The following is a 54,347-nucleotide window of genomic DNA, read 5'->3' on the forward strand; positions in this document are numbered from 1 at the left end:
TTTAATTATTTTTTATTTGATTACAGTATCAAATTGGGCTTAAAGTTTTACTTGAGTTTGAAATCGAGTTAAGCTCTCTTTAAATAAATTAAGTTCAAACAACTTTAATATAAGTTGAATTTGACTTGAAAATCGCCCTACTTAAATTAAGTGGGTTGTGTTTAGGCTATGAAATTCAACCTATATACCGACTTGGCTTGACTTGACATTATCCGTTACATTTAAAAGAATATGTTAATTATTTATCATTAATATAAAACCCAATGTATTTATAAATACTATCGAGAATAAAAAAAGTAATAATGAATTAATATAAGAAACTCAAATGTATTAATTATTTATTATTAATATTGTGAGTAAATTTAGTTATTAACAATGATTAATATAGAGTATTTAAACTGATTAATTATTTATTATTAATATAATGAGAAATAATGAATTAATATGAATAAAAAATTTAAAAAATAATATATAATTCAACAGGCTGGTCCCTTTGGGATCTGATATAGCACAGCTCAAGGTCTGTTAGATTGTGCCACAGGCCTTCAAACCCTGATGGATCAGCCCGACCCACTAGGTCTGCACTGTAGCAGAGTAGGCGTGGCCCGGCAACACTTCTAGGTGGAAGCATAGGGTGGCAATTTGCGGATTAGGATTAGAAAGTGGTACCTGTGGCTGGCCACGGGTAATTTTCAACCAAATGGTCCGAAAAGAGAAAATGAAATGCTTGCTTTGTCTAGTGTCATTTCAATATGCAGAAAGAAGCAACCAATATTCTCCATGGACGCTGATAAGTGTTTGAGGATCTCTTTCATTATGCACAAAACACACAATGTAAATATTACTTGCTCGGATTTATTATTCAAGATTAACATAAGCCTCTCCATCGGCCACAGTTACAGATTAACTGATGCCAATGCCACTTCCTTTCTGTACATGAGTAAAGAAATTCTAGCTGCAAAGTAATGTGTCGCGTGTTGCATTGCCGGTTGTTGCATTAACCCTAACGATGAAAGGCTGCCTTAATCAGAAAATGATTGCATATTAGAAGAAATTAGTGCAACAAATTAAACTCAACTTACCCATCTGCAATTTTGCAAAGGTATTCCCGCTGATCATCTCTCAATGGCACATCAGTAAAGTCTGTCATCAGACAAAGGTAATCAGCCAAAACAAACCACTGCAGGATTTGCGAAAGCTCATTTTTAAGTTGTCCAAGACTAAGAAAATATTAGTGGTTGTTTTCAGGAACAGATTGAAGCTCAATTGCAGTTTTAAAAATGGAAAAACAAACTTTGAAGCTGCTAACCCAACCTTATCAAAATAGTGTGCACACGTGTGAGTGTGCAAGTAGAAAGCAAGCGCATTTACAGTCTGTAAATGTCCTTTGCCAGAGAAATATAAAATGTAACAGTCCTTTTCATAATACCTAGTGACTTGAAAAAAAATAGTCTCTCAGTTGCTATTCACTAATTTATATGAATAAGTTATTTTACCTATGAATAGAAATACGCAGGTCAATATTCCAAACAAAACAATATCTCATTAACAACTCCTAGGCATCTTATGTTGATAAATCAGTAACTATAACTGAACTGAAAATAACCAAATGTTTTCCAGGTTTAACCTTTGCTAATTAGTTTCCCGTCATAGTGTTTTCTAAAACATTTCGCTCTTTTTGTCAGCAGCATACAGCCAAAGTAATGTAATTTAAGTAGATCGGCCAGGTTGCCTATGTAGAGTACAATGATATGACCCCTAATTGATCGACTCAAGATATGGAATGAACTGTAAATAGTTTAGCTATTAAAAAATATCACTACGAAATGGTTTCTACATACCAGCACCAGTTATTTTAGATCCCTTGAAAGATGTGTTCCCAGTAGCAAGTGCCCCTTCCAAGTTAGCATTGCTTAGATTTGCCTGCAGAAATTGGTAAGTGTGTGCACCACAACGTCACACAAAGCTTAAAGACTACATTTTAGGTTCACAAATGTTAAAAATTTCAAAGGGTTAAACAAATTAAATATGCAATCAAATTCTAATTATATGAAAAATGTAAAATAAGTGGCACTGCACTGTCTCTTATATTTAAGAGCATCAAGGAATAGGTAAATTAATAGTGCTTATAGCAAAGGTCCCCGAGCACAGCCTATCTGGACAGATGCCAATAAAATTCAACCAGGAGTACTTATATTAATATGATTCAAATCAAACCAATCTACCAGTCATTAGAAAATCTGTCTCCCATTAAGTTTTTTCATAAATGATGTAAAAAACATAAATGGACAAATTCACCTTTGTCACATTTGCCAAGGAAAAGTCTGCCCCTCTGAGATCAGCATCAGAAAGATCAGCCCCTGGTTAACGAAAAAGGAAAAGCAATAGATAATAGACAATACTAAATCGGCCTCCGAAAGAAGCCCCAACAGAAACTTCATTTAGATTTTTTTCGTTCTAAGCTTTGTAATGAGCATGTAATGACTCTTGGAAACAGCAAAAGTCATGAACTTAATTTGATGATGAAGAATAATGCAAAGATCAAATACAAAACAAAACGTTTATTAGTTTATCCTTGAGAAAGGAATCAAGTTTACCTGTTAAATCTGCATCAAAGAAGCTAGCACCTAGCAAATTCGCACCCCTAAAATTGGCTTGTCTCAATATAGACTGAGCAGATAAAACAAACCCATTTCTCAATTATCATATAAAGTTAAATACACACATACATAAGCAAAAATATGATTAATTAAGACCGTTTTGAAGTCTTGCTTGATCAAAGTCTTGCCACTGAAGTCCTTCCCACTAAGATCTTGGCCCCTTGTTACTTCAGCACCGTATGGACCTCCTCCCTTCCACAATTAATTAAATCACCATAGAAGAAAAAGCTTCAAGACTTGATAAAAATATAAACAGTTTCTTTCAGTTAATTCAACCTTTCTCTAATCCGATATTTACCTTCTCAACTTCCAAACCAAAAATTAATCAAAACATTCTAACAATTAAAAGGGGAACTTTTATTTTACCTTAAATGAAAGAGCTGGATCAACAAAGAACAATGAAGCAGACACAAGAGCAAAAAAGCTAGCTTTAGCCAGGGACTTACTTAAACAAAAAACCAGATTCTCATTACACTTGAATTCTCTTTTCAGTATCTGCTGTAACAAAACAGAAAACAAACAAAACGTAAAAACTATGCAAATTCATTGGCTTGAACATGGATACATAATATATGAACGATCAGTTCACATTGCATGTAAATAAAATTAGTAAATTGGAGAGGATGAAGGGTAACCTGGGGCGAAGGGAAGCTAGAGAAGGATAGAAAAGAGTTTGTAAAGAAGGGTTTATTAGAAGAAAGAGGAAGTTTTGGTGGGATTTTGGAAGAAAATGAGACGTTGAGAAGAGCCATTGTAGTTTGGATTTTCTGAGAAGTCGCAGCGACAGTATAGCAAATGGATAATGAGCGCAAAATCGGAGAGGATATGGATATGTTCGGGTGTGGTTATTCACACGGGTAGTTTCTTTTTTCTTTAATAAAGAATAACACCCAAGCAAGTCCCTTTTTTTTATCAGAGGATTTAGTAACATATTTTGTTTAATCAAATAAATTAAAAAATTGATATTAAAGTATATTTAAAAGAGACTTGAGTTAGCTCCATCTTGTACCTAAAGTCTTATTTTTAGGGTACACCGCAGTTTGCGAGTACGCGAAGAAGATGAAGGTTCAAGAGTTTGGTTTGGGTATGGGCCTAAGAGCTTTGAACGGTAAGCCCAACAGAAGGTTAAGATGGGCCTGGGTATTGAATTAACGGGCTTAATGACAGTCACTTTGTCTAAAGAGTGTTGGAAATTGAGCTTCCCCCAAAGTTGTTAGAAGGGACTTTATAAATTTCACAAAATAGTAGCGGACACCTGCTAATCTTATTAATGAATAATATTATGTGTATTAATAATAGTATATTATTATATAATTAAATATTAATTTTTATTAATTTAAAATATAAAAATTTTTATTATTGTTTTTGTGGTTCAATATAGCAATTACTTTGCACGGTTATTTAGTTTATATTCTTCTATGTTAATCTTTTTTATTTAATACCAATTGTTTTATCAAAAAAAACACGGTTTTGGAGATAATTTTTATGTTTTTTTTTTAAGTTGTTTGAAACAACAATTTAGACCAATTTCGAACAAATTTTCCAACAATATTCTTCATGAATATTTTGTTATTTGTCGAATTTGTGTTGACTGATATTTGGTGAATTCGTGTTAAGATTTTCATTTGACTAACTTTTGAGTTTGTAGTTTATTTGAGTTTTCTATTTAAATTTTGTTTCTATTTAGGTTTTACTTCTTCTAACATATTTTTCTCTTTTTTTTTTTTTTTTGGTGTATAAGGAATGCTAATGTGACACATGAATTAAGGGCATGACATTGTACACAATTAAATTGGAAACCAAGGAGACCGGGTTGATACAATGTCATGGTAAAGTCAAGTGCAAGCTTCATTAGATTACAAACATTAACAAAGACAATCTATAAGGGACAAGATACTATATATTATGAATGTAAATGTGTTTTGAATATAATGGATAACTCAAGTTAGAACTGATCGTATTCATCTTTCTAGTGGCACAAACAATATAAGAAGCTCTAAATCCTAGTAAAAACATTAGCTTATATTACTTATGTGCACCTCGAAGACTTGGGTTCGTGTAGTTCTGATTTGAGCCACTCACTATATCCAAATCACATTTATTTTCATAATGTATATATCATTCTTCGTCTAAGTGATTTTTGTTAATGTTTAAAATCTAAATATGCTTACACTAAATTTTACTATTACATTGTATGCAACCCGCTTTTATTGGTTGTTAGACTTAAATAATTAAATAATTGACATTACAACCCCCTTGGCTTTTTGTCATATTTTCTAATTTATACTTGTAGATTCTTCATATTTATTATGTAATACTAATTCTTGTAACTGTTTGATACGACTTTAATGTTATCTGAAATATCAGTAATTATTTTCTCGTATAACTCTTTTTAACAAGAAGTTGTTCAAAATGGTAAATAAGAACCAACTGAGAATGCATATTATTATGAAAATATAAGTAAACGAGACACATTTATCTTGACAATGTCATTAATAAATCCATATATTTGGTTATATAGACCCAAATCTTACGTCACTATTCATTCATTTTTCCCACTGATTTTCATTCACCACCTTGAACCCACGTGCTTGACAGTATGGCCGCCTAATATTGCATCCTTTGCACATATTCTTTCTACCATAAAGCACAAACATTATCATCTGATGTGGCGTCTACCACTCACATACATGCACCATGCATAAAGCACGCGCTTTATACCTCTTACTTATCTCTATCATTGCGTCCACCATCCATGTACTTGAAATCTTTATATCAATTGTCACATGTCTCATAAACGTTTACATTGTTTTGTAAAAACTTAAGTTTTCTCAAAGAAACGTAATAACAAAATTTGTCAAGGCAATAAACACCAAACACAAGAATTAGTCAAAGAAAAACAATAGTTTGCCTAACACATTATAAAAAGTTATTCGAAGTTAATAGTAAATGTCTTTTCGAACAACTCTTTGCACATAAATTGTTCGAAACTTATAGTAACTACCCTTTCACACAATTTTTTGCATAGAAGTTGTTCGAAAAAGATAGTAATTGCCCTTTCAAACATAAAAAATGTAGGTTTCATTTACAGTTACCAACCGTTTCGAATCTATTTCAACACATAGCTTATATTCGAAAACATGAAAAATGTTGAGGTTGATTTCAAAATATTTACATAAAATAAATCGATTTACAGTATTTAAAGATGCAAAGAGTTTTCTAGGTTTTATATTGGAGACGCCTAAAAAGTTTGTTGCTTGATGATGGAAAGTAAAGGTTTTTGTTTTTGGATTCAAGGTATTTTTTGCAAAAGAATATATGTGGATATTAGAAAAAGGACATTTGAGAGAGGAAAAATGTATCATTTTTCAATTTTTGTTTCTAAATAACAATAAAATTATATGTACCTATTTTGAATATATAAATATGTATATATTTAATACGTGTTATTATGTGATTGAATAATTTTAAATTAAAGATAAAATAATAATCACTCATGTGATGACACACATAAGTGTGCATCCATTATTGTTTAAAGTTTTAAGTGTTCTTGCAAAGGTTGATAAAGGCAAAATTTCCTTCTATAAGGAAAACACCAGAACTCATGGTAGGGAATTAGATGAATTCGATGATATATAATAATAATAATAATAATAATAATAAAATTATATATACATATTTAAATATATAAATAAATATATATTTATAAAAATTCTCATATAATTAAATAATATTAAATAAAAAATCAAATAATATATTTATTTATTTATGTATTTAAAATAAATATATAAAATATTACCTAAAAAATAATAAAATGTGTAAGCCCTTTGCATCAGCATAAATACTATACAGTGAAATCAACCGAATAATTAAGCAATAATTCTTAAAAATTAGTGAGGTCACAATCTCAGGAGATACGTATAACAGGACGATCCCAAGCCCGGTGGCTTTCTGGTAAAACGACTGAAAGCGTGCATTAAAAAAAGTCATAAAGATAGAAAGACACCAATCACCGAAAATGGTCACAGATGAGAATTACAAAGAAAGAAAAGAAATGAAAATTATTTAAAAAAAAAAAAAAAAAGGTATCAGAGTTAATAAGAGCAGCAGTGATAAAAGACTGGAGAGATTGACTGAGAAGAAACAAAAATGGTGGGAATACTGGTTGGGCTGATTTCTAATGGAGTTTGATTGAGTTTGAGTTTAAATTTTATTTGAATAAATTCAAACTCAACTTAAATAAACTCAATTTTAAATTTAAACTTGAGAATGAATTATTTTTTGATTTAAATTTGAATTTTAAAAATATTTGTCTAGTTAATTATGTAAATTTTAAAAATTTAATACAAATATAATATTATTTTAATTAATATATATTAAAATAAATTATTTTAATATTATTATTCTATTACAGTATAAGTCGATTTTAAAGTTTAAATAAAATTTGAAATTAATTCAAATTTAAATTTAATTCTTCTCAGTCAAGTTAAATTTGAAGTCAAAGTTAAGTTGGTTTAGCCCAATTCAAGCAAGTTTACGCGAATTCAAACATGATGCGGCCCGATTTGGCACGGTTTTTAGAGGTGACATCTTGCAGACCTTGGCATTCAATTCCTTGTCGGGACTTGAACACAGTGACGTGTTCCCACTACCCATCTCCCCCTTCTCCTCTCTCTCTCATGCGCACGTTACCCCACGCCATTCAAGATTCAGAAGTTTAGTCCACTTCTTACCAAATGCTTCGAGCTACTCTTTCTCTCTCTCTTTTTCTATTCCTTCTTTTCTTCTGTACTTTTTCATCTTGAGAACCTCTTTCCTTGCCAATTATACTCCACCATGTGGTACTTTATAGGTGGAACTGTCAGTTAATTTATTCGACAAAAATCACTGGGGGGTGTTTATTTTGTTGCTTGTTGTAGAGGAGTGAAGCTAGGTCTCATCGAACTTGGGGTTAGGGATTGAATTGAAACTTGTACAGGACAAAACTGGGAACAAGGGGGACAAGGAAAAGCCATTTTCTGCAAAACCGCTTACCTGTTTTGAGTGGTACACGAATCGTTATCGTACGCCAGTCGCCAGCAAGTGTGTTAAATTTGAGTTGTTGGCAGATTTAACGTACGCCTAGAACAGTATGAAACTGTGAAACAAGCGGAAAAAACCGGAGAACCCTCAAAGAGTAATCGTACTTGCAGCTGATTCTTTGTGTAAAGAGGTACAGGTACTTTAATTTCTTCCCCTCCTGACCAGCAGATTATTTAACTCTTTTTTGTTAATTTCTACCTCGTATTATATAAACACGTTGTTCTCTATGTTTCATGGGTGTGGGGTTAAAAGATTGTAAATGGGTAGATGAAGCTGGGTTGGCACTGAAAGGTTAGATCTTTGAAGCTTTTTGGGGTTTATGTGAAGTAGGGGGTTTGTGGGATCTGATTTTTGGAATTTTGGGACTAATGGGTAGGGATTTTCATGCAAAATAAGAGGAACCCATATCTTTAGTGTCTGGTTCATGCAACATGGCTAGATGGGTTCGGCTGATTTTTGGGTGAGAAAAAGGGGAAAGGGATAAGGTTTTGGATTATATACTCTTGGATTTGCGTTTCTTATATTAGAGACCTCTCAATCTACAGCAGGAAACAAACAAAGATCAAATCAAAGGGGAAAAAGAATCCGTGAGTTTTATCCGACTTCTCAGTGTTTGGTGCTTTTCATCATCCCACTGTTCAAGAAAGCGGCGAGGAAGATAAAGCTTACCAATAATAAAGGCTAGCAAACGAAGACTAATCTTGTTATCTTCTTATATTGATTCTCAAGGAACCAATTATGAATCGCTGGTGGGCTGGAAATATGGCAATGAGAGGTGTTGATCCAACAACTCCACCTCCGAGTCTTCACTTGAGGAATCCAGAAGAGGAACATAGCAGTCTTAGTCGTCTCGGTGCAAGAAGAGAGCAAGACTTCATAGACAATAACGCAAATAGCGCAACAAACACCAATAACATTAACGCAAATAACGCCAGCACCAATAGCCCTAACGCCGCCACCCAGAACCAACAACAACACCAGGATGACCAAGAAGACAGCCGCGACAACAACGAATCTGAAGATCAAAACTTGGGCCTCGAAACCACCGAACCGGGTTACGGTTCATCCTCTCGTCGACCCAGAGGAAGACCACCTGGTTCGAGGAATAAGCCAAAACCACCCATTGTCATTACCAAAGAAAGCCCTAACTCTCTCCGTAGCCACGTACTTGAAATCACAAGCGGCACTGACATCGTTGAGAGCATCGCGAATTTCGCTCAGCGCCGCCACCGTGGCGTCTCCGTCTTAAGTGGAAGCGGCATCGTGACCAATGTTACACTCAGACAACCAGCAGCACCAGGTGGGATTATCACGCTCCATGGAAGGTTCGAGATTTTATCATTATCCGGTGCGTTTTTGCCGGCTCCATCGCCACCTGGAGCCACGGGTTTAACCGTGTATTTAGCTGGTGGACAAGGTCAGGTGGTGGGGGGAACTGTAATGGGGGCTTTAATGGCGTCAGGGCCAGTGATTGTGATAGCAGCTACATTTACTAATGCTACATATGAGAGGTTACCTATTGAAGATGAAGGAGAACCTAGTGGTGGTGGTGGGTCAATTGGACAGTCTCAGGGCTTGCAACAGCAAGGAAATGAAAATAATAATGGTGGTGGTGGTCAGTCTCAGAGTTTGGGCGGTGAGCAAGGTGGTTCAACAACAATTCCTATGCCTATATATAATCTGCCTCCTAATTTGCTTCCTAATGGACAAATGCCTCATGATGTATTTTGGGCTCCACCGCCTCGTCCGCCTCCGTTCAACTAATCAGAGAGAAGTAGAGATGTTGATGGGGAAGAGAAAGAGAAGGTTTTTCTAACTGGTTTTGTGCAAAATGTACTAATAATTTAATGTATAAGCATAGCAAGGAAGATTAGCTAGGTTTCTTTATCTTTGTGAACCTTGATCAAGTGATCACTATAGTGAATTACGTTTTGCCATGTTTTGGATACTCTTTGATTGTCTTTGTTTCTTCTCTCTAATAAACTTTTCTTTGTGGAAGATTTTAGCCTTTTATGATGTAGGAATAGCAGCTACAAGAAAAATGGAATTGATGCTACTGAAGCTTATGACTCTGCTCGTTTATGGTAAGCTCACCGAATTAATTTTATGGAAGAACGTAGCCTTTTATGATGCTTCCGTAATTTGTGACTTAATAGTATTAATGTTATGATTGAAATTTAACTTTTTTGGGAATTGATAGATGAAAATTTTCTATATTAGCACAGATAGATAGGGATGGGGAGCGGGAGAAAAATAGGGAGTCGGTGGGATTGATTTATCCAAATTTCCTCCACAATGGTCGTTTCAGTAAATCCAAGTTGAATGGTAAAGTGAATACACTTGCATATTGTGCTACACAAGGATATTCCCAACTTGGTTTATCCCCCACCTAGTTGAATTAGTTGGATACTTTATGTATGTTGGGGCTCGAGCAATGATATTACGTGATGAAATATTTTTTTATCTTTAATTCAAAATTATATATCATCTTTATACCTAAATATATCCTCAAAAGTATGTGTATATAATTTTATTGGTTAGAACTCTATGACTTGTGGCTAAATTTGATGTGAAGCAATGGTCCTATCCTAATGTGTTTAATTTTTTTTGGCCATTTAGATATAAAGCTATATTGACAATGTCAAGCATCTTCTGCTTCGTTTTTTGTAAGACATTAATGAATGATTTTATTGATCTATGCAGCTTTTGCTTCGTGGTTTTCAAGTGCCTTGCTAGTTTGGGTCTCATTTTAGTGATACATTTTAAAGTTGTTCCTCTTGGGACAAAAACATGCCTAAACAACTCAAATTTGCTATGATATTAGTCAAAATTTTGTATCTTTCCCTCGGCCAAGTTATTTTTGTCAAGCGACAAGAAAATCAACCACACATGGACAGACAATATTTGAGAATTACTTATGTATACATTCAGCCTTTCCTGCCTATTGTTTATATGATTTCTGATTGTTTTTAATACTCCCTCTCTCTTTTATGAACCTAATTGTCAAATGAGTTAAGCATGAATGTTACAAGTAGGATTAGAAAAAAAAACCAACTTGTTGCAATGTGATTTTATCTATTCCTATAATTTCAATTTTTTCGGTTGTCATCTGTGTCAACTTAATCATAGATATGGACTTATTCTCTATAAATAATGCCTGAACTGGCTGCTTCTACTTTATTTTGAAGCAGAAAGATTGTTTTCTTGGTAAATAAACACTTCTCTGGCATATATCATTTCTCATCTGAGATAGTGAGGCAAATATATATATATTTTTTAATATCATTTTATGATTGGTTTTAGCTGAATACTGTGTTTACTAGGGACTAAGAGCTGTTAATTAGCATAGGGGACTGTAATTTTCATAACAGCTATTAAGTTGTGTTTACTTTTACTCAAGTTTTTCTGATATGATATTCTGAACATAATTTGTTTGGAAATTTTTCTTCAAATGGTCAAGTAAGGCTGCCTACGTTATAGAACTTCCGTGTCAAGTGGGTAGTAATAGTTGGGAAGTTTTCAATTGTCGTTGTGAAGTATTTTTGCTTCTTTTACTCCCACTTGATCAAAGTTGGTTGATGTAAAGACATTTTGTGCAGATTGAAGTTGATTTTTAGGAAAAACAAAAAATAGAATTGGTCTGGAGTAGTGATCATCTTTTAACCCTTTGTGCCTGCAAGACTATTGAATATTGGCCAGATGAATCAAATTAGAAGTCTAGTTCTTGTAGATTCACTAGCTAATTTGTATTTTTCTGGGGATCTTGAAAGTTGTGAGGTGAATATGAAGTTTGGTAAAGCCTCACAAATTAGAAATACTATTGACACAATAGAAGGGTACCCTTTGAGAATTCTGCTGTATTACTCAACAATATCCTGATAAAATTATGGTGAGGCTCGACATTTATATAGTTTTGCAAATGAAACAAAGCAATAAGAATGCAACTCAACCAAGCTTTGTCAAAAAATGGAAAAAGCTGCAACCACTACATTGACTAATGTAACCATCTGGTGGGTGGGCACTGGGCAGCCATTGTTTTGCCCTTTTTCCCAAGAAAGCTAATGGTAGTCTTGCTAAATCCTTGTGAGATGACGCTGAAATTTGACATTAAAGGGATAATAGAACAAAAATTTTGATGTTATTATACCTTAGAAGTTAAGGAAATTGTTAATGTTGGTTGGGTTTATGACTTTTGAGGCAGTACTTGAAAAGTCATTGATATCCGAAGAAAAGTAGAAGAATAAACAATGGTCCAACTCCAACTTGTTAAGTGTGTTATCGACATCCAAATGTTCATCCAACCATTTCAAACCCACGCTTGTAATTTCTTTTCCAAATGATTGTTGTATACGGAATTTAGTATTTGCTTTGACATGACATAAGATATGTACCAAAATAGGAAAGTGTCTTGTTTTATAGCAATGATATACATTAAGATGATTAATTAAATAACTGTTATGCATCAAATTAAGCATTCTGAAATCAATTCTTGAAGCACAGCTAGACACAAATGAACAACGGGCAACTACTATTTGATTGGCCAATCTAAAACTTATAATAGGTGTATAACGAGGATCAATGACCAAACGATATCAAATCTATAATTTATAAAAAAAATAGTTTTTTTAAAGTCATTTTAACCGGCAGGAGAGGAGAGGGAGAACTAAAGATGGGGAGAACTAAAAACAATATTGTGAACATATATTAGGTCAAATCATATAAAAACTTTGATGTCAAGTTATGTTGGTTTTACAAGGAAATTTCTCCACACAGCTTTGCCTGAAGAACCTAAAAATGACAATTTGGAGAATGAGAAGCCAGCCTCTGGTGAAAAAAAAAAAAAAAAAAGGAAGAAGCAAAGAGCATAAGATGGACCTACGAGCACATCGCCTCCTATTGTATTTCTTTCTTGATTGATTTGGACTTAATAATTACTTTCTGGGTGGAGCACTTTTCTCTGTTGTGATTCTAATGGACTACTGTTGCTTCTCCCTTGGGTTTGAATTCTAGTGTGTTAATCCTCACCTTTTTCTCAAGATGTATTTAGATGCCTCTTGAGATACAAGATATAATTTTTTGGAATCATTCATGTATTGTAGGAGTAGCACTAGTTCTTATGATTATTGGAGAACTATAACTAGAATACTTATCAACTAATTCGCTATTGTTAATATAAATTATTTTTCAAATATTATGTGCGAACAATCTTTTTTGTTTATAATCAAAGTTAAAACTAATTGGATAAATTTTGAGTAGGAGCTTGTCCTCACATATTTTAGTTTCCGCTCTTAAACCTTCATAGTTGGCTAGTTTTAGTTTCGATTCCCAACTTTTCAACAAAGTAATCAAATTCACTCACCCTAGCAAATAGTTCATCTAATAATCCTTAACACTTATTTTATTCTAAGAAAGAGAAGTAATCCAATGAGTTTTGGAGTGAAGAATATTATATAGTGCCGATTTAGTATAGCTTATTTCATTTAAATTATCAGATTAAATAATTAATTATGATATGTTTAGAATCGTGTATATAAAGAATATAATTGTGGATTACAAGCACACTTTTAGATTATTTAAACCGTAATCCAAAAATTAGTAAGATTAACTTTTTTTAAATTACCGGATTACTGAATTTAATGAATTTTTCTATATTTCTAATCTGAAAAGTTATAGTATTAAGCATACTAAATATTTTAACACAAATAAGCGTTTTAGATTATTTGTCGAACAATCATATTCGGATTTTGATTATTCATAATTTAATAATCATATATTATATTAAACATATAAAAAATAATTACTATATAATCAATATTTCTATAATTATAAATCTAAAATCATAATTCAATAATGATAGAATGTGCTTATGGGACACATGAATTAAGAGAATAAATTTTTCTAAGTTCATATACAAAGTTATGTATAGATGATAATGAAATATATAGCATTTTAATTGACTTTATTTATATTAATTTTTTTCATTCATGATGTGACACATAATTTTGCACACAAACTTTACAAGAGTAAATATTGTTCTTGTAAGAGTAATAAATTACATTTATTCCACCCATGGTGGTCTTTTCAATTGTTATATGGTATAAATAATATTTTTTATTTAAAATCAAATTTTATTTAAAAAAAATTAACAATGTAGGGTTAAAGTAATAATTTTATTATTAATTAATTTTGAAAAAAATTTAAGAATAAGTTATTTACGAATCAAATCTAAATTTTTAAAAAATGATAATTTAACGCTTAAAAATTTTAAAAACTCATAAATCAATCAGTGAAATCTTTTGGAAACATTAGCTACGACGCCACTCCTTTAAAAGTTATCATATTCACCCTCATATTATGAAAAGACTATTGTAGCCCCAATAGGTTATAACATAACATTTATAATTCTAATTTATTGAATTTTTTAAATTCTTTAGGGTGTTATTGTCATTTTCAAAAGTATCAACAAACATATTAAAATTTTCAATAAAAGCCCCAAATTTTTTTTGAATTTCAGCACTAATATTTTCAAAAATTTCAATTTGCTCTTCAAACATATAACTATATATCATTGACATATTTATTTGTAGGAAGAGAAGGAGAAGGGGGTGAAGGTGAGAGAAAAGATAAATAAGTGAGTTTTTATGTAATTTAGATATTTAAATGATTTATTTATTTTTTTTGTAAATTTAGGGTTATATGATAATTTAAAAAAATAAATGATAATTTTACTTTCGAATAATGTTTTTTCATTAATAAAGTTTGATTTTAGATGAAAAAATGTTACTTATATCAATGAGGGATAAAAAAATATTCTAAAGCAAAATCTTAAGTGAAAAAATATAATTTACTTTTTTTTTTTAACAATAAATTTCATCAAAGTCAAACCACCACCCCTTCAAAGTGGAATCAATGTCGTATTGAATTGGAACTCTGAGTGTAATGATCGACCTTATAATCAGTAAATTAAAAGTTTAATATTAAAATATCATTCAAAAATATTAAAACCCATAATCTGTTATGCATGAAACTCTGTACATTGTCACTCAAAATGCCCTTTAAGGGCATCATTTACTCTTTATATAAATTACACTTGTAATAAGAATATAATAATATTAATTATCAGAGAATTAGATCTTAATGCCATACATTGCCACTAGATGTTGCCATAAGTATTTACCTTTATTAAGATGCATGATTTTATTTATTTACTCTTTGATGCAATTAAATATCAAATCCTCTGCTTAAAATTAGGATTTTTTTTAAAATTCTAAATCTCTTTAAAATAAGAATAAAAATAACTACTAATTAATTGCATGCACCCGTAACATATTACTTTTCAAGCTTGCCTCTTAATTTTTACCTTATATGATTATCCCTCTTTCAACGAGAACTAATTTTGAAATAAATAATAAATAATAATAAAACTTTTACTATGTATTCATCTCTGTACAGATTTTCTTCCGACAGAAACATTTAACTTAACCACTAGAAAATTGCCACGTCATGAACTGGATTTTCGTTTGGACCCACAGATGGCGAGATCGGCGGCCTTCAAACAAAAAACAGAACAAAATCTTACTTAAAAGCAAATACAGAATTCTTTACTGACGACACATGAAGTGGGGTTTTGATCCGTAATAAGACAAAACCCTTGTCACCAAAGTCTTACTACTTGCTTCACTGATTCTTTTATTCAACTACAACAAGGTCACTACCATTCTTTACATATATATATGTATTTAATTTATATTTGTTATTGATAGTGATTTTTTTGGATGGTCTGATTTTGGCTCTGTTTCGGTTGTTAATTTGATTATCTTATGAAGGTCTGTTTTGTATTGATTTTGTGTTACTGGGATGTTTGGACTTTCAAATGAAGTTATTGATATTTGTTTATGTTGTGGGGGTTGCAGGCTGTGTAAATGGCTGGTTTAAAGGAAATTACAGCGGCTGAATTCTTGCAAGTAAGTTTTGATTCATTACCATCTGTTTGGCTCCCGGGAAACCGTACGAAATTGCTCTTTATTTACAGAGATAGACGCGTAAAATATAAAGCTGCTTTGAGTTTCCCATTCTTCGATGCTGTGTTTCTTTTCATTTTCATATAATCCTGTTTTTTTTTTTTTTTTCTGATTCTATGTCTCAAGGTTTTGATTGAGGTAGTAAATTTGACGGTTTTTTGTTATTCTTTTAAATGTTAATAACAGGGTACACCTAGGCATACTCTCCTTTTGAATAAAAACTCGGCTGTCAAGCCGGAACATTTTCTATGGGGCACAAAATGTAATCAGAATTCGAAGTTTGGTATATCTAACATAAGAGGTGTTTCGTTGAAATGTTGTGCCCAATCAAGGCTGCGAGCTGTTGTTTCTGGGAATGTTGGTAGTTCCATCGATGAACAAACAAAATTTTTGGAAGAGCCCACTAAAGAGGTTGTTCATTTTATCGTGTTCCATTAATTCAAGATAGTGCAACAGCTGAGCTTCTCAAGTCAGTTCAAACAAAGATTTCGAACAAGATTGTTGGTTTGAAAACAGAGCAGTGTTTTAATATTGGTGTTGATTCAAGTATTTCGAGTGAGAAGCTTGGGGTCTTGAAGTGGCTTCTTCAAGAAACTTATGAGCCAGAAAATTTGGGGGCTGAGAGTTTTCTTAAGAAGAAGAGACAAGAAGGGTTGAAATCTATAATGATTGAGTTTGGGCCTAGGTTGTCATTTACTACTGCAGGGTCTGCTAATGCTGAATCGATATGTCAGGCATGTGGGTTAACAGAGGTGACTCGTTTAGAGAGGTCTAGGAGATACTTGTTGTACAGTAAGGGAGATCTGCTAGATAATCAGATCAATGATTTTGCTGCAATGGATCATGATCGAATGACTGAGTGCATATATGTCCAGAAGTTGACATCATTCGAGATCAGCGTGGTTCCAGAGGAAGTCAGATATGTGCCTGTGATGGAGAAGGGCAGGAAGGCATTGGAGGAAATCAATCAGGAGATGGGTTTGGCATTTGATGAGCAAGATTTGCAGTATTACACCAGGCTCTTTAGGGATGACATTAAACGGAATCCATCAACTGTTGAATTGTTTGATATTGCACAATCTAATAGTGAGCACAGCAGGCACTGGTATTTTACTGAGAAGATTTGCATTGATGGAAAACCTATGGATAGAACTCTTATGCAGATTGTGAAGAGCACCTTGCAGACAAACCAAACAATTCTGTCATTGGATTCAAGGATAACTCAAGTGCAATCAGGGGGTTCCCAGCTAAGCAATTGCGACCAGTCCAACCTGGTTCAACATGTCCATTAATTGCAACTACTCATGACCTTGATATTTTGTTTACAGCAGAGACCCACAATTTCCCATGTGCAGTGGCACCTTACCCTGGTGCAGAGACAGGTGCAGGGGGTCGAATCAGGGATACTCATGCCACAGGAAGAGGATCTTTTGTTGTTGCATCTACAGCTGGTTACTGTGTTGGAAATCTCAATATAGAGGGGTCTTATGCTCCTTGGGAAGATCCATCTTTTAGATATCCATCAAACTTGGCTTCCCCACTTCAAATCCTTGTTGATGCCAGTAATGGTACTTCAGACTATGGTAACAAATTTGGGGAGCCATTGATTCAGGGTTACACTTGAAGTTTTGGAATGAGACTCCCAAGTGGCGAAAGGCGCGAATGGTTGAAGCCAATTATGTTCAGTGGAGGCATTGGGCAGATTGATCATACCCATATATCAAAAGGAGAGCCTGATATTGGAATGTTAGTTGCGAAGATTGGGGGTCCAGCATATCGTATCGGAATGGGTGGTGGAGCAGCATCTAGCATGGTTAGTGGGCAGAATGATGCAGATCTTGATTTTAATGCAGTACAGCGTGGAGATGCTGAGATGGCACAGAAATTATATCATGTTGTTCGTGCTTGCATAAAAATGGGAGAGAATAACCCAATTATAAGCATTCATGATCAAGGAGCCGGTGGGAACTTTAATGTTGTAAAGGAAATCATTTACCCAAAGGGTGCTGAGATTGATATACGGGCTGTTGTAATTGGTGACCACACTGTGTCGGTTTTAGAGATTTGGGTGCAGAATATCAGGAGCAAGATGCAATCCTAGTGAAGCCTGAAAGCTGCAATATGGTACAATCGATATGTGAAAGAGAGAGAGTTTCAATGGCTGTTATTGGAAGCATTAAATTGGAAGCATTAATGGTCAGGGACGTGTTGTTTTAGTTGATAGTTCAGCTATTCAAAAGTGTCAGTCAAGTGGACTTCCTCCTCCTCCTCCTGCTGTGGATCTTGAGCTTGAAAAAGTACTTGGGGACATGCCTCAGAAGACCTTTGAATTTTCTCGGTTTGACCAGGCTTGGGAGCCACTTGATATTGCTCCTGGGATTACGGTGATGGATTCACTGAAGAGGGTATTGACACTTCCATCTGTCTGTTCCAAGCGATTCTTAACAACAAAGGTGGATAGGTATGTGACAGGGCTTGTAGCACAGCAACAAACTGTTGGCCCCTTGCAAATCACTCTTGCTGACGTTGCAGTCATTGCTTAGACATATACTGATTTGACTGGAGGTGCATGTGCCATCGGGGAGCAGCCAATCAAGGGCTTGCTGAATCCAAAAGCAATGGCTAGATTAGCAGTTGGAGAAGCACTTACAAATCTTGTTTGGGCGAAGGTTACTTCTCTCTCTGATATTAAAGCGAGTGGTAATTGGATGTATGCTGCCAAGCTCAACGGGGAAGGAGCAGCCATGTATGACGCTGCAACAGCTCTTTCAGAAGCTATGATAGAACTTGGTATTGCAATTGATGGGGGAAAGGACAGTCTTTCAATGGCAGCACATGCAGGTGGAGAGGTTGTTAAAGCTCCTGGAAATCTTGTTGTTAGTGTCTATGTCACATGTCCTGACATAACAAAAACAGTGAGCCCAGATTTGAAACTAGGAGATGATGGTGTTTTACTTCACATTGATTTGACAAAGGGGAAGCGCCGATTGGGTGGATCTGCTCTTGCTCAAGTGTTCAACCAAGTTGGAGATGAGTCTCCTGATGTTGAAGATTTTCCTTATTTTGAAAGGCTATCTGAGGGTGTTCAAGACCTTCTTGCAGATGAACTTTTATCTGCTGGTCATGATATTAGTGATGGTGGGCTTTTGGTGTGCACACTGGAAATGGCATTTGCTGGGAACTATGGGGTTACATTGGACTTGAAGTCAGGAGGACACAGCCTCTTCCATACACTGTTTGCAGAAGAGCTTCGTCTTGTTCTTGAGGTGAGCAAGAAAAACTTGGATATTGTATTGAAAAGACTAAATGGTGCTGGTGTTTTTGCTGAGATCATTGGACAGGTGACTGGCTCACCCACAATAGAATTGAAGGTTGATGGGGTTACTCATCTGAATGAGAAAACATCTTTTGTAAGAGACATGTGGGAGGAAACCAGTTTTGAACTAGAAAAGTTCCAGAGATTGGCTTCTTGTGTGGAATCAGAAAAAGAAGGATTGAAGTCTAGGCATGAACGTTCTTGGAATTGTTCTTTACACCCTCCTTTACAGATGAGAAGTACATGACTGCAACTTGGAAACCAAAAGTAGCTGTTCTTCGAGAGGAAGGTAGCAATGGGGATAGAGAAATTTCAGCGGCCTTTTATGCTGCAGGTTTTGAACCATGGGATGTTACAATGTCAGACCTTCTTAATGGTGCCATCTCTCTTCTGGAATTCTGTGGAATTGTATTTGTAGGAGGCTTTAGCTATGCTGATGTTCTTGATTCTGCAAAAGGTTGGTCTGCTTCCATTAGATTCAATCAGCCACTTCTAAATCAATTCCAGGAATTCTATAAGCGGCCAGACACTTTTAGTCTTGGTGTTTGCAATGGATGTCAGCTCATGGCTCTGTTGGGATGGGTTCCAGGGCCTCAAGTTTGGGGTGTAAATGGAGCTGGTGGGGACCCGTCACAACCAAGGTTTGTTCATAATAAATCAGGTCGTTTTGAATGCCGCTTCATAAGTGTGACAATAAAGGACTCACCTGCTATAATGTTCAAAGGAATGGAAGGTAGTACCTTGGGTGTGTGGGCAGCTCATGGCGAAGGGCGAGCATATTTCCCTGATGATGGTGTTCTAGGCCGTGTTCTTCACTCAAATTTGGCCCCAGTAAGATACTGTGATGATGATGGGAATCCTACTGAAGTTTACCCATTTAATATCAATGGCTCCCCCTTAGGAGTGGCAGCATTTTGTTCACCAGATGGAAGACATCTTGCGATGATGCCTCATCCAGAGCGTTGCTTCTTGATGTGCAATTCCCATGGTATCCAAAGCACTGGACCGTGGACAAGAAAGGTCCTAGCCCATGGTTAAAGATGTTCCAGAATGCCAGAGAACGGTGTTCATGAGCTGTGATTTTATCTATTCCTATAATTTCAATGTTCTCAGTTTTCTTTTGTTTCAACTCAATCATAAGATATGGACTTTGATCTCTTTATTAGTAACTTTATGCAGCCATCAAATAAACATTCTTCTCTAAAAATAATGTCTGAACTGGATGCTTTTTTGAAGACTTGATTTTGAAGCAGTAAGATTGTTTTCTTAACTTAACCTTGGAAGTCTGTCTTGTAAGTATGAGGTTAATTTAACCCTGGCCGCTTTTTTGGACTTTTGTAGCTTGCACTATCTTCTCTAGTAAATATAATTTCCCATCTGAATGATTGGTTTTAGCTGAATAGTGTGTTCACTAGGGGACTAAGAACTCCTACATAGTATAATGGAGTGTAATTTTCATAACTATTATGCTGTGTTTACTTTTTATAAGTTTGTCTGATATGATGCTCTGATCTTAATTTGCTTGGAATTATATCTTCAAATGGTCAGGTAAGGCCGCCTATCATATAGAACTGATGTGTCTAGCGGGTAATAATAGTTAGGATGTTTTCAATTGTCACTGTGAATTTTTTTTGCCCCTTTTACTCCCATTTGATCAAAGTTGATTGATGCCAAAGACATGTTGTGCAGATGGAAGTTAATTTTTGAAGAAAAAACAAATTATATGATTGGTCTAGAGTAGTGGTCATCTTTTAACCCTTTGTGATAATAAGACTATTGAATGTTTGCAAGATGAATCATATTCCTAATCTACCAACTGGTAGAAGTCTAGTTCCTGTAGATTCACAAGTGTTTCTACAAAATGGGGATTTTAAAGGACAATTTAACCTCAGCTAATTTTCACTTATGCTAACATTAATTTGTATTTTTCTGGGGATCTTGAAAATTGTGAGGTCAAAAGATTTTGCTGATGGAAAAGATTCACTAATTTTCACTAATGCTAACATTAAACTGTAGATTCACTAGTGTTTCTACAGGCCTTGTCGTCAGAAGAGAGGCAAAAGATTTTGCTGATGGAAAAGATTCACTAATTTTCACTAATGCTAACATTAAACTGTAGATTCACAAGTGTTTCTACAGGCCTTGTCTTCAGAAGAGAGGCAAAAGATTTTGCTGGATATAGCCGATGCCTTGGAAACTAATGAAAGCAAGATCATGGCTAAAAATGATTCTGATGTTGCAGCTGCACAAGAGGCTGGATATGATAAATCCTTGATATCTCGCCTGGCTGTGAAGTCAGAGAAGGCATGACATTGTCCATACATCAAACTATTTATAATTATTGTTAATGCTTATTGTCTTCTATTCTGTCATTATTTATCTTTTTGCTAATTCCCTTGTGTATGGTGTTTTAATTGAAACTTGTTTATTTATATCAGACCGCACAAATTATGTTTTGATTATTCTGTACTTGACAGATTTCAAGCCTTGCAAAAAATGTTCGTGTGCTTGCACACATGGAAGACCCAATTGGTCATATTTTGAAGAAAACCCAGGTAAATAAAAGGCTTTCAAATACATTAATAACAGTCCTTTGATGCTGTGATATATTATCAGGGCACAGAAATTATTTTCTTCAAATCTTGATTTCCGCACTTTGTAAACAACTTAAGTACAGTCAGAAAATTTTGAGGCATACAAACTGTAGTCTGTACCTAAAACTATTTCTTGGCAATAAAAGTAAAATAGTTACTGTCTTGGACTAATTGTATAGAGATCTTCTTGGCTATCAATATATCCTGTGTTGAATGTTGATCTGAGATGTTTCTGATGGATTTTGCATCAGCTTGCAGATGGACTCATCTTGGAGAAAACTTCTTGTCCCTTGGGTGTTCTCCTAATTGTTTTTGAGTCACAACCTATGCGCTAATACAGGTAAATGTGATCCATTATAACAAATGTCATTTATTACATTTGTTGTTGTATCTGCTTTGTATTTACCTCTCTATATATTCATTATAATATCATTACTTTTCTTTTTCATGATTTTAATATATAGTTTCATTGGCAATCTGAAGTAGAAATGGTCTTTTGCTGAAAGGGGTTAAAGAGGCAAGTATTCAAATGAAATATTGCATAAGGTTTGATATCTTAGATTTAAATAATTGCCATGCAATATACCAAGTGAAGTCTTTAAGTTCTATCACTCATGTTATAGATTATCCCTGAAGCCATCCCAGAAAAAGTTGGTGAAAGACTGATTAGACTCGTGACATCAAGAGATGAGATTCCTGATCTGCTTAAGGTGGATGAATTTGTACCGATTAAAACATGTCAATTTTTGGAATGATATTTGAATAACTATAAGTGAATTCAGTGTCTTTCTTTGTGTGCCAGCTTGATGATGTGATTGATCTTGTAATCCCACCAGGAAGCAACAAACTTTTTACTCAAATCAAGCGATCAACTAAAATTCCTGTTCTAGGTCATGCTGGTGAAATATATAATCCATGGAATCTAATTTGTTGAATATATGCTTTCTTGTAGGAATCAAGTAAAGATGCAATTTTGTCACTCAGATGGAATTTGCCATGTATATGTTGATAAATATGCCAATATGGAGATGGTGCAGCAAATAGTTTTGGACGCAAAAACAGATTACCCTGCAGCCTGTATTGCAATGGTAAATTGTTTTGTTTACAGGCTTCTGATATTTTTTGTATGCTCTTTATAGTATTAGTGCAAGCTTAGATTTTAAGATGTTAATTTTTATGTCTCCAAATGTCAGCCTCTTAGTGCTCCATTCTTTTTTGATGTTTCCAGGAATTACTTCTTGTTCACAAGGATTTGGTGTCAACTGATGGGCTCAATGACCTTATTGTAAAACTTCATACCGAAGGTAAGGCTGCACGTGCAAAAAAGATGTAAAGTCTTGTGCTGATACCGTTAAGAGTGAGAATTACTGAAAGGTACTGATGCACATCTTCTGCAGGCGTCACTTTTTTCGGTGGCCCAAAGGCCAGCACCTTCCTTTTGAAGTTGTGGATGATGTATGTGCAACCACCGATCATATACATCAGCACGGAAGGTATGTTCCTTTTTAAGATCTAATGAATCATTATATTTTTCTCTATTTCTCCAGGCACAAACTTGCTTATGTCTATTTGAAAATTAACATGGAGATGAATAACTGCATTTTTCTCTTTATTTGGCAGTGGTCATACTGAATGCATCATAGCAGAAGACCAGGAAGCCACAAAAGTTTTTCTGCACAGAGTATACAGGTAAGCCAACTTCAATTTTCTTAATTTATAGCAGAAAGACGATGTAATGTGGGTTGTTGCTTTGACAGTGCTGCTGTTTTCCATAATGCAATCACAAGATTTTGCAATGGGGCTCGTTTTGGACTCGGCCCTGAGGTATTATATCATCTAGCTGGTTATATAAGAATTTTGATCAATTTGTTTAGAGTTGTGTTATCCCATAGTTGATTCTCGTTTGTACCTAACTAGGTTGGCATAAGCACAAGCCGGATACATGCTCAGGGTCCAGTTGGAGTTGAAGGATTGTTAACCGCTAGATGGTATGAATTTTTGCTTATGATGCAGGTGTCATCACAGAAGGTTTCTTGCTTATAGAGTATTTCCGCTAGGGTTGTCAGTCTGTTTGTTGTCGTCAGACCCACATTGATTGAAAGTTTACAACATTTATTCATTAAAACTGCAACCATGCAACTTCCAAATGCGTTGCTACTCAAAATATGCTGGTTGTTGAGGACATGGTTTCAAACTGGTTTATCACATGATTTAACTAATATTTAGAAGTTGGTGTCCAATTGCAAAGTTAAACTTGTGAAATATATCTATGCATGCCTGATTGGAAAGTATATCATCTACATTATTCATATATTTCCAGAAGGATCAATGTTATGCACACATACTTTTAAGTACACAAATGATTTGTCATCATATTATTGGGTGTTTTTTTATCCTTAATTCAGAATCACCTATTCATATGATAACATATCATTTGTATACCTATTTATATACTCAAAAGTATATGCACATAATTTTATTGTTTCCTAAAGATTGTGCAGCATGAGAAAATCATCAGTCTGTTTAATAACACTTTTGGGTGTGCATTTGCAGGATTCTTAAAGGAAGTGGACAAGTGGTGGATGGGATAAGGGAGTCGATCATATTCACAAAGACAGCGCTACTGAGTCCTCAATTTATACTTAACAGATTTACATTAAGTATACAAGATGCTCATGGTGAAGGGCGAGCACATTTTCTCAATGATGGTGTTCCGGATTGTGTCCTTTACTCAGTTTTGGCCCCAGTAAGATATTGTGATGATGGTGGGAATCCTACTGAAGTTTACTCATTTAATGTCAATGGCTCCCCCTTAGGAGTGGCAGCAATTTGTTCACCAGATGGAAGACACACTTGCAATGATTCCTCATCTAGAGCGTTGCTTTTTGATGTGGCAATTCCCATAGTATCCAAAGCACTAGACTTAAGATATTGTGATGATGGTGGGAATCCTACTGAAGTTTACTCATTTAATGTCAATGCACCCCCTTAGGAGTGGCAGCAATTTGTTCACCAGATGGAAGACACCTTGCAATGATTCCTCATCTAGAGCGTTGCTTTTTGATGTGGCAATTCCCATAGTATCCAAAGCACTAGACTTTTGATATGAAAGGTCCCAGCCCATGGTTAAAGATGTTCCAAAATGCCAAAATGGGCTTATGAGCTGTTTTGGCTATATAGCATGGATAAATAAAAAACACAAGGTCTATGGGGATATGAAGTGAGTTGTATTTGGCTCAACTTACTGATTTAACTGAATTTAAGAAAATGTCCAAGGTTTTAATTTTTTCTTAATTTTGGTTGCTAAATTATGTATAAAAGATTAATGGAAGTGGGCATCAAACTTTCATGTCCTTATGTTCCTTTTGGAAATGGAAATTACATAACTTTTGACCATCTCTGTGATAGTTTGCTTGTGTGGTCATGTTATTAACTGACTCAATAATCGTTCTTTATGGTTGTGTTTGTTCGACACGGCATGGAATGAAATATGCTAACCGATCAATTGATGGATTATCTGTAGATAGCCATGATTTTGATACTGTAATCATCGACGTTTTTTGCCAAAGCTCGTTGTCCTTGTGGCTCTACACATTGTCTTCTCTCCACCAGATTTGATTATCTAACCCCTCATTAGGGAAATAATACTTTTGGAAACCTGTTCTGGTGGGCAAAAATCTGGGCAACACTGCCATAGATAGGATTTCACATTTGCACCAACCTCGTAGGAAATGGAGATTGCAGGATCACTTCGGTTGTGAACTGGCAAGCGAAGTAATAGCTTAGAGACATTGCTTGCACCAAACACTCTATGCACTGCTGCATAATGGGATGCAGCCTGTGTTCATAGCAGAAGTAAGGGGCAAAAGATACAATCATTTGTGCATCTTCTTCTCAGAAATTTGCGTGCTCCTCATGAAGAGCCAAAGTCTGTCATTTCCCTCAGCCTTTCCTTTTTTCTGTGTGAATATTTCACTAGTACTTTTCGGCTCTCGAGATTAACCCTGAAAGTGTCTTTCTTTATCATCACATCCCTAAATACTAAGCTTGTTTGCTTGTTTTTCCCTTGAGATCACATGCAACTCCTCTAAACTCAAAGCCATACTTCGCTTTCTGCAGAAATAATTTTATGAATATGACTTAACAAGTTTTAGCTCAGAATTATGCTATTGTAGTTTTTTATTTTTTATTCTAATGAGAATCTCATTTGAATTGGATTATTCTTTTAGAGCCAAACCAATCACATTAACAGATAAACACTGGGCTTCATTTTGTCTATTCTTTTCTTCTTTTGTAAATTTGAGCTCTTAAAACAAGACCACTTGTTTCCAATTGGAGCTCTTTCGGGCCAGTTTTGGGACCATGTTTAGCATTATGAGTTTGAATCTGCAATTTGAGCAGTCTCTTACAAGTTTAGATTTACAATCCTTAAAGAAATTTAAAGATAAGTACATTATTTTGATTTTTTTTTTTTTGCAAAGCATTTAATTCTCAAGTCTTACTTATAAGTTGGTTGGTAGACTCATCCTCCTTCATTGCTCTGAGAATTTTATGTTTCTATTTCATTACTTACCACCAAAAAAAAAAAAATTATAATATATTTCTTGTAGAAAAACAGAAGTATCTACAGAATTGTTGCTTTTCATGGGACCAAAAGAAGAGAGACCTCAAGTTCATTTGGACAATACATCATTGGCCACTGATATTTCTCTCACAATACAAACAAAAAGATAGAGAAATTATACGAAATCAAGAACCTCAAATGCAAAATTACAAAAGACAGAGACAAATGGCTGTGTCTAAAACTTGTGTGGAAACAGAATAACCTAAATTTAAGTGGCCAAAGAATTAAGAGGACCCAGCAGAAGCTGAGGACTAAGAAGGTGCAGCGAACGTCCATTCGCCACTTGTCAGCCATGCAATCTTGATTGTGTGGACGCTAAGAACTCCATAACCAATCCTCAAGATTCATCAATTTTGGGACACTCATACAAACCCATTATAAGTCTTCATTCTGTGCTTCATTGCTTTGGCCTGCACTTAGCTGCAACTCACTCTAGTCCCTCAAATATTCTCATGGCTGCTGCTGTCTCCACTGTTGGTGCTGTCAACAGAGCACCGGTATGATAACTTATCCACTTCTAATTTAGTGGACATGCATATCCATGTGTATGTCTATGAATATTTAAACTTCCTTCAACTATATATATACATATACAAACATACATACATGCGCACGCGCGCACACGCACATATATATAAAGTATGCCCGTACATACACATACTGCACATATTACATACAATAAAACTATGTATACCACTTTGAATATATAAATAAATATATATTTATGTGTGTCATCATATGATTGAATGGTTGGGTACACAAGTGACATATGTTTTGCTGCTGCATATTGCCATGTTGGTTAAAAAGTTAATTTGTTAAGCATTTTGGGGGTGAAAGAGCGGTAATTTTTGTTGCAGTTGAGCTTGAATGGTTCTGGTGCTGGATCCTCTGCACCAAGCTCTCCTTTCTTGGGCACCAGCTTGAAGAAAGTGAGTTCAAGATTCACTAACTCCAAGGTCCCATCTGGGACCTTCAAGATCAACGCTGAATATGATGAAAAGAAGCAGACCGACAAGGACAGATGGAAGGGCCTTGCCACTGACCAATCTGATGACCAACAAGACATCACCAGAGGAAAAGGCACGGTCGACTCTCTGTTCCAGGCACCTATGGGCACAGGCACCCACTACGCCGTCATGTCTTCTTATGACTACATCAGCCAGGGCCTTCGCCAGTCAGTATCAAATAGTCCATACTATTGCTTCTGTTTCAGTTTCTTTGTCAAGAAATTGCAAGACTTCACTGATTTTTAACTTGATGATACTTCAGATACAACTTGGACAACAACATGGATGGTTTCTACATTGCCCCTGCTTTCATGGACAAGCTTGTTGTTCATATCTCTAAAAACTTCATGAACCTACCCAATATTAAGGTATAATATTATAATTGAAAATTATTGTTGAACTACGAGAGAGTTAGATTAAACAATTTTCACGATTTCTTCTTTGCAGATTCCTCTGATCTTGGGTATATGGGGAGGAAAAGGTCAAGGAAAATCATTCCAATGTGAGCTTGTTTTCGCCAAGATGGGCATCAAGTGAGTAATATATTTCAAATGGTTTGATACTTTTAAAGATGCTTTGTGTAATATTGGCGATGATTGATGAATTTCAGCCCGATCATGATGAGTGCCGGAGAATTGGAAAGTGGGAATGCCGGAGAGCCCGCTAAGTTGATCAGGCAGAGGTACCGTGAGGCGGCTGATATGATCAAGAAGGGAAAAATGTGCGTCCTTTTCATCAACGATCTTGATGCCGGAGCTGGTCGTCTTGGTGGAACCACCCAATACACAGTGAATAACCAAATGGTAAACGCCACACTAATGAACATTGCTGATAACCCAACAAGCGTCCAGCTCCCCGGAATGTACAACAAGGAGGAAAATCCCCGTGTCCCCATCATCGTCACCGGCAACGACTTCTCCACATTGTATGCCCCCCTCATTCGAGACGGCCGTATGGAGAAATTCTACTGGGCACCCACCAGGGAAGACCGTATTGGCGTCTGCAAGGGCATCTTCAGAACTGACCACATTGCCGATGATGACATTGTCAAGCTTGTCGACACCTTCCCCGGCCAATCCATTGGTAATTTTATCTACTTTCCTATGTCAAAAGCAAATTACAGATTTTCTCTTGAGAAAATGTGACACCCTTGCAAAGCGGGCAAGAGATATGTGTGTGCATGCTTAGAGATGTAAAGATAAGATTGGTTAAATATTACTAATATGTATTTTGGCTTGCAAAATTTATAAGCAAAACCATAATCTCTATGTATCCAAAGTTAATAATATTTTGATTATGGACCATCCTATTAAATCAAAAATATACAAATAGCATCAGGTCTATTTTGCAGACTCTGTGAGGGGGTGATTGTGACACCCTTTGGACTAGTAATGTAACAGAAACGTTATAATAATTTAATTACCTCTACTTCTGCAGATTTCTTCGGTGCCCTGAGGGCCAGAGTTTACGACGATGAAGTGAGAAACTGGATTTCCGGGATTGGTGTTGACACCATTGGGAAGAAGCTGGTGAACTCAAAGGAAGGGCCACCAACATTTGAGCAGCCAAAGATGACAATTGAGAAGCTTCTTGAGTATGGAAACATGCTTGTTCAAGAGCAAGAGAATGTGAAGAGAGTCCAATTGGCTGACAAGTATTTGAGAGAGGCAGCTCTTGGTGAAGCCAATGAAGATGCCATTTAAGAGAGGAACTTTCTATGGTTAGCTCCCATCCTAGCTAAAGGCCTTGATGGGGGGTTTGCATTTTATATTAATTTCTTGCAAACTTGATAAAAACTCTAACATATAGATTTTAATGGAAACCAAGAGAAACAAAAAATGACTGCTATTTTTTATTGGATTGAGCAGGTAAAGCAGCCCAGCAAGTGAATGTGCCAGTTCCTGAATGATGTACTGATCCAATTGCAGCAAACTTTGATGCTACTGCAAGAAGCGATGATGGAAGTTGCCATTATTAATTCTAGGCCTTTTTCTCGGTATTTTAATATTTTGTTTTTGAGTTTGATTTGGAACATGTAATTTTGTGTTATAATTAAAATATATTCAATCTTGAAAACTGCTTTCTTGTAACATCAACATTAACTTGTGTATTTTGTCTCATAAATTTGTTTTCTTGTTCATCTCCATTGAGCATCCTTTCCTTTGTGGCTTTGAAAGGCTATTGAATTTGGTTATATTAGATCTGTTTGATTTTTTATCCAAGGAAATTATTTTTAGCCTTTTCTTTTTATTTTATTGAGTCCCATTTACAAATAACTTTTTGGTATCAACAAACAACCTTAACCTTATATATAGGTAAAAAAAAAAAAAAAAAAAAGAACAGATTATACAATGTAACATCTATATTTTATAAATAAGAGAATTTTTTTGAACTCAAAAAATGAAAAGCTAAAATTGTAAGATTTAATGCAAATATCATTCTAAATCCATCTTCATTTCTATCATCTCTGCCTCTATTCCACCTTTTTTTCCTAGGACTAACTTCGAGTCAAATTGGTCCGAGCTTAATTGTTAGCTCTATTCAGTCGAACCTAAAATGAGTAGCTATGGCTCAAGCTCAAATAATAGTCTTAAGAATTGGTCGACCTTGAGCTTAAGCCATGGAAATTGAGCTCGAGTCATGGGTTATGATTGTATTGTTATATATGATTATTCGTTGATGCGTGATCATATGTTTACAATGTGGTTTTATTGTTATTAAATTTTTTTTTGTTTATGTTTTTTGATGTATGAATGAGTGAATGTGTTTTACAATGAATAATTGTTCTGTAAAGGTTGAATGCCACCTAATCTCATGGTGTCATATTAGAAGTTGTGTTATTGTGCAATTTTTAAGCAATAATTGATTAAAAAGAAAATCTTCTGGGACATCATGTAGCAGTGGAAGGGTGTTTTATGCCATTTTGAGCTACTGGATCATGGTGGTATGCCTGAAATCTTAGAATTTTATGTAACAATAAATTCTAGTTTTCTAAAATTTCGCCGACTAGATCATAAACCTATCAATCCGTTCAAACAGGAGCATTTGCTCCTATTTTTTAATTAACCAGTTGATCAGTTTTCCTGTGAATCGATTGATCAGATTTTGATAAAACATGCATTTTCAATTTCATGCATTACTGCACGAGAATTAGAAATGTTATATATACTCAGGTATGAATAAAAACACCTTTGCTATGCAATGTCGTGCATGGTTGAAAAATATATTGCTCATCAGGGTGAGCTATTCTGTCAAAACTAACCTTGATTCATTTTAAGATGAACAAGCAAATCCCTCAGAGAGTGAGTTTTCTTCTTCATGTTGATAGTTAACATTCCCATCATGAGGCTTATGGTTACCTAGCTACTAGGAGGTTTTTTTGGGTGATGGATTAGGATCTACATGATGTAGAATGGCTCTATTATGATTGATGTTGCCTCGGCTTGAGTTATTTTAACAAGTTAGGGACTGCCTATACATGTGAAATGTCTTGCATTCGGATTAACCTCATTAGGTCATGAGTTATGAACTACAGGCCACTGTAGATCAACATCATCATCATCATCTAATGAGTTCAAGTTTGCATCTTAGACATCAAAACTGTGATAAGGTATAATAGGTTTATTGCATAATTTATGTTTTGCATGTTAGATAGGGGACAAACCCCTCACCATAAAAGTTATTTGTCACCTTCCTATAAAAAGGAATGGAGATTTAGTTCAAGAAACATGTAAACAATCTTGAGTCACTTGTGGGGGAACTGGTGTCTCATAGGTGCTACTAACCAGTCATTGTCAAGTCATTTATATGAGCACCTAGATTGCACCAGTTAAACTAACCATTTGTGTTAGCATTTTTGGAGGTGTAATATTTTGCCTCTCAATCACAAGAATAGGTTGATTTTTTGAATAGTTGTGGAGATGGTGAGCCATGATTATTGCCTTCGTCATTGGCACGATTAATAGTATTAATTGATCGAGTGATTCTTTTATTTGGTGATGCAATTGAGATTGAAATAATTAATAGAAGAAAGAGGATGACTAAGACAAAGAGAGAGCTTATTGTAAAAGTCATTTCTTCTAGCGTAGAATTTTGTATATGAGTGCAATAATATGAATATTAAAATTTAAGCAAGATGGGACAAATAGTTTTTTCGTGGTTCATCCAAAATAAATATTGTATGGACTTATATCTATAGTATTATTGTTAATATGTCGATAAAGAATTATGAGACAATTTGTTTTTTACTGTTAGATAATTGTTTCTTAAAGGAAAAATGCATTTGAATTAATACAATAATTAAGAATAATGATAACATACTGTATTACGAAGAGTAAATACATTTATTACTAAATTTTAAGAAAGTGAGCCCATAATCATAAGAAATTAATATGTTTGTGAAGGTCGTGCTCTCAATTATTTTGATGTGACCTGCATGATTTAATCTTCTACATTTGAAGTCGCTTTTCATAGATATTTAGTTCATAAATGTTGTTGGCCGTTAGATTTCTATTCACTAAAGTTGCCTTCAAGAGTTAACTTCAAATACAATCTTTTGACTTTATAAAAGAGTACATAGTGATTCGTTAGAAATATGTTTACAAGTATATGTCTCTCTCACTAAGTTCTCTTTTTTTTTTTCTTTATTCAGAGTGTTGGTTCTTCGTATTTATAAGACTAAAAAGAGAGTTTACATTCAAATAGGAATAACTGAAAGTTTCTAATTTAAATTTAATTTTAAAGATTTATTTATATTCCAATAAAACTAAAACACAATATTTATAATAATGAAATTATTTCAACTAAAAAAAAGGAAAATAATTTTCTCTTGTTAATACAGAAGCTGATTAAAAAAAAAAAAATTCTTTTATGGATATTAAATAAATTCACTGTTAATCAAAAGGCTTTTAGTTGTGACGAGACAGAAGGTTTATTCATGTTTTTAGGTAAATGGCAGATATAAAATGTGTGTAGTCACTAATGTTGTAGCCAGCCAATCCTGTATAACCAAAGATTGACCCAACAATTAACGTTGAGGTTTGTTAAAAAAATTTCCAAGATAAAAGAACACATGGTGGAGGATAAATAGTGAAAAAACAGAATAAGTCAAGAAAATGGCGGCGTGGCCGTCTTCTTAACCATTGGAGGACTTGGTTTTGTATTGGTGGTGAGTGACGGGAGTGGACTAACTAGTCAAAGCCAGTTTGAACTTTGCAAGAAGAAATGAGTCAGCTGTAACAATCTAATCGATTGGCGAATGTTTTCTACGTTTATTTTGATTTATCTTGTGGACTAAGGGACCCCGTGCAACTACCCCCGTCTTTTCAACCGACGTGACGTTTCTTCAAGCCTCAAGGGTTCTTCATCAGAAAATTCAAAAAACCCCTGTATTATATTTAAATTACTTGAGAACTCACAAGTATCTAAAATAAGATTCTAACACCCTATTTGGATATTAAGTAGTTAAAATTTTTTGTCTAGTAAAATCTTAATCCTTTACCCTTGAGTCCATGTAGATTGAATTGGATTCAAACTAAATCAAGTTTGAACAGATTGAAGTTCATTTTCAGGTGGATTCAACACATTTTTAACTCAAACTCATCGAGTATAGAAAAACACTAATTTGTATTTGACTTGTTTCACGATTTAAGAGTTTGTAATTAGCTTACATCTAGCTCAAGTTTTTATGGACGGGTTAGATTTGACTCGGGTTCACACAAAATGTTTGGTTCAACTCTCTTAAACGATATCATTTATTTTAATTATTTTTAATTATGCAAGCTAAATATTGTCTTTATTTAAATTTGAGTTTAGATTCATTTTTTCTATTATTTTTCAGCTCGTATTTATTTATCTCATATTTGTATTCGAGTTCATTCCAACAAAACTTATTTCAAACTCAAACAAATTTACTTTCAATCCATCCCCTTTTGCAGGTCTTACAATTTCATTGGACACCAGAGAGAAGCCGTGGCAAGTGCAGGGTTTAAGCCAAAATAAAAATCGACAAATTGGCAATTTATTAAACTTATTTTATGACATCTGAACTGCAAAATAGAAATAAAGAAGAGAGGAACGTGCTAAGCCTTTAATTCATTTAATTCTTTAAACATGTAATTGTTTGATTGGACGTTCTCAGTCGTCCTCATTTCTTGTCTAAAACAAGTGCATCACATTTTTAACCAAATTTTCATCACTTGATAGAATAAAAGATATTTTTATGTCCACAATCAAAGTCAAGTAACAGAAATTGATTCTTACATGATCGTTTCACTTTTAAAATTTATAATTTGATTCCCTAACAAAATATAATTACTCTATTCATCTCTAAACAAATTTAAAAATCATATCGACGTTTGAAATTACATTTATCTGATCGTATTCTCTTTAAATTTTTTCTTTATTTTTCTCCGTTGATATAATTTAGAAACCTCAAATCGACGTAAATAAAGGTCATATAATAATATTTCTATACTAGTTAAGGTTAGATTAAGTTTTTCATAGTATATCTTATCTTATTACAGAGATATAATATTAGTCAAGGTCATAAAATGATATTTTAGTTTACTTCATCTTATAATATGTTTGTCATAAAGATCTTGTCTTAAACATGATTGGGTTTTGTCACAACTCTATTAGGTTTGTCACAAATTTGTTCATATGTCAAAGCTTTGTTCATCAAATCTTCAATTGGGTATAAGATTTGTAAATTAGAAAAGGTGACAAAAGAGATTCATTAACTAGTTTTGGTGGTAAGGGAGACCTTCTTCTTGGGTGGTGGTAAAAGAAAGTGAGAAAAATTCAAAAGGGAGAAAATTCTTCTCTCCATTTTCATTTATTTTTATTTTATTAAATGAACATAACAATTTTACTATTTTATTGTAAATTTTCTGTAATTTGATAGTGGCTTGATATTGGATGAGAGATTGTGAAATATATCATCAAATCAAATGGGGGAAAAGGTTATTCGGGCAAACTTTGGGTGTGCCATGTGATTCACTCTCTGCAAAGCAAAATTCCTTTTAGTTCATTTATTAATTTTTACATGTTCGAATATTCAAACTGGTAGGTATGCTCCATTATCAAACTCCAGGAAATCCTTCACCTTTTAAACAGACCATTTTGACAGCACAGCAACAAAAAAAAGGCTCGAACTTTTCCCTTCCATGGCAGAAAAATTCAGTTTTTTGTTGGGTTGCTTTCTCTTTCTTTCAATCCCAGTTTTTTCTCAAGTAAATGAGTTCTATTTCAGTGGATTCCGTGGTGATGATTCCAATGATAACAATATGACCTTAAATGGTGGGGCGGAGATTGAAGACAATGGCTTAATTAAGTTAACAAACTTCACTTCTCGAGTTCTGGGACATGCTTTTTACACCACACCAATCAAGTTTAAGAATTCAACAAACAGCAAGTCTCTATCTTTCTCCACTTGTTTTGCCTTTGCTATAATTAATGAATATGCAGAGCTTGGTGGCCATGGTATTGCTTTTGCAATCTCTCCTACAAAAGAGCTTGCCGGTGCTCTTCCTAGCCAATATCTTGGCCTCCTCAATGCAAATGATAATGGGAATTTTTCAAACCACATATTTGCAGTTGAATTTGACACAGTAGAAGATTTTGAGTTTGGTGATATCAATGGCAATCATGTTGGTATTGACATTGATAGTTTGACATCAAATGCCTCGGCCACAGCTGCTTATTTTCTAGAAAATTCAACTAAGCTAGAGCTGAAACTCAAGAGTGGTAAGGTTATACAAGCCTGGATTGATTATGATTCTGAAACAAATCAATTAGATGTGAGGCTTTCACCTTTTTCTGCAAAACCAAAATCTTCAATTTTGTCCTTCGCTGTGGATCTATCATCGATTGTTAGAGATACTATGTATGTGGGATTTTCTGCATCAACAGGTATGCTTTCAAGCTCACATTATTTGTTGGGTTGGAGTTTTAACATGAGTGGAGAGGCTGAGTCTTTAACTTTGTCTTCTCTTCCTTCACTTCCCGGGTCTAAAAAGAGTCATAAGGCATTAATTGTTAGGATTTCTGTCTCTGCCTTTTTATTTATGGTTTTGGCTGTTGCAATAGTCTTTTATCTTGTGTGGAAAATTAAAGATGCTGATGTTATTGAAGAGTGGGAACATGATGTCGGTCCTCATAGATTCTCTTATCATGAACTCAAGATAGCAACAAGAGGTTTCAAGGACAAAGAACTACTCGGGATTGGTGGATTTGGTAGAGTTTACAAAGGAACTCTACCAAATACTAATACCCAAGTTGCTGTCAAGAGAGTTTCTCATGAATCTAAACAAGGTTTGAGAGAATTTGTGTCTGAGATTGCTAGTATTGGCCATCTTAGGCATAGAAATCTTGTTCAATTGCTAGGATGGTGTCGCCGCAGAGGTGATTTGTTACTTGTTTATGATTTTATGCCTAATGGTAGCTTAGATAAGTATCTTTTTGATGAACCAAAAGCAATTCTCACTTGGGAACAGAGGTTTAGGATTATCAAAGGTGTGGCTTCAGCCCTTTTGTATTTGCATGAAGAGTGGGAACAAACTGTTATTCACAGGGACATTAAGGCTGGAAATGTGTTGTTAGATTCTGAATTAAACGGAAGACTAGGTGATTTTGGTCTGGCTAAGCTCTATGAGCATGGATCAATCCCAACCACCACTAGGGTGGTGGGCACATTGGGATACTTGGCACCAGAGCTCACACGCATTGGCAAGCCCACAACAAGCACAGATGTATATGCATTTGGTGCTCTTATGCTTGAAGTTGTTTGTGGGAGAAGGCCTGTTGAGCCAAAGGCTTCGCCTGAAGAGCTCATTTTGGTTGACTGGGTTTGGGATAGATTGAAAGTTGGTGCAATCCTTGACGCAGTGGATCCAAGATTGAAAGGCCAGTTTGATGAAACTGAAGCTATAATTGTGATGAAATTGGGCCTAATGTGTTCAAACAATGCAGCCGATGCACGACCTACAATGAGGCAAGTTGTGAGGTACTTGGAGAGAGAGGTTGAATTGCCTGAAGTGGATGAAGAACTAGAGGATTTTGTTCATTCATACTCAAATTCTTCAAATTATGAGAAAGTGAGTAATGAGTCATTGTCCCGCAACGATGGAGATGTTGATATTGAAGCAAGCTCATCTTCACCACTCCCACTTATTGTAAGAAATGATACTAGATAGTCATGCTAGGGAAATAGTTCTTCAATTATTTTTCTCTTTTCCCCTTGTGGGGGTGGTGGTTTCTCTCTTTCTTTTGTTTTTGTTTTTTTTTTTAAATATGGTTTTATGTACTATCCAATTCAGTTTGGCTTCGTTTTCAATACTTTCTGCTGCTGGAATACAAAGAACAGAAGCCTGTATAATGACACAAATGATAATTATTGATTGGTTGGCTTCTTCGAACTAGCCTTTCTTCGCACATGGCTTTATAAAGCAGAAAATAACAAGAATACATCAAAAACAGCCTTGCCACAAGGAAATCATATGCATTATGTTTAGAATACCCTTTTGCAATTTCATGTTCGTTCTTGTAATTGGTCACGCTGGTAACAGTGGCCTAATCCTGATGAACTTTCAATTCAAAGATCAAGCAAGAGATCTATGGCGGCCAATGCCCACCAAAGCTTAATTAGCAAGTTCATAGGATTGAACATGTCTTCTATTGCTTAAAACTATCAAGAATGCGAATGCAATTTGATCATGGAAGCAGAATAGCTCAAATCCATCATCAAAGTCTACAGCAATAACTCCAACCTCAAAAATGGAGCAAAAATGCCAACATTGAACCACTGCAAACCCAATGTGAGAGTCTGATTTTACAATTACATTTCTACATCTTCCTAGCCACTAAATAGCATCATCATCTATAAGGATTTACTTAGCAACAGAGTTAGATTAATAATCAACTTGCTACCTTTTCTGGTTGATTAAGTGCAAACGGCAATAATAATTTACTTATTATCCACATAAAAAGAGTGTCCCTTTGAGTGTGGTTTACTGACTTAGTCGATTCTCATCAATATTTTCCTCGCCATCTTTCACTCTGTTGAAAATCTCATAATCATCAAAACCTGCAGATTGATCCAAATCAATACTAGAATTTAGCGCAAAGCTGAAAGTTCTTTCAGTAATATTTTACATCCAAGGAACTATACCTACCTTCAACTAGCTCTTCGACTTCATCGCTGGCAGATCCTAAAAGCATTGTATTAGAAGATGGTGGATCAAGCGCCATCCAATCTGAGTTCCCATAGTCCTCCATACATACATCCTTCCCTGTGATCCACTCTTCAACAGTGTTAGCGCCATCAGATGACAAAGGGTCCATAGAATTCTGTTCTTTGTTTTTGCTGACCCTGTTAAAATTCAGCATGTGAAATAATATGATTTTCAGATCTTTGAGAATTTTTGCAACCATTATAGACAATTCCAGGCTCAATATTTTCGACTTACATTTGTCTCAGACGCAAGTTGTACTGAACAAATACAAGGTCATCGAGACGCTGACGCTCTAGACAGTTCCTTGTGTCATATATTTGTTCAAAAGGAATCTGATGTTGCTTATATCCCATCAAACAACATGTTTGACTGAGAATGCAGATTGCCAAACGTGCCAAATTTGGGCAACTTCCTCCATATGTTGACCACCATTCCGCTATAGCAGATGAGTAGTAAAATTATTAGCCCAAAAAAAAAAAACTTCATCATAAGGCTTATTGCAAATGAATATAATGATCAAATCCTGCAGTGCCTCTGACATTGATGCCAGATAGGCATCAATCACATGATAGTTGGAACTGAATAGACCTAAGCAACAAAATGTTTTCAACCATATACACAATGCAAAAAGTTAGGGGACCTCTCAAGAGTTTCTAGTCATAACTGACTATGAAAACTGCTGTTAGCAAATATTAATTATCTATATATTAACTTTTCACCTGCAGATTGGGAAGCAAAACCAGCTTTATTCCACATCTAATTACGTTTTTCATATGTTTAACACACATAAAGCAGAGATTCTTCACACTCACCCCCCAGCTACTGATTACTTTACAAAAATTAAAGTATTCCCATAAAGCAAAGATGGTACTGTAAAATAAAGCTGAAAATAACCAGACAATCTAATAGAATTGGCCCTCACCAGGAAGTAAAGTATCTCTAGCTCTAATTGCCATCTTCCTCCCGAAATCTCCAACAGCATTCCTATATGAGTTTATCTCTTTCATGATTTTATCCTGCACTTTTGTATCAGAAACCAATCTCTCTATGCAGTCATACGTTCCTGACAAAATTTCACTAGGTATATCACCATCTATACTATAAAAGAACTTGGGATTTAGGAAAAACCCTGCAGCATGAAGAGGAAGATGCCATTGTTGCTCCCACCAGTGATCAATAATATTCCAATAGACCATATACTCTTCTCTCTTAATGAGTTCTTTCTTAATTGTTTCTTTCACCCGATACATTCCAGCATATATGTATCCCATTGCAGGTTTCTTCTCACTGCTAATAATTTGCAGAAGTCGCAAGAGAGGATTTGTTAAGCAAACAATCAGGTTACACGATGACCAAAATGACTGATTACTTATTATATCTAACATTTCCAGTCCCCCAGGTTTTTTGGAATACTGACAATCCATCCACTCCTGTGAAGTAACCATGGCCTGCAAATTATGTTTGAGGTCCATCATTCTTTTCAATGTTGTAAAGTTTGTGGCAGAGCGAGTGATTCCCGGTTCTATAATATCATTGCCAAAGGTATATCTTCTTGCCATATTCAAAACCACACTATGATTGTACACAAATCTAGTGATTGCTCTAGCCTGTTCAATAATTGCATTAATCCACTCAAGCTTCAGAAAATCCTCAAGTATTAAGTTCAAGCAACGAGCTGCACATGGAGTCCAATAAAGAGTCGGGAAAGTATCAGTTAACCTTCTCACGGCAACAATATACTGCTCCTCACTGCTAGTGATCACTTGCAACACATGTCTAACTCCAACTTCTTCCACCACTTGCTTGAGCAATTCATAAAGAGCATCAGGGGAATTTATGATGCCAGATGCATCAACTGATCTCAAAAACACTGTTCCCTCAGGACAATATACCAAAAAACTCAGCAAAGTCCTACCCATTTCAGTGTTCCATTGGTCAACCAAAACAGAACAACCAGTCCTTCCCCATGTTGCTGTGTATTTATCAATATCATTTTTCACCTCCTCAACTGAATTCTTCAATATCCAACCCCGAATATCATGATATGAAGGCATTACAGCCTCTGATCCTCCTGAGGCAATAGCATCAACCATTGGTTGGAAATAAATCGAGTTCACAGCATCCAGTGGTGCCCCTATATCATACAAGAACCGCCCAATAGCCATAAAGAGATTATTATTCACTCTCTTAGAAGCTAATGAAACACTGCACATACCTACTGCATTAGCATGTACAGAAGGATGTTTCCCTCTCCATCTCTTCCTTCTATCTCCACTAATATGACTTGTCCCTTCTCTATTAACCAACAAACTCGAACTAGTCTCAGGTGTATTTGAAACTTCTATCAATGGCAAACCAGTACTAAGATCGCCCGGTTCAGCAAAGGCCTCTATCTCACTAGAAATCGGGTTATTATTTGTGATCTCGTCTGCAATCTTTTGCTTCTTCCTCTTTTTTACCACAACCCCATCTAAACTTTGTTGCATTTCAAGGCGAACATCGGGTGAAACACACAAACAGGTAGACGCATTACCCTTTTGGCCTGCTAAATGTTCCTTAATCCTATGAATCCCACCACCCTTAAATACTTTACCACAGAAGACACACTTTAATTGCACTCTATCACCATTTTTGAACATCTGACAATGCTTCCACGCTGGGTCATGTTTTTGTGATGTTATCGGTATTGGTTCAAGTCCAGATGCCATGGCATCAACCTTAGAAATGCAACACAAAACACTTGTCTGTTAAAAGATTTAAAGTTACTCTTCACTAAAATCGATTCATAATACACCAGAACCAGAATCATGTAACAAACTATACTAATTCAACATAGAATACCCGTTACAGCTACTAAAATGCAATTTTAACTATAAACTTCACAAAATATTACGCATACTTGGAAAAAAAAAAAAAAAAAGCAACCCATTACAGTTCTTAAAATATAACCAAAAAAATATAAATTAAGTTTTCAAAAAATAAAATGCATAAATTAAAAGAAAAAACTACTGAAAGAGACACACAAACTTACCTGTGCAGTGGAGCTTCGGAGTCTCTTATGAAAGCCAGGCGAGAGAGAACCGAGTTAGGGGGTTTAGGCTAAATATAAACCGAAAAGAGAATAACCGGACGGACCGGTTAGGGTACGGTCTTATTTGGATTAAATTATCCACAATTAGTTCCATTTGCCAGGTCATGTGGACACGTGATGAAGTGAACCGGTTTTAGTAACTGAGAAACCGGAACTCCCGGTTGCTTCGAAAACGGTTGTTTGCATCATCAAAAACAAACGATTGTCTTGGACCAGCCGTTTGCCGCCGTTTTGAACCGCCCTGTTTTCTGGTTCATGGCCGTTACGTTGCATCCTGTTAAACATTTTAAACTCCGTTGTCTCGGGAAATAAATCGACAGTTAAAATTTAAAATGTCAATTTTAGGGTTCATTCGAATTAATTATTCATTTTGATCTCCAGTGAAACCCCATTGAAATTAAACTTAAAATTCGTTAAATCTTTTTGGCTAAAGATCCAAGATACCCAGAAAGATATAAAATTTATGATTTATCTGGTTTATTTGATGATCAAAATCTTATTATCATCAATCAGTCCCCATTTTAATTCCTTAATTTTGCAAAAATTAATGTGAATTGAACAGAGACCAGTGCAGAGTTTGGTTGAACTTACAAGAACGTGAAAACTGAAACTTGGAACGTGAGAGCAGGCTTTCAAGCTCCGGACATCTAATTGAAAATCTACCTTACCTGGAACAGACTTTATCTATTACATTATGTGAGAGCGGTCTTACTTTAAAAGCCAGATTTGTATCTTTGAATTCATTCTTATTTTCCTATGAAAATGGTAGAATCAATTTTCCAATGAACCAATGTGAGAAAATCATCGGGGTTTACTACTTGAGAGATCTGATTAAAGTGCCATGGAGAGTGTTTATGCAAACAAAAGAGGGAGCTTTATAAGAAAGAACAAAATCTGCATTCATTGTAGTGTTACATCAGTTCTGAATATATGTTTTTCCTTTTCAAGTAATACCTTGAAAAAATTCCAAGCAACTTCTCTCAGGTTTTTTTTTATTCTTTCCAAAACAAAGAAAACCCCCAAACTGGACCGTCCCTTAAGAGCCAAACTAATCGCACCGAATAGATAAAACCCCGAATTTAATGACCGACTCCACAACAGTCGAGAATATACCTTAGTATACCACCCAAACCACCCTTGGAAGCAACTTCTCTGAGGTTTAAAACTCAAGTGATTCTCTATTGCCATTATCACAGATCAAGCATACAATTTATGTAAACAGCAGCATAAAATAACCAAACCAAAGCATCAAGATATCGAACCATGATATGGGAAAAAGGTTCCTTAGACAAAATGAAAAAACACAATCCATGCATCGGAAAAATTCCAAACCCTCCTAAAGGCAGGCTGTCGCTGCCTAACGACATTTTTGTACAGTCACAATCACAATTTTACTATCTCCTCCCTTTTTACACGCTTAAAACTTGTAAAGTAAAATAATCTCTTCAGGGCATCAGTTTTTTTTCACCATCTGAGCCACAGCTAGCCTGATTCTAGGTATATCCTCAAACTAACAAATGTACAGTTTTAAGTACAACCAACAACATTTTTTATTTCCAATCAGCTCCCAAATCTATCTGAATAAATAGACTGAGCCGGTACTAGACATTAGAAAGAAAAAAAGAAAAGAGACAAGCACTCATACTATCCTCAGTTAGCTGTACAACAACTTCCTTTTCTATGCCTTCTATGCAGCATGTGGAGTCATTATGCTAATCCTCCTTTCTGCAAAAGATAAGCCCTTGTTAGAAATGTGTCCTTTGATGAGAATTGGAAGATGGCAAGAAACCAAAATGTAGTTAAAGCAAGAGAGAACGTACCCCCGGCTGCAACAAGTTTCTCTACACGTGCAACTATATGCTTCCCGTAAGTATACTTCTTCAAAGCATTCAAGTGAACCTTTATTCGGTTGAGAATAAGTTCAAGTTGCTGGTCATCACAAGTTTCCAGCACCTTCTGTACAACATAGTTTGCAAACTGATCCTTCATCATCACCTGATATAAACAGGAGGAATGAATATTGATATGAAATCATAGTTAGTTTAGATAACCAAAATAACCAAAACAATGAATAAGAAAAAAAAATGTAAATGGTGCATTATGGATAACCAACAAACCTGAAGAGGTTCATTTTCATCAATTGATCCAAGCATCTCATTCACCAGGGTCTGACGTTCTGCAGGAGTTCCAAATGTTAAACACTTCTCTATAACATTGGAGGCAAACTTCTGCTGGCTCATTTGAACTATCTGCCCAGTTAATTTTCTAATTATTGCAGAGCGCTCATTGGGTTTTCCGTGCTCCAGTACATGCTGTGGTATTATAAACGAGAAATCAGAAGAATGGGGAGGACAAAGAATATAGTTATGCAATATTTTCCACACCAGACACCACAGACTTGCATGAAAGGAAAGAAACTGACAAGAAGAAAGTATCAGTAACTTAATAGCTAAAGGTCAAGGAAGAAACCCTCGGCACGGAAGGGAATAATAAACTTAAATTTCACATGGATTCTGTAGTTCATTTCTTGATCGTTTAATAATGTGAAAAGATTAGTTGAGAAAAGATTCTAAATTACTAAAACTTGCACCCTCTACTGTCCCAAAAGTTGGACCATCATTCCACTCCATTCCACAGAACAGAACCTTTGCTCAAGTTTCAGTATCAAAACTGATCTTTGAACAATGCTGTGCTTTGTTGCTTCCCTCAATCAACAAATCCATAAAATGAGATTCTTATAGGTTTTTCCACTCAACTGGTTCAGCATCCGAAAAAAGGCTTAGATGTTCCAAAGTGCAGCACATCAAGAGTAAGGCAAAAATATGTATATCATTGTCAGTTACTGCTCAATTCATCTGTTGGAATAAATAACAGCCACTAATAAACAGACCATTAACAGCAATGACATGCCATATCAGTACAATCAACTTTTGTGGGTTAAAAAGCCACCAAGAATCAAAACAAACCTGTACAACATAATTCCCATATTGATCTTGTGCCAACATGCAAACTGATGCCAGAATCTCATCCATCATTATACATTGGGTTTTGGCATCATGGCAATGTTCCAGGACTCTCTGTCACATGAAAGTTATACTTTTTAGTACTAGAAGTGTTAGCTGGATCATCCCTGGTCATGATATCTAAAAACAAAAACTGTGTGCTAAAAAATAAGTATCATGAACCTGTATTACACGACAACCATACGGATGAGTAGACAGTGTCACAACTTGGTCATAAAATGTTGAAACAATAAACTGGATAGAATCTTCAGGTACACATTCGATACATTTCTGGATGACGTGATTCCCATTCTGATCACGAACACAGCGCATGATATGACTATCAAGCTCTGTCACCATCTGAATCTGCTGATCCAAGTCAACTACTTCTATTGCCTGACAGATCAAAGTGTGTTAAATTCAATCCTAAGATGTAAAATAAAAAGGTAAAGGATTAATTAACGCATGCATCCAATCTTATGAATCCTACATCATACAGTATAGCACAATGCTGCAGAGCATGGGAAAACATCTATGTACCAAAATCTGAAACAAACATTCTCAGAATGAAGATATATTGTCAAAAACTTGGATTTACTAAATTAAAAAATACCTTCTGGATCACTCGACAGCCATACATCTGGAGACTAAGAGTTAGCACATGCCCAGTTAATTCGTTAGCAAGTTCTCTTATCTGGGCAGCAGTTCCATGTTCAAAAAACTGAGGATAGCATGAAACAATAGCCATGAACAGTCAACATTCCATGATTGCTATAGATTTAAAAAAGGAGCTCCTTTTAACAGAAGAATAATAACATACTCTATAAGATCACCAAATACCAGATGTTTTACATTAGGAGTACCTTTTGAATAACATAATTACCAAACACATCAGTCATTAATGTAAGTGCTTGAGGCATGATCTCATGGAAAACCATATTTTTCTCGTCTGTTGTTGCAGTTTCAAGCTTCTGTTGAATAAACCGACTTCCATACTGATCCGCACTGTAAAGATAATAATAAATGAAGAATTACAATTCTTTGTTGCCACAATTAAGAAGAATAAAAGGGTAACCAGCAGTATATACCTGAACTCAACAACATGACAAGCAATTTCTGACAGTTCAAAGCATTTAGTTTTATTGCTTTTAAACTCATCCAGTAAAGAGGACGCAAAACTTTCATCCAAGCCACTACCACCTTCTGAGTGCCAAGGTCCCATGACACTCCCAGATAGATTCCTCATCCCAGAAGAAAAGCGCAGATTACGCTCCCCAAGCCTAACAGGACTACCTGATCCAACAGGAGAATTGGAAAGAAGGGGACTCCCTGGATATTGAAAGCCAAGACTAAATGCAGGATTGCCATAGAAATTATGATTCAAGCTACTGGATTTACCAAGATAGGGAACACCATACTGAGATTTTTGAGGTGATAGCAGTGCTGCTAAGTAAGCTTTCTGGAGTCCAAGTAAATCCATATATGAATTACCAATGTCCATAGAGGGGTCACTGAGAGATGCAACCTGTGCTGCAGCATATTCATTTGATCTCAAGTACTGAAGATACAAAGGGTCCATCAGAGGCATCTGAAGAGCGTTACCAGAAGTGTGATTCCCCGGTCTATTAATGTTTTGCAAGTCCGCAGCTGCTGCCATTATATTTGGACCTAAACCCAAATTTGCCCCCAATGCTCTAGCATCCAAGCCACTTGCTCCCATTGCAGTGGCGGCAGCAGCACTTTCAAATAACGGTGGCAAAGCACCACTTCCAAGCGGGCTTCCCATCATGGGTGGTGATGAAGGATTCATCGCAAAACCATTTAAGCTAAAGTTTGAAAAGGTAGAATTCATGTTGCCAACCATTTGAGCTTGAAAAGGTGAACTTCCTCCACCATTGAGAGTTGGAGTAGAGGGTCCTTTTAGGAATGAGTTTGCAGATGACAAAGCAGGCTTATGCATATCAGCCATGAAAGAAGTGCTGCTCATATCAGTCCCAAGTCCACTGCTTTTACCCATATTTGAATAAGATCCTTTAGTTGAGTGAGAAGCAGAATGCATTTGAAAATGCCCAGATTCCGTCTTATTTAAGTATGAATTTTGTTTAATTTGGTTTGCATCACCTTGCAAATTGAATAGACTATTGTGATCATCAATTTCATGTTGATTTTGTAACTGTGAATGATTCTCTTGATCAACCATATCATCTGTTGATAGATTCAGGCCAGACATAACAGCTGCTAGGTCTGCAGAGTCATTCAAACTTGAAGAAACACTATTCAATGAGTTTTGGCCATTGACACTTCTTTTCTCAATGGTAACCCTACCTTCTCCAACTGGTGGAATGCGAGGACTAGGAGCCCTAGCTACAAGTTGTGGATCAGGTGTGGTGCTTCTAGACAAGGAAGCGCTTAAAGCAGATGCATAGGAATGCGAAGCTGATGCACCAACATTTCGTGCAGCTGGCAGACCCTGTTTATTGGCACCAGAATGCAAAACATCAATGGTTGCCATTTCACAGTGCAGATGAGTAAACTGGGCTTCTGAAGTCTCAACACCATCCTCAAATGCATTGCGACTAGCAGAACGAGAAGGATGCCTTGAAACAGGGGCTGCATGATTTATATCATCCTGCAGTAAAGGAACAAGTATGAAGCATTTGTCGAGTGGGAAAAGAATAGCAAATAGGTCAAGAAACAAATTGAGCAAATATCTATAACACTATCATTTGAGCCAAGGAACACAAAGTATGTACACCAGAAAAGGCTGAATGGAAACATTTCACAAAAAAGAATCAAGCAAAGTATGGAATTAATTACAAGAGATGCATTATTATTTGAAAATTTCACAGAATTGCAAATTATACTAACATTTCCAAAAATGCAAAGCCAGTAAGGACTCTCCCTATTCTCTGTTACAGGGTCACCAATCATTGCCCACTATATCGCCACTTCCAAAACACCAAAAGAGAAAGGTATTAATGTTATTAATCCATTGACACAATAGATGTGGCAGGTTAATCCTTTGATAACATTACAAAACAAGATGTAATTGGTGAACAGATCACCGAAGAACAGCCAAATAGAGAGAAGGCAAGTCCAACAACATGAAGCAATTAAATGAACATCAGAAATTAAAAAAAAAAAAAAAAGAATTCTCATTGGCAGAAGGATATATCCAGCACTCATTGGAACTGATTTCATGCTTCAAGACCTTCAACAAAAAAGTTGACCTCTTTTTCTTTCCCTTCTCTCTTTCTTTAATGAGAAAGGCACAAAAATGGTCATTATCATAATGGAAAAACTAGATGACATAAGCTTAAGATTTACACGAAAGGAAATGTATACACATGCGTCCATTACTCAAACAACCTCCATGAAATTATCAAAATATGACCATTTCCAGTTTAAACGCAAATCCTTATCCTACCAAAACTCCACCATCATTTACAGACATTAATAGACACAACAAATCACAAATTTTCAATGTGATAATCCACTTATAATTAGCATGACAAAATAACCTCCTATTAGTCAATTTCATCCCTCAATAAAACATCACATTCCTCCTACCCAATCTAAAAATCTAAAATCCAATTAATAAACCAAACAAAATATAATATTAATCATAGAAAACCAAAGCAATATCAAATTTATTCAGCCAAACCAAACCAAACCAAAACCACAACAATTATCACCAATTTTTCACCTGAATGATCTCCGCAATGCTCTTCTGCCTACTCCCCAACCCCAAACGAGGCAACCCAATCAACCCATCTCCTCCCCACGCTCCTCCACCGCCACCACTAGCACCACCATTATCCTCATCGCTCCCTCTAAATCCCGGCTGCACCGCAAAAAGCGACCCATTTCCCTTCCTCCTATCACCAATCCCTCCCACTTCTTCGCCTCCTCTCAGCCTCTGTGTAAACCTCCAATCCTCCTTGGACAACAAAGGTGGAGGCAACCTTGGATTCAAGTTAACGTTAGAGTAATAATAATTTACATACGCTGGATCAGCCCTCAAATCCTCTTCACTCGAGAAGCCACCTTTGTTGCCGCTAAGTGTATTGAACAAACCACTGATTGAGTTCAAAGAACCTTCAACAGTTGGTGGGGCTGACCCACTTCGATAAATATTGAGTTCCTTCTCAGGATCAGTCGCACTAGTTGCAGTATTGACTGATATTTGTTGTTGTTGTAGTTGTTGCTGCTGCTTTTGTTCACGAACCAGCTTGCTTAAATCTTCAACGTAATCCGAGCTCTTAAACATGGATGATCGCACTGAAATATCCGGCATCATCTTTGAAGAGGAATTACAAGAAGAAGAAGATTATCAATGATCATTTACGCATAAAAGATGAAAACTTTGAGCTAAATATTGTTAATTTCCACATGGGTATGTAGCTACAAGCTTAAAAGATACGATTTTTATTATCAAAACCAAGAATCCATGCCTTTGAAAAACGAAAAGAAAACCCAGAAAGCAAGACTAAGCCTCGATTGTGTGAGAGTGGACTTAGTTATGTACAAACAGGAATGGATCGGATTGAGAATGGATAATTGATGGAGGCTTTTGCCATTTGAGAAAGACAAAGAGAGTGAAGTGTATAAGACTCAGATGAAGGCGGTAATAAGTTGAGAGGAAGAGAGATCTGAGCCGTTGGTCAATGAATGGACGGTTAGGATTGATTCTGAATCGATTTGTTCTGACAACATTATGTCTTAGGGTTTTATTTCCAAGATTAAACGATAAATTATACTTCCGTCTGATATATATACAATTTTTTTTAAATTGGCGCGCTGATCAAATCAGTAATCTAATTTTTTAATCGATTTAATTGTACAATTAATTAGGTTAATACAATATTAAATTATTATATATATTTTTAATAATATAAAATATTTATCACTTATTTTAAATATAAAATATAATTTTAAATGTATTAATTAAACAATTAATATTTTAATATATAGATGAATAAAAAAATCTAAATATAAATTTTATTATTAATTTAATTAAAAATTTATCAATTATAATTCTTTCAAATTTTAATATAACAACCATTATTATTATATAAATTCAATTTTGTTGGTTTTAAATTAGTTCAACAAATTTATTAAGTTTGGTCAAATTTTAAATAAATTAATATTTATATATAAGTTGAACTGAATTATAAAATTAAGTTAGATTATAAATTAATTTACAATTTAATCAGTTTAATTACTTAATCCACTCTCATTTTAAAAATACGTTACATATATTTGTTAATATTAATAATTTTTTTAAATAATTATTATTAACACATAATAAAAATAAATTAGCAGTTGTAATTGGAGTAAGATATTTCCAAATATATTATTATAATAATATTTTTAAAATTTATTCGTGATAATAATATAATTGCAAATGGTTGTTGATGAAAATTAAGTGGTAATAATGGAAGTTGGGTGCCAAAGCTTTATTTTTATTGACCATTTGAAGAAGCTACCAAATTAATGCAAATTTGAGATTCTTTGTTTTCACTTGGATTTGGGCTCTTAAAACCATGTAAGCTCTGGAAGTAGAGCCGAATGCAAGAGATACACTTGTTGTGTTGTGTCGTGTTCATACACGACAAACTTTAAACATAGTTTATAGTTTCTGTAACAATGCCACGTCATTGGTCTACTACCACCACGCTCCTCTATTCGCAGGCAGTTAACAAAACTTTAATTGGAACACGTGGCAAGACTTGCTAGGTCCCATTTTCACGCTTTTTGACTGTGCGTGGTATAAGTGTGATTTTTTACACCTGAACCAGCCTCGACAAGAGTCTTGATCTATTTAGCAATGTGTTTTAAAATTGCATTAATAATTAAATCGGCTACTTTATTTGTTTATAATTTAATAAGTTTGATTAATTTAATCAAAGAATAATAAAAAAAATTTAAAAATCAAACTCAAGTTTTGATCGATTCATCCGATCAAATCTGATTTTTAATCAGGGTTGATTGAGTCAATAATAAAATCAATTTTTTATACTAACATAATCGAACTTATAGTTAGTTCTTAATTCAATCGATTAAATTGGTTGGTGTGGTTCGATTTTCAAATCATTGCTATTTAGTTTGGTTAGTTACGTTAATCATAAAATAATGATTTAACTTCGTAGAGTTTTTTGTTAAATTTTAATTGTTGATGTCATAGTTTATTTTTTATACAATCATTTATTGTGATTTAGTTTATATGTCACAAATAAATATGTGTATTTGTTATATGAGTGTTCATCGATCATTGAAAAATTTTTAAATTTTGGGTATACAGGCATGCATACCTTTATGCACAATTATACATAACATTATTTTATAAATTTTTAGATATATTACGACTCTATTTATTCTTAGGATAATTATACATATACGTCTATAACTCTAGTTTCAGACTATTTCTTATCAGGGTTTCTCATAGGACAAATTCTTATAAGTACAATGTGTTTTTTCAAGCATGTTTGTACATCAAATAGTCTACAAAAGTCACTAATGTCTTAACTTCTTTGGCAAATTAATCTCATGATAAACTTAAAGGCATTTATACTTACTATCAAAACCATAGGATTAGAGTCATTTATACTTACTTGGTGGTCACTGAAAAATGAGTTTGATGTAGCTCTTAGCTTCCTCAAAAATCATCACTATCATTGGAACTCTCTACAATTCGGAAAAAATTTGCTCACAATAATCAATAAAGACATTATGAGAGAATACGAGATGTGATCCCCTGAACATCGATGACATGCTTTATATAATTTTTCTAATTGTAACTGAGTAATGAACGTGCATTCTAAACATGCACGATCACGTGTAATTGTAAATTTTCAATATAGCACGTTATTCATTCTACTGACATGGTATCAAATGAATAGATATGCATTATTCAAATACAATCGTTCATTTGCTTAAAAATAATATTTTAAATTTCTAGCTCATGCCAAATTTAACTATAACCATAAATACGTATGAAATAACAATTTTGTTCTCAAGACAGACTTGTATATGTTACACTAATCACCTATGTTGTGTCTCATATGGGTGATTCCCTTCAAATTTAGAAAATTTAAACTTTATTCAAGCTAGACAAAGAGAATTCTCTCACTTTAGATTGGGGAAAGTCTATGGAAATTTTGAGACTTCAAAGAATTTGAAAATGTTGATGGAATTTTAGGGTAAAAAAACCATTAAGTGATTTTTAGGGATATTGATGGACAATTTAGAACTATAAACGAGAGTCAATCTTAACCCTTAGGGGACGTTTAGTTTGGGTAATGTTTTATTACCAAAATAGAAATATTACCTTGAAGATAGATTACTTAAAAGATTATTGGGTATAAATGATTACTATGTTTGATAAAATTTGATAGGTATAAATAATTATTGTGTTTGGTTAAAGGTAATAAAAGATATTATTTTACTTAAATGTCTTTAAATATAATTATTTTTAAATATTTTTTTATATTATTTGTCATATTAATTAAAAATAAATTTATTTTTTTTTCAAAAAATTAATAAATAATAATATAATTATAATAAAATCAAGATTACATTTGTAATAGTTAAATATCTAAGGTGAATGTGATAATCAGATTATCACCTATATTATCTAACACGTCAGCATTGATAATAAAAAATTACTATAATATTTTATTATTGACAAACCAAATAAAAAAATAAAAAATAAATTACCAAGATAATTTTCAAAAACTAGAACCAAACACCCCTTCAAGATAAAGGGCTGTCTTCTTTAAATTTTCATTCTTTTGACACAACAAAAGCTGCATATTAATATTAAATAGTGAGATACTGTCGGGCTATCGTATCAAAAATATATTTAGATACCAAAAGGTGAGGTTGATTTTGCAGACATGTGATACGGTCCTCTTCGCTCTCTTACAATGCTTTGTAAGACTCTCACATGTTCTGTCTCTTCTCCCTTAAACCCCCCAATCTCCCATAAACCCTAACCCTAATTTAAACATCAATCTGATTTTTATTTTCTTTTTCAATACATATCATTTGTGGGTATTCTTCTATATCTCATATATCATTTCATGAATTCAATGCTCAAGTATATTAAAAAATAATAAAATTAAAGTCCCGAAACTACTTTTTTGAAACAAGAAACTTAATCCAAATCAAATTATTTTTTTAAGATCGAACTAACCATACTGAATAAATGAAATTGAAAATATAATAATTAAGTTTATAATTACTATATCAAATAAATTAAATTTTTAATATTAAAATATCATTAAAAAGATTTAAATTCATATTCTCTTATATATGAAATCTCCTTCATTGTCATTCAAATTATCCTTTTTAAAATCGTGAAGCTTGCCGAAATCTGCCCAAGTGATGAGCTCAACTCTTCATGTTCATAATTTTAAGAGAATAATTCATTATGGGGATTGATCATGTTCCTGTAAGGTCAACATATTAATTAGATGTGGTGAGAATGGTTTTAAAAAAATTCCAAATATATGAAAAATCTAATCGTTGGTCCCACAAAACGAATTGATCAAATGTTGCTCATCATTTTGCCCTAAAAACTTCCACATGATGCGTAAGTTTTTGTCCTTAATTTTAAACAACATTTTTGTTCACAAAATCTCACTTTAGGAATTGCATATTTGTTTTCCATCACAAAAATTTGAACATTGTATAAAGAAATTTGTATATTGAAAATGCAACATGTAATAATAAAGTTCTCATTTTAATTTTATGTAACAAAATCAACGGAAAAACTTAAAGATTTATGGGATATAGTAGGGTCAAATTTCCCATACCCATTCCTATTAGACGAAATTAGGCTCGTTGTTGGCTTGTCGCCCTATTCAAGCACAAGGATGATAAGAATCCTTGTTTTCACCCTATGAGAAAATACTAATTCCCTTTCTTACCTTATTGAATCTATGCCACCATCCAACAAATGGAAATCTCCCAACATCTCCGCCACGACAATATTGTTTAACAAGTTAGGACCGAAATTGGAGGTAAAATTGCTCTCTCTAATTGCAAGCGGCCAAAAAGGAAAAGTTATAGAGATTATAGTCTGTCTTTATTTTTTCGGTTTTAGAAATTGATACACAATATTCATTTATTAAAAAGTAATACTATACGTATCTATTTTAAATACATAAATAGATACACATTTATATATGTCATCATATATTTATATAATAATATATCAAATATATATTTATATATATTAAATAGATACATATAATTTTATTGTTTCTTAAAACCTACATGGTTGAGCTGAAATTAATTGGGGAGTAATTGTTTCGCCTTCACATACAGTCAAAACTAGAAATGAAGCCCATCTTAGGTTAGGGCTAGCTACTTCCGGCCCAATTTGGGTTGATGAGCATAGTTGACCTGATCTTTTCATTTACCGTGAAATTGTTCGTTATCGTTAAAAATAATAATTTATTCTTAGTTAGGTTGGGGTTAACGTCACGTGCATCTCCTTCCCTTATCTCATATCAAGGGGACCAACTAGGCTAAATTTGTGGAATCTTTATCCATTTTTCATACTTCCCACAATGTAATTTGATTCTTTGTTATGAATTTTGATGTTTGAAAAAAGAGACATCTATGATACGATAAGTCTATAGAATCTGATAATAGACAGCTTGTGTTGTAAATAAGAATAATGTTTTTTTTTAAAATAAAATTATATATATTTATTTTAAATATCAAAATTAGATTGTAAGTAAATTTATATAATTTAGAAATTTTAAAGGTGAAAAAAGTGTAAAATGGATGGGAAATAAATGTTAGTCATGAGATTAACAAAACGTAAACTTAGTTTGTGGAAATTAAAGAAGAGGCATTTACAGCTTTATTTCTTGGTAAGAGGAATCCCATGAAATATTTGTAAATTAAATGGGATGTCATTTTAAGAAGCATAATTAAATATCAAGAAACCAGATAAGTTAATTAATTAATAATTAATTAATGAAGAATGAGAATAAATAAATAAAGTTGAATTGGAAAGGCAGCAAACAGAGAATGGACCACATCAATGTTAGAAACGAAAGAAAAACAGTATTCCAATTCCCAATGTAAGGCGGGAAACAATCAATAAAAGAAGAACCTTTAAGCCGTGTAAAATCTCTAATAATAAATCAATATCATATACTTAATTTATTTGATTCAGTAATTATAGAATTAATCACTAGATTCAAATTTTATTCTATTTGATTTAGTTGATTTAATTTCATAAAAATGATGATTTGAGTTTTTTATTTTAAAAAAATTACCTATTCTTTCTTGTTTCTAGGGTTGGACTCGAGCCGAGCCGAGCCAATTCGAGCTCGAGCTCGGCTCGACTCTGTTTGAGCTCGAAAAGAGCCGGGCTCTGCTGAGCTCGAAAAGAGCCAGGCTCTACTGAGCTCGATCAAGCCCGAGCTTTTTTTAAATTTGTTTATACAAAACGACGTCGTTTTGATCTATATATATATATATACAAAACGGTGTCGTTTTGATATGAAAAACGAGCCAAACTGAGCCGAACTCGAGCCAGTCATAAAAAACCTGAGTCGAGCCTGAGCTGGTTGCGAGCCGAGCTCGGCTCTGCTCGAATCCAGCCTTACTTGTTTCCATGCCAATAATTATGCATTATTAATTAATTGAGGTTTTAAATGGGATTAATGTGCCCAACTCGCGTATGTGATGACTCT

At 34.6% G+C, this 54,347-nt stretch overlaps 6 protein-coding genes and 2 pseudogenes across 8 annotated transcripts; 5 read left to right on the plus strand and 3 right to left on the minus strand.

The window, feature by feature from the left end:
* Positions 1 to 795: 795 nt before the first annotated feature.
* Positions 796 to 3,513, minus strand: LOC123227562 (thylakoid lumenal 15 kDa protein 1, chloroplastic). Of its 2 annotated transcripts, none has more exons than XM_044652599.1 (8): positions 3,296 to 3,513; positions 3,027 to 3,158; positions 2,757 to 2,852; positions 2,598 to 2,670; positions 2,299 to 2,360; positions 1,842 to 1,923; positions 1,083 to 1,143; positions 796 to 1,003 (listed from the first exon to the last, which is right to left on the minus strand). In XM_044652599.1, the coding sequence occupies exons 1-8, from the start codon at positions 3,410 to 3,412 to the stop codon at positions 952 to 954; spliced, it is 675 nt and encodes a 224-aa protein (XP_044508534.1). In that variant the 5' UTR covers positions 3,413 to 3,513; the 3' UTR covers positions 796 to 951. The 2 variants fall into 2 exon arrangements, with proteins under 2 accessions (XP_044508534.1, XP_044508535.1); XM_044652600.1 differs by having other exon boundaries at positions 3,027 to 3,155; positions 3,296 to 3,510.
* Positions 3,514 to 7,377: 3,864 nt separating this feature from the next.
* LOC123227559 (AT-hook motif nuclear-localized protein 15-like) lies at positions 7,378 to 9,690 on the plus strand. Of its 2 annotated transcripts, none has more exons than XM_044652596.1 (2): positions 7,378 to 7,878; positions 8,288 to 9,690. In XM_044652596.1, the coding sequence occupies exon 2, from the start codon at positions 8,481 to 8,483 to the stop codon at positions 9,504 to 9,506; it is 1,026 nt and encodes a 341-aa protein (XP_044508531.1). In that variant the 5' UTR covers positions 7,378 to 7,878; positions 8,288 to 8,480; the 3' UTR covers positions 9,507 to 9,690. The 2 variants fall into 2 exon arrangements, with proteins under 2 accessions (XP_044508531.1, XP_044508532.1); XM_044652597.1 differs by having other exon boundaries at positions 7,378 to 7,872.
* Positions 9,691 to 15,344: 5,654 nt separating this feature from the next.
* LOC123227550 lies at positions 15,345 to 20,244 on the plus strand (annotated as a pseudogene).
* Positions 20,245 to 20,653: 409 nt separating this feature from the next.
* LOC123227827 lies at positions 20,654 to 24,451 on the plus strand (annotated as a pseudogene).
* Positions 24,452 to 26,620: 2,169 nt separating this feature from the next.
* Positions 26,621 to 29,444, plus strand: LOC123227036 (ribulose bisphosphate carboxylase/oxygenase activase, chloroplastic). The gene is made up of 7 exons (XM_044651649.1): positions 26,621 to 26,794; positions 27,155 to 27,471; positions 27,567 to 27,672; positions 27,752 to 27,837; positions 27,915 to 28,387; positions 28,742 to 29,024; positions 29,173 to 29,444. The coding sequence occupies exons 1-6, from the start codon at positions 26,750 to 26,752 to the stop codon at positions 29,005 to 29,007; spliced, it is 1,293 nt and encodes a 430-aa protein (XP_044507584.1). The 5' UTR covers positions 26,621 to 26,749; the 3' UTR covers positions 29,008 to 29,024; positions 29,173 to 29,444.
* A 4,918-nt stretch (positions 29,445 to 34,362) lies between these two features.
* On the plus strand, positions 34,363 to 36,720 carry LOC123228444 (L-type lectin-domain containing receptor kinase S.4-like). The gene has a single exon (XM_044653880.1). The coding sequence runs from the start codon at positions 34,471 to 34,473 to the stop codon at positions 36,496 to 36,498; it is 2,028 nt and encodes a 675-aa protein (XP_044509815.1). The 5' UTR covers positions 34,363 to 34,470; the 3' UTR covers positions 36,499 to 36,720.
* Positions 36,721 to 36,958: 238 nt separating this feature from the next.
* Positions 36,959 to 41,406, minus strand: LOC123228443. The gene is made up of 6 exons (XM_044653879.1): positions 41,219 to 41,406; positions 40,568 to 40,901; positions 38,459 to 40,253; positions 37,771 to 37,972; positions 37,477 to 37,673; positions 36,959 to 37,388 (listed from the first exon to the last, which is right to left on the minus strand). The coding sequence occupies exons 3-6, from the start codon at positions 40,242 to 40,244 to the stop codon at positions 37,312 to 37,314; spliced, it is 2,262 nt and encodes a 753-aa protein (XP_044509814.1). The 5' UTR covers positions 40,245 to 40,253; positions 40,568 to 40,901; positions 41,219 to 41,406; the 3' UTR covers positions 36,959 to 37,311.
* Positions 41,407 to 41,896: 490 nt separating this feature from the next.
* On the minus strand, positions 41,897 to 48,319 carry LOC123228442 (pumilio homolog 1-like). Its single transcript, XM_044653878.1, has 9 exons — positions 47,336 to 48,319; positions 44,718 to 46,258; positions 44,493 to 44,634; positions 44,243 to 44,350; positions 43,813 to 44,025; positions 43,594 to 43,704; positions 42,745 to 42,939; positions 42,448 to 42,622; positions 41,897 to 42,352 (listed from the first exon to the last, which is right to left on the minus strand). Exons 1-9 carry the CDS (start codon positions 47,927 to 47,929, stop codon positions 42,315 to 42,317), a joined length of 3,117 nt encoding a protein of 1,038 aa, XP_044509813.1. The 5' UTR covers positions 47,930 to 48,319; the 3' UTR covers positions 41,897 to 42,314.
* Positions 48,320 to 54,347: the final 6,028 nt, after the last annotated feature.

The sequence above is a fragment of the Mangifera indica genome, chromosome 10 (genome assembly GCF_011075055.1).
Source record: "Mangifera indica cultivar Alphonso chromosome 10, CATAS_Mindica_2.1, whole genome shotgun sequence".
NCBI lineage: Eukaryota > Viridiplantae > Streptophyta > Magnoliopsida > Sapindales > Anacardiaceae > Mangifera > Mangifera indica.

Bases quoted from the DNA above. Each gene is read 5' to 3' on its own strand.
- LOC123227562 (XM_044652599.1), bottom strand. From the start codon at position 3,412: ATGGCTCTTCTCAACGTCTCATTTTCTTCCAAAATCCCACCAAAACTT. The intron at 3,159-3,295 runs GTTACCCTTCAT...GTTTTGTTACAG, and splicing joins CTAGCTTCCCTTCGCCCCAG to CAGATACTGAAAAGAGAATT. The intron at 2,853-3,026 runs GTAAAATAAAAG...TAATTGTGGAAG, and splicing joins ATCCAGCTCTTTCATTTAAG to GGAGGAGGTCCATACGGTGC.
- LOC123227559 (XM_044652596.1), top strand. From the start codon at position 8,481: ATGAATCGCTGGTGGGCTGGAAATATGGCAATGAGAGGTGTTGATCCA.
- LOC123227036 (XM_044651649.1), top strand. From the start codon at position 26,750: ATGGCTGCTGCTGTCTCCACTGTTGGTGCTGTCAACAGAGCACCG. The intron at 27,673-27,751 runs GTATAATATTAT...TCTTCTTTGCAG, and splicing joins TGAACCTACCCAATATTAAG to ATTCCTCTGATCTTGGGTAT. The intron at 28,388-28,741 runs GTAATTTTATCT...CTACTTCTGCAG, and splicing joins CTTCCCCGGCCAATCCATTG to ATTTCTTCGGTGCCCTGAGG.
- LOC123228444 (XM_044653880.1), top strand. From the start codon at position 34,471: ATGGCAGAAAAATTCAGTTTTTTGTTGGGTTGCTTTCTCTTTCTTTCA.
- LOC123228443 (XM_044653879.1), bottom strand. From the start codon at position 40,244: ATGGCATCTGGACTTGAACCAATACCGATAACATCACAAAAACATGAC. The intron at 37,674-37,770 runs GTAAGTCGAAAA...GAATTTTAACAG, and splicing joins AACTTGCGTCTGAGACAAAT to GGTCAGCAAAAACAAAGAAC. The intron at 37,389-37,476 runs GTAGGTATAGTT...ATCAATCTGCAG, and splicing joins AGTCGAAGAGCTAGTTGAAG to GTTTTGATGATTATGAGATT.
- LOC123228442 (XM_044653878.1), bottom strand. From the start codon at position 47,929: ATGATGCCGGATATTTCAGTGCGATCATCCATGTTTAAGAGCTCGGAT. The intron at 44,635-44,717 runs GTATATACTGCT...TTATCTTTACAG, and splicing joins TGTCATGTTGTTGAGTTCAG to TGCGGATCAGTATGGAAGTC. The intron at 44,351-44,492 runs GTACTCCTAATG...TGCTATCCTCAG, and splicing joins GTAATTATGTTATTCAAAAG to TTTTTTGAACATGGAACTGC.